The 71,499-nt window shown below is 44.6% G+C and overlaps 2 protein-coding genes and 1 pseudogene across 2 annotated transcripts; 1 reads left to right on the forward strand and 2 right to left on the reverse strand.

Moving 5' to 3' along the window:
* Positions 1-11,197: 11,197 nt before the first annotated feature.
* Positions 11,198-20,425, reverse strand: Clrn2 (clarin 2). The gene is made up of 3 exons (XM_048415228.3): positions 20,150-20,425; positions 15,214-15,393; positions 11,198-14,233 (listed from the first exon to the last, which is right to left on the reverse strand). The coding sequence occupies exons 1-3, from the start codon at positions 20,400-20,402 to the stop codon at positions 13,968-13,970; spliced, it is 699 nt and encodes a 232-aa protein (XP_048271185.1). The 5' UTR covers positions 20,403-20,425; the 3' UTR covers positions 11,198-13,967.
* Positions 20,426-24,470: 4,045 nt separating this feature from the next.
* Qdpr (quinoid dihydropteridine reductase) lies at positions 24,471-41,760 on the forward strand. Its single transcript, XM_048414931.3, has 7 exons — positions 24,471-24,636; positions 27,035-27,127; positions 30,414-30,510; positions 31,385-31,525; positions 36,053-36,161; positions 37,784-37,867; positions 41,154-41,760. Exons 1-7 carry the CDS (start codon positions 24,541-24,543, stop codon positions 41,257-41,259), a joined length of 726 nt encoding a protein of 241 aa, XP_048270888.1. The 5' UTR covers positions 24,471-24,540; the 3' UTR covers positions 41,260-41,760.
* A 17,145-nt stretch (positions 41,761-58,905) lies between these two features.
* LOC148121176 (E3 ubiquitin-protein ligase RBX1 pseudogene) lies at positions 58,906-59,413 on the reverse strand (annotated as a pseudogene).
* Between the last annotated feature and the right edge of the window lie 12,086 nt (positions 59,414-71,499).

Raw genomic sequence — 71,499 nt, forward strand, 5'->3', positions numbered from 1 at the left:
GTAGTCCTCCTTTACACAGATGATAAATGGGCCAAGAAATAAACCTGGGAAACATCACCCTTACCAATAGCCAACCAAACAAATGAAGACTTGTATGACAAGAACTTTAAATCTTTGAAAAAAGATATTGAAGAAGACACCACAAAGTGGAAAGATCTCCCATGCTCTTGGGCAGATAGAATTAACATAGTAAAAATGGCAAGCTTACCAAAAGCAATCTCCAGATTCAATGCAATGCCCATCAAAATCCCAGAAAAATTCTTCACAGACCTTGAAAGAATGGTACTCAACTTCATATGGAAAAGCAATAAACCCAGGATAGCCAATATAATCCTGTACAATAAAAGAACTTCTGGAGGCATCACAATCCCTGACTTCAAACTCTACTACAGAGCTATAGTACTGAACAGCCTGGTATTGGCATAAAAACAGACAGGAGGACCAATGGAACCGAATTGAAGACCCAGATATTAATTCGAACACCTGATTTTTGACAAAGAAGCAAGAAATATCCAATGGAAAAAAGAAAGCATATTGAACAAATGGTGTTTCCATAACTGGATATCAATTGGATATGTAGAAGAATGAAAATGGATCCATATCTATCACCTTGCACAAAACTCAAGTTCAAATAGATCAAAGACCTCAACATAAAGTCAGGTACAGTGAACCTCATAGAAGAGAAGTGGGAAGTACACTTGAATGCATTGGCACAGGAGAACACTACCTAAATATAACACCAGCAGCACAGACACTGAGAGAAACAATTAATAAATGGGATCTCCTGAAACTGAAAAGCTTCTGTGAAGCAAAGGACACGGTCAACAAGACAAAACAACAGCCTACAGAATGGGAAAAAATCTTCACTAACCCCACATCAGACAGAGGGCGGATCTCCAAAATATACAAAGAACTCAAGAAATTGGTCATCAAAAGAACAAATAATCCAATAAAAAATGGAGTACAGACCTAAACAGAGAACTCTCAACAGAGGAATCAAAAGTGGCTGAAAGACACTTAAGGAAATGCTCAACATTCTTAATCATCAGAGAAATGAAAATCAAAACAACTCTGAGATACCATCTTACACCTGTAAAAATAGCCAAGATCAAAAACACTGATGACAACTTATGCTGGAGAGGTTGTGGGGTAAAGGGAACACTTCTGCATTGCTGATGGGAGTGCAAGCTGGTACAGACCCTTTGGATATCATTATGGTGATTTCTCAGGAAATTAGAAACATCCTACCTCAAGACCCAGTAATACCACTTTTGGGTATATATCCAAAGGATGTTCAATTGTGCCACAAAGACATGTGCTCAACTATGTTCATAGCAGCATTGTTTGTCATAACCAGAACCTAGAAACAACCTAAAAGCCCTTTGACCAAAGAATGGTTAAGGAAAATGTGGTACACTTACACAATGGAGTACTACACAGCAGAAAAAAATAACGGCATCTTAAAATTTGCAGGCAAATGAATGAAACTAGAAAACATCATTTTGAGTGAGGTAACCCAGACCCAGAAAGACAATTATATGTACTCACTCATAAGTGTTTTTTAAACATAAAGTAAGGAAAACCAGCCTACAAATCACAATCCCAGAGACCCTAGATAAAACATGAGGACCCTAAGAGAGACATACATGGATCTAATCAACATGGGAAGTAGAAAAAGACAAGATCTCCTGAGTAAATTGGGAGCATGGGGACCATGGGAGAGGGTTGAAGTGGAGGGAAGAGGCAGGGAAGGGAGCTCAATTAAAAAAAAAAAAAACAAAGATAAACCATAGACATCTAGCTTCAGTGACAAGGCAGATGCCCTTTTTTAAAACATCAATTCCCAGACTGGCCTTAAACTTGCTATGTATGGCCGGGCCGTGGAGTCAAACACTTAATTCAAGAACTCAGGCGACAGAGGCAGGCAGATATCTGTGAGTTCGAGGACAGTATGGTGTACAGAGCTAGTTTGAGGATAGCCAAGGCTGTTATACAGTGAAACTCTATCTCAGAAAACATACAAACAACCTTGCTTTGTATAGAAGAGTGATCTTGAACTACTTATTATCCTGGTGGCACCTTCTGAAGGCTAGGATTGCAGGCATGTGCCACTGGGCCTGGCTTTATGTGGCGCTAAAGACGGAAGTCCAGGTTTTATGTACACTAGGCAAGCACTCTGTCCACTGAGCTGTATTTCTGGCCCTACATATCCTGCCTTTATCTGAGACAAGGATTTTCTCAGGAAAGCTGGGGAGTTTGAAGGACCTTGGGCCACCCAAGAGGGAGTATGCAATAGACTTCTAGATGAGTAGGCGGCAGCTCGGGGGAGCCATCCTGGTGTGATGCCAATGCTTGAAGCATGAGCACATGGCTGGAAAGGAGGCAGGGAGTTTGGCAAGGAAGAGCAATTTATACTCACAGGCTGTGGGCACCTCTTGCATAACCACAAGGACAGGTGAGGAAAAGAGCCTGGGAAGTGGTCTAGACAGGTAGGTGGTAAGGACGGGGGATGAGAGGACGGGAGGGTGAGGAAAAGCCACCCAGCAAGAACAGCAGCTGAAGAATCCTGCAGGTTTGCAGTGTGGAGGTTAATCTTTATCTCATCAACAGAGAGTGCCATGGTTGACTTCATCTGCACAGGCCCTGTAGAAAAGGAAGGCAGATGGATATCACTCTTCTGTTCAAAACTCAAAGCCTTCTCTGCCACTTGCTTAACAGACTTACAGTGGCTCACACAACTCTGGGTCTATCTGACCACTCCACCTTCAAGCAGCCACCTCTGTTCAGCCACACTGATTCCTTACAGTTGCTGAAATAACCAGGGTCTTTGCACTTGCTGTTTGCTGAGGCAAAAATGGTGCTCCTAGGTTCTGCTAAACTCACATCTCTGCCTCCTACAGGTTTTTCCCAAATATGACCTTTTAGTGTGGCTCAGTTGACACTTTATTTAAGTCACAGACTCCCTGAAAGACCATCCTTACTCACACTCTGCTTTTCTTTTCATACCACCATTCTACCATTACTGTTAGAACGTGCCTCGGAGACTTCACTGCAGTTTGAGAACAGCACACCTACTTTATAAAGGGTGTAAGAATGAATCAGTACATCAAAAGCCCTTAGTGTAGAGATTTGCGCATCAAAAGGACTCAAGCAAACTGGCAATAGCTATGATTCCTCCCAATCTTCAAAGGCCAATGCAGAGTTTAGTGTTTGGTGTACTTTTGTTTTCTGTGAGAACATGGTGGGTGTAGCTGAACAATGTCTGCGAAGGTGTGGATTATAACCCTGCTACCTGTGGCTCATCCTTTCTCCAGTAGATGAGAATTAGTTTTTAGAATTACCTTCCTCCACCTGATAATATGGATACCTTCACCATATCCTTAACTTCAACTATGGCATCACTGGCAAACTTGTACAATGGAGGCTTCTACCAGTGTTGAAGTTGGACGGTTGTTTTATAGATAGGTACATACAGAATCACAGGGGGCTAGAGTTTGCTGGCCTTTTGTTAACACTAGGGGTTCGCAGCAACTTAGACATTTCTGTCTTGAGAACATGCCCTCCTGTCATGGAAGTCACTGCTCTCCACTGTGGGTGGCAGGGACCGAAGATCAAGCCTTCTCACTAGGGGAGCGTTTTCCTTGGCTGCAGTTCAGTAGGCGGTTTACACTGCATTACGCTCTAATCTGGCTGGGTTCCACTGGCATTGCTTGTGCAATGGGAACGCTTACAAAGCCAGCATGTCTCTGAGGTAGTTAATTAATCCATCTTCACTCCTTGGGAGCTGATTCAGGTGTAAGTATGGCGTGATCTTTAATAGGCAGAACCACATTTCTCAGAGTGTGCTAAAGCCAGAAGCACAATTCAACTGAGTGTGCATTAAATATACTGACATCTAGGTTTCACCCAAGACCCACTCTTTCAGAACCTCTAACATTTACTCTGAAAATCTGCTACTGTGAAATACTTTCTAAGGTCAATTTAGTATTTGATAACTCTGTCCTCAATTCTTTAGAACGTGGTTCTAATTATAAAAGTCCACTCCAAACAGTTGAGTAGAATACAGCCATAGATGAAAGTGGCTACTTAAATCCATACATAGATTGAACCCCAGGAAAAGGGAAGGTGTTGGGGATGTGTATCATGTAGTATACACTTGGCAGGGGCAGTCGTGAGTGTGTAAGCACAGGGGCATGCTACCTGGCCTCTGAGAAGAGAATGACTCAGAAAATAAATAGACCCCGGTTTTTATTAGCTTTCAAGTAAGAAGAACACAACCCCACATTTCCCTCCTGAGCCCTTGAGGTCTGTGTGGCTGGCTGATGTCCCTATTTGAGGAGTCTACTGATCAATTTACAGATCCGGGTAATTCTGCACTTACATGGGAGCATGCGGGCTGAGGGTCCTCCTGGGCTTAGGAAAAAGTGAACTGCCGTCGGTCTCAGGGCAACTCACACAGCACCACCCTCTGCACTAGGGCATTACAGGCATGCAAGGATGTGTGATTGTCTACCGGTCGTCTGCTGCTGTTGGGAGGCTCATGACCTCACTGAGTGGTGGCCTTGCTTTTGGTTTTTCCTTCCTTCTTGCATTCCTTCTTCCCTCCCTCCTTTCGTCCTCTCTCCTTCCTTTCCTCTGTTGCCCCCACCTCCACCTCCATGTGTGTGTGTGTGTACAGTGTGTGTTGAGTGTGCCATTGTGTGCATGCGGGGACACCAATGCCTTCCTCTCTCAACTTCTACTTCGTTTTTGGAGACAGTCTCTCAGTGAACCTGAATTAATTTTTCGCAACAGTTCTGCTAACCTGGGATGGAACTTTATGGTGGTTCAGCACTTGTCTAACATGAGTAAGGCTTTGTGCTTGGTTCCTAGAAATGAAATAAGTCTTTGTACACACCTTCCACCTTTCTTCTCTTATTCCTCCAAATGATATAAGGTATTGACTAGTCATAGAGATTTAAGAAAATAAAGAAAAATACAAACAGGGTTTTAAACTTTGCTTTCTTTTCATAATTTTGCATCTTACAGGTTTTATGTTATTAGAATGACGTTAATGCTCAAGAAAGGTAGACATTAATAGGCAAAATATTGAGTCCTGTCATTTTTTCAGAGGTACCCAGCCTGGGTTCTACCTTATGTTTGATACATTGTCATTTTAGATCCCTCTGTTGCTGCAGAAGACCAGAAGGACTTTTCTTATATTGATGTGGGATTCCCCTCTGTATGTTGTGGGTATCATTGGTTAATAAAGAATCTGTCTTGGGCCTGGCAGGACAGAATAGAGGTAGGCAGGGAAAACTAAACTGAATGCTGAGAGAAAGGTGTCCCCATCATGGTCTTGACCTCTTTGCTCATATTCTTACTCCTCTCACTCTTCAACTGGACTTTGGGAGCTCAACCCAGTGCTCTGCAGCAGATCTCTGCTTCTGCTTCCATAAGTTGCTGGATGAAGGTTCTATAGTGATATTTAAGATATTCATTAGTCTGATTACAGGGCCAAGCCAGTTCGGGCCCTCTCTCTTCTATTGCTCAGGGTCTTAGCTAGGGTCATCCTCTTGGATTCCTGGGAATTTCTCCAGTGCCAGGTTTCTTGCTTGCCCCCAGAAAGACTTCCTTATGTGACCCCACTGATGACGGGTGATTTGTCAGACCTCTACAATCCTTTTTGTTCCCGGGGTTCTGCAACACCCTGAGAAGTCACCTCAGAGAAGTCACCCTGAGAAGTGACCTCTAATATACATAGATATAGCGCATGGGATGTGAAAGGGCCATTTCTTACTCAATTGAGACTAGAAAGTGGGGTTTCGCATGTTAGAATTATGATTTAATGTCTATTGTTCAACCAGCCATCCTGCAACCCAGGCTTTAGATTGCCGGTAGACTGCTTCCCCCTAGTGGGGAAGCCGGTTGCAGCGACTCAGTTTTCACAGATACTTAACATCAGAATCCTTATAAATTAATCTGAAATAGAGTCATGGATTGATTTTGCTCTGACAGTGACAACACATATATTTGTGATACTATCACACAGTGCTAAAACCGCCGCATAGTTATTTTAGAAATTAGATCAGTAATATCCAAAAATATTCGAAGTTCATGTCTACTTTCTTTCTGACTCACCATTTCAACTCACGAAACAAATTATTTCTGATGTGCTGTAAAGAAATCTGAAGTAAACGCACTGGGTGATGCCACTCACTGTCCTAGTTAACTGTGATTGTTAACTTGACGTGGAGTTGGTTATCTGAGAAGAGAGTCTGAATTGCGAAATCTCCCCCATTTTTCTCCTTCCCCATTCGACCTGGTAGCCGGCATTTCTTAGGAGGTTTGTTATGCCCAGAACACCTGGCCAAATTCAGAGACGTGGTCCTCTTTCCACATGTTTGACCAATTCCAACCTCACTGCAAAAACTAGGTCCATCCCTTTCCTACTTTGAGAACAATGTCAGCTAAGCACTTCCATGCCAGCCTAGACACTCCCTCTCACCCCGGCATGTGATTCCTGCTAATGATTTTCTTTATAAACCTACCACTGCTGGAGCAAGGCTGTGTCAGGATGCAATTGGTCCTGTGCCCAATCTTTTGTTATGATGCAATGACTTATTTGTGCTTCTGCCTCCAAACAATGTCATATTCATCTGTGTGTGCTCAGGGCCCAGCAGCATGACAGAGATAGTGTAATGCTCCCATGATTTCTACCAAGAGTGAAGCTGAAATAGTCGGGCCCCGGGGAGCACAGAGCAGGTGCAACACAGCACAGACCTGGCAGCGTTCCGTTAAGATCATCTTGTCAAAGGAGAGGGGGTTCAAGGTTTGGCTGAAGCGTGACTGGATCAAGCTGACAATCCTGAAACATACTAGTCAGCACATAGACTACGTCGCTGTAGTCTCTGTGCTTTTAAATATATTTGAAACGTTCCCTGGGGAGAAGCAGAAACAGACCCACATCTGTTTGAGATACACAGTGCAAGAAAGAAGCAGTAGAGTGATAATGAACCAGGCTGTGACTTCTTCATGGAAAAGCTTGTTTACTTTGCCTTTTGTCACATTGTCCCTCTGTGGGGAACAATGACAATGACACCCGCCCCTTTTATGGGAGAAGCCCAGATGAGGGTGCTGACTGTGTTGACTTGCCAGCCCTTGCAATGGGTCTTAGTTTCCCAGGGATAAAACCCCCATTCAACTATGAGAAGTAACAATTGGATCATAAAGCGGGTATGGTTACACGCCACCTTTTGGCTCAGATTCTGTAAACTGATTCCTCTTTAACAATGGCTTGAACACGAGATCACAGGAACTGATGGCATTGTCTGATGTGAGAAGCCTGGAAATTTCCACCACAGGGGGATGATGTCATGGGACTTGATACCAATATAGCCATTAAAAAGAATTCAAGGATGAAAGCAACTTACCAAAAAAGAAATAGATTTAATTTTTTTATGTTGTTAAGCAAGATAATCAGTAATAACGGACCAAAACCTTTCTAGTTTAAAGGAAATGGAAAAAACCGCACAGCCTAAATGTAACCTGGGCCCTGCATCAGGAGAAAATGTTAAAACCCACAACTGTAGGACCGAGAGGATGGCTCAATGGGCACAGTGCATAATCTGTAAGCCTGAAGACCTGAGTTAGGATCTCCAGAAAAATGGTGTAAGGTCTGTAGATGAGAGAACAGGACTGTGACAATATTAATTTCTTGAGTTTGATCATTGTACTGTATTTATTTAGATTTTAGGAAATACAGATGGAATTATTTATGCGGAAGGGATGTCTGCACTTAACGCTCAAATGGTTCGATAAAAAAATTATGTGTGTGTTGGTGCCCAGGCCCATGATACAAGAAACATTATTTTTTTTTGAAGTCAGTGCAGAACTTTGAACAGTTAGATGGAGAAGCACAAATCAACACAGATGGTAGACGGCCGACACAGAAGGAGGCACCTCCTAGAAGGGTCAGTGTGGGTGGCACCTAGGAGGAGCATCCCCTAGATGGGTCAGTGTGGGGACACCTAGGAAGAGCATACCCCTAGATGGGTGAGTGTGGGTGGCCCCTAGGAGGAGCATCTCCAGCACTCACAGGCTTCCATGAAGACAGTGCATTTCTCCCTCCAGCAGTGCCAGGAAGCCTGCTGTTCCCGTGAGCATCTATTCATAACTCTATTACTCCAACCTGTTGAAGTCTCTTAAGATTGAGAAAATTGCTATGGAATGAGAAAAAAATGCGTGACAACCAACGTATACTCTTCCCCAAGAGTTCAGAGCAAAAATAGACTGATTCTGCTGGACAGTCACTTGTCATTTTGATTGTTATTCCCCAGCCCAAACAAAGTGCTGGGAAGAACAATTACATTCCATGTTTTTATGTTAGTTTTATTAAGCTAAGAACACAACAATAAGTATCATAGAATATTTAATCATGATAAAATAGAAAGGGTGGTGGGAATCTCACAGTGTTGAAATTCCAGGGTGTCTGTGTGGGATCATCTTTTGTCACATCGGTAATCAGGTTGTGAAACAGTCAACACCATCACATGGGAGGCAGCATCCATTTTAACTCGTGTATTTTATATGGCATTGACTCACCTTAAAGTTTTTACAGTATGAAGGGAAAGGAGAGATTAACTTACTTACGCAGTTTCCTTTTTTCGTAAGTGAGAAAACCATGCCCTTTGTTATTTAACTCAAAACCTGGCAGCGAGGAATTATTTCATGATGTTCCACACTCCCTCTCTCCCTGCTGTGAGACCCGTCATGTGATGATCCTTGATTAGGAAGAAATCTTACTCCCATCACATTGTGAAGGATGGAGCCTGACTTAGCCCATGCAGGTCAACACAAGGAACTCTGTGTTCTCTACATATTTATTAAATCAACTAACATAATGCAAGGGAACTTTAAGAATCAGATATTTAAACTCCTTCCTTTCTGCTCTGCTAAATTTCATTTAGGAATCTCTCCCACTGTGTCTCTGTGGGATGCTCTTCAGACTGAACCTGATTTGGATTATTTGAAACTTCCAAGAGGTTATAGATGCTTCTATGATTCTTTTGTTTTGCTTTTTGAAATGGAATTTCGCTGTATAGCCCTGGCTATCCTGAAACTCACCTTGTAGACCAGACTGGCCTTGAACTCACAGAGTTCTGCCTGCCTCTGCCTCCTGAGTGCTGATCAGTTTCAAACTTGTTGAGTGAATAAATGTCCCAAGACCCTCAAACACCACATAAACCATTTTCAGGGTCTTTGTTTTCAGCTCAGCATAGCTGTCCATTGTTTTCTTTTGGACTCTTCTCTTGTCAGATTAACTGTCTCGTCTAGCCATGCGGCACCTATTTGTCCATGGATGATGTTGAGGTTTGGCCTGGGATGGGGAGGGCGAGATGGAGAGGAATCATAGCGTGAAGGACAGAGAAGACACCATGAAATCTTCCTGCAATCTTACTGCTAAAGACACCATATGCTGTGCTTTCAGGGGACAGAGAAATCAAGCTGAAGTTGATTGGATGCTTCCTTCATCCCAGGTAGCCCCCTGTGGTGGTTTGGTTGAGATTGTCCCTCATAAGCTCAGAAGTTTGAACACTTCATTCCTAGTTGTAGGCCATATTTCTTATTGATGTAGCAGCCAGGCTCTGAAGCCATTGGGCTGATCCGAAGTGATCACGTAGCACTGCAGACAGGCCGTCTCTGCCTGACAAAGGTCAGGATGTTGGTTGCTCCTTTCTTTGTAATTTAGAGGATGTCTTATAGAGATGCTAATTCAAGCCTGCGTGACAGCTTGCATACTCAGCAGACAGGTAGATGCGGATGTGACAAAAGGCCATTCACCTGATTGCCTACGTGACAGAATGCTGGTGTATTTTCCCGCCCAGTTTATGTATTGGTATAAAAGATGTTTGGAGAATAAACACAGGGAGATCTTCAGGAGGAAGAATCCTGAGATGCCCCTTTTTGTAATAATGGTGTCTGCTGTGTCTGGTTATTCCTTGCGCCTCTGTACCAGTCCAGTTAGGGAAAATAAATATCTGTGTTGGAGCTACATGGGCTCCAACACTAGATGATAGTGCTGTTTGGGAATGTCTAGTAGATGTGGTATAACTGGAAGAAGTACATCACTGGGGGTGGGCTTTGAGGTTTCAAAGCCTTGTGCCATTTCCAAGTTACTCTCTCTACTTTGTTTTATCATAGCAATAGAAAAGTGACTAATATGTTCCCATAGTGTATGATTCTTAATTACTCCCATATTATTAATATACTCCTACAGTATATTATTCCAGCACTTCGCAAAGTGCTGAAAGGTGCTTTAGGTTGCTGTGGGTGCACTGTCTTCAACAGTCTTGCCCAACTAAAGACCCCACATGTAACCCTACTGAGTGGCTATCCAAAATGTACCCACTGGCGCAATAGTGACAAGGCCATGTTTCCAGGCGTAACCAACCACTCAGTGATTTAATTTGAGTCTCTCTTTACAGGAGGGGATTTTCAGTTGCCCTACTCAAAACACCATGGCTTGTGATGTTAAAAGTCCTAGTGGGGAAACTACTAATACTATTTTACTAAATGGGCATGCTGTGTCCATCAAATTGCTTTCCAAATAACCCTGTCTATACCTGAAGACCATTGATGATGCCAACTTTGGTCAGATAACCTTTGTCCAGCCTGAAGATAGGATACTACAAAGATGGTCATCCTAGCTAGCTGGAATCACTGACAAAAAGGATGAATATAGTTAATTGTTTCTCCACAAAAACAGAGCCAATAGTATGTGGTCAGTCAACCCTTTGTATGTGCAGTTCAGCAAAACTGCGTTGGTGTAGGAAGTCCTTCTGTTTTTGTGTTACTTTCATTGGTTAGTAAAGAAACTGCTTTGGCCTGATAGGGCAGAACTTAGGGAGGCAGAGAAGACAGAACTGAATTCTGGGAGGAAGAAAGCAGAGTCAGAGATGCCATGTAACTCCCAGAGAAAGACATGCTGAATCTTTCCAGGTGAGCCACTGCCACGTGGCAATATACAGATTAATAGAAATGGGTTAAATCAATATGTGAGAGGTAGCCAATAAGAGGCTAGAGATAATGGGCCAAGCAATGATTTAATTAATACAATTTCTGTGTGGTTATTTTGGGGCTAAGCTAGCCAGGTGGCCAAGAAGAACAAGCGGGACCTCTCTCTACAACAATATGTTTAGCTAATCATAGATCATAAATGGATTTGAGTCTGCATGGTTGTGTCTGTACTGATCGTGTACACATTTTCCCTTCATTTTTATTCCCTAAGCCACACAGCATGACAAGCGTTTCCAGGGTAGTCACATTTATTAGGTGTTCTAAGTTGCCTGGAGGTAATTAAGTACATACAAAGAAAGCAGGTTATACACAAACATCATGCCATTTTATATAGAGGATTTGACTGTCCATGAAAGGAATCTGGGTATCTGAGAGAGGCCTTGATTGACTGATTCTTAGAAATTAGTACATGTGATTGTCAAGGACAACATGCCCAAGTTCTGCAGGGTCAGCTGGTGGAACAGAGTAGGCATGGAGCTAGATGTGAGGGATTCAAGGAAGTTGCAGCTGATTCTTGGTAGCTTGTCCCCTGACCAGGCAGGGAGTTAGATGTAAGGGAGCCAAGGAAACTAAGTACACAGATCTTGGTAGCTGTCTCCTAATAGTAAGAACTTCCCTTGGTGGTTACACATACCACCTTGTGTTCTTCCTTCTATACCAAACCCTGAGCCACTGAGCACTTTCTCCATCACTATACATGTACAATAACGAGGGAGTCTGCATGCTCAAAAAAGTCTGACCTCATTGTAATATCATTAGCACTTGCTCTTCCTTGCCAGCTGTTTAGTATCACGGAAGAATTACCCTGCAAAGGGAGCTTTGTTTTCCCATGATTTAGGAGAGGAAAAAAAGTCACCTTACCCTTATATTTATGACATCCATTTCATAAGTACTTATAAACCTTCATAAATATCTTCAATATTAGGCCTACTGGACTGGCCCCTCCTTTGGGACTGCATAGTCCATTCTCTCTTTGAAGTATATGCTTCACTCGGCTTTGCTAACTGAATACCTGCTTAAACTGTCTGTATCTCTACCTTAAATTCCTCCTTTGGAGAAGATGAGAACGGAGGAGAAACTTTCACTAGGTAACACCAATGACTGGATGGAGTCTTGGGGGATCCAGTGCAAAGGTAGAATTCTCTCTCCTTTATGGTGGGTCAGTTTTTTTTTCCATTAAGATATTCAATTGGTTAGATAATGCTCTCAAATTTAAAAAAGGTCAGATGCAGACATTAACGTTATCAAAAAGTGTCTTCAAGGAAACATTTAAACCTTTGAGTGACCGACTACTTGACTGTTATGGCCTATGTAAGTTGATACAGTAGACAAGTTCTCACCAACTGCTTAGAAAATGTCACTCAAAACAGGTCGAAGAAGGCCACATTTTCATCTTTCTCACCACTTTCTTGCGTGGCCTTCCGGGGACTCCATTCCCTATGTGTTCCCTCATTACTGATTCGTCTTGGGATTCTTTATCAATCCTGCATGCCTCGCCACCGGAAAAAGCCTCCTCATCTTTCACAGTTCAGATCAAATGTTAACTCAGCGAAACTTTGATACCACAATCCATCCAGGAGACTTCATTCCTCCCTGTTTCTCTGTGCTGGGGCTATTTTAGCATCCTTACATTGCCTTGCTTGTATATCAAACTGCAGATCAGCAGCAAGGGTTCAAAAGTATAGGGGGATTTTCCAGAGGTGGCATGTGTTGGAAGGAACTACCAGTCCTAGGAGGAACAAAGGGAAGACATTAGAATTGTGAAGACTTAGAAGCTCAGAGGTGGGGCTTCCATAAAGCTGAATGACTTCAGGCCACTGTTGGTCTGGATCTGATTTATGTGAGTTTGCTGGATGGGATGCATGAGCAAGAGACCCCACTCCAGTAGGAATGGGCATCACCTGTTTGCTTCTCTCTACGTCTTACTTAACTGTCACAAGTGTCTGGAGGTGGGAAATTTTAAAGTATTTTGCTTTGCTTTGTTAGTATGGCTACTTAACTTTGTATGGAATTTGTTCTGTCTTTGCAGTTTCTGTCATAATTGAAGTAAAAAGTGTATATGATCTAAAATAATATAGATTCTGGTACCAGACTTGCTAGATTTCATTCCTCATCTCACCAAGTTACCTAACTTGTCTGTACCTTGATCTTTCCATCTGCCAAATGGAGCTAGAATGGCTCTGGCCACTTGGGACTATGGAGAGGGTTTAGGCAGATAATAGGAGGAAAAGTTTTGGAGTAGTGTTCTGGGTGGAGCTGTTGCTCAGTGGTAAAGTGCCTGCCTAGTATAGGCAAAGTCTGGACTTGATTGGCACCACAAGGAAAAAAATGCGAAAAGAGAAAAGCCAAGCAACTAAGCAAATAAGCCCGTGTCCAGCACAGTAGTGGCCCCGCAGAAACCTACAATTATTTCTACTCTTAGTGTTATTGTTACTAGCTGGTTTCTGTGTCACTTTATTACCTCTTGAGGATATGGACATGATCATAGTTTCTTCGCTCAGCTCCAATACTAGAGAGAACAAGCTGAGTCTTACTGGAGTATATGTGGCCTTGTTTGCAGAGATTCCTGCTTGCAGCATCCTTGCAACCTCACAACAAAGCCTGCGAAGTCATTATTATTCCCTTTGACAGATGAGGGAACCGAGAATTAGCCAATAAATGAATTGTCTTGAGTCATACAGAGCTGACAAGTGCAGAGTCTCCAGTTCAGCCTAGCTCATCACAAAGAAGCACCAGCACCCTGGCCATTGGGAGTCGTTCCTCTTTGGCCCAGCCACCCTTTAGACCCTCCAAAGCCTTCTTTTTACTACCCAAAACAGGGACATTATGGATCTAGAAGACTGAAAACAGAGAGGCCACTATTGATATACCAGCCTGATTAAGGGCAACGCGTGGGCAGGCGCCAGTTATCAATATAAGATGTCCTCGGGGGTAACTGTGGCCTCTTCCATTTTAGTCTTGATTTCTGGGAGGGGAATTTGACTGATTGCCACCACAACCAAGTTTGCTGCGTGGGCCGAGGCACTTGCCACGCATATCCAAAACGACTCTTCGTACTGTTCTTCTACCACGACAAATTGGAAGATCCTCTCCTGGAAGTTGGCAATTCTTTCTGTCAGGTCGTGGAATTTCACTGCAGCCATGAAACTGCCGATGGCTAGCGCCACGACTCCACCTGAAACCCAAAACAGCGCCTTTATTTCCTGTTCCTCTTAGCAGTTGTAAGGTCTTCACTGGGGTTTGGAGTGAAAATTTGGGGTTTGGAGAATTAGTAGAGCAACACAAATTTGAACTTGCGTTTAAAAGCAGTAGGTGATACACAGTATCAAAGGCAAAAGGGACAGTCCTCTGAAAAAATAATAAATTAATGACAGGCAGACTTGAATCTGGATGCCTCAAACTCCTCTTTCCGGTAGTATCCCCATTAGAGGACCACTCTTTAGACACCTTACGCCTTCTGTGTAGAGAGTGTTGTGTAGGAAGAGCTAAGACCCTATTCTTCAGGGTGAGGCTTCACCCGTCTGCTGCACTGTTCTACAGAAGATGGGAAGTAGTGAGGAAACTCTGGAATTCCAAACCTCATTTACTTCCCTAGCAACTGAGCAAAACTTGGAAGTTGTTCGGTGGGTCCATTTTAATTTAAATTGACAATCAAAAAAGACACACTAAACTGAGTCTGGTCGTGCAGGTCTGTAATGCAAAGGCTTGAGAGGCTGAGGCAGGAGGATTGCAAGTCTGAGGACAATTGACCCACACAAAGAGTTCTCTTTATCACTGGCTAGATACGGGCCAGAGGACTAAGCCTGCGTTCGGGGACACTGTGATCCTCCTCACTCACTCATTGGAGTTCCCCTCCCTTTTCACCATGTAGCTTAGCCACTTACTGACCTCCCTTGCTGAAACTGCCTGCTTTCTTGAAGTCATGGACTTCCTCTCTATCATCCCCCTCCTCCTGGCAGCTACCAAGATTTACAGCTTGTTTTTCTCTCAAACTCCAACAGCAATGTCCCTTAGCATCCTTCTGAGCATGTTTTAAAATTCTTTTATTAACAAGATAGGGAGCCTGAAAGAGGAGCTTCAGGTTCCCCTGGTTAACGCTTGGAAGACCAGCCTGATGGTGTGGCCACCACTTTCCCTCCCTTGGGGGCTCCTTACCTGCCAGGACATTCCAAAGGCAGATGCCACCAGGGCCATTGACTGCCCTGTAGGGAACCTGAATGATGTTGAGAATGGCAAAGCCCATGCTGACCAGAGCGAGGGCCAAGGCCAGGAAGAGGAGCAGCAGAATTGTGACGTGGAGGCTTGCATTGAGTTCCTTTACCAGATGTGGGAAGACTGCAGAGAGAGATGGATTTCAAGGTCAGGGCTTGGCTCCTTTCACAATTTCAGGACTCGCTTATCCCAAGACAAGTAAGTAAAGGATAGGGAAAAGCCAAGAGACTTCCTGAGATGGGTCCATGGCCCCTAGAGTTACCACTTGTCAGTTGGCTGGAAATCCTCGCTGTGGTGGAGCGAGCACAGATCTGCACGTGCCCCACAGTGGACTGAGCCTGCAGTCCTGGGATCTGATGTCGACTGCTGCAGTTCACACAAGCCCCAGGCACTGGCTGGGCGGGGTAGACACTATTGCTGCCACATATCTCAGACACTTAGTGCTCACATTGTATACTACTTCGTGAAAATAATCAATTTTCCCTAGGAAGGTGGCTGATGAGGTTAGTGAAACATTTGTATTTGTTTCTCTAGGTTTGCCACTGGTGCCAGCAGAGAAAATGAAATGATTCACTAAGAGGGGCTCAAATATTGTCCAGGGCAATCTAAATCTGTCCTCAGAAATGGTATCTGTGGGTATTGCTGTTGTTAATTGTACTGTCTAACGTGGGAGAGTCACGTGGCCTCTGTGAGAAGCTAGCAATGGCTGTGTGAGAGAAGGGTGATTATCGTTTGCTGAGCACAGTTAGGGCCTGAGCTCTTCGGAGTCATCATCTCATTCGCTGATCATGACAAGGCATCTGGAGGTTGTCAACTCCCTTCACCCCCAAGCTTGGAAACATGGAGTTCATTGTCTTTGGGTAAGGCACCCTGAACTATATATAGAAGTTAGAATATATATATATATATATAGAATATACAGTCCTGTGTATTATGAGGTATAATGAGTTTAAGGTCAGTTTTAACAATTCTATATAGAAATTTAAAATAACGAATACAAAAGAATCCCATCCCTTAGCAGATTTCAAGGTTGGCACCTCTCAAGCTTGAAAAGTAGAGGGTGTTTTTTTTGTTTGTTTTTTGTTTTTTTGTTTTTTTTTTTATTGTTTTAGACAGGATCTCATTATATAGTCCTGGCTGGCCTGGAATTGGCTGAGTAGAACAGGCTGGCTGGCCTCCAACTCACAGAGATTCACCTGCTTCTGCCTCCTGAGTGTTGGAATTGAAGCATGCACCCCCTTGCCGGGCAGGAGTGAGAACCTTTGTTCTCCTTGTCCTGTGTCATGCCAGTGTTTCCAGGCACCACCCACATTTACATCCTGGGTTATTTTTTTAATATTATTTTTTATTTTATGTGCGTTGGTGTTGGGTCCCCTGGAATTGTAGTCACAGACTGCTGTGAGCTGCCATGTGGGTGTTGGAAATTGAACTCAGATCCTCTGGAAGAGTAATCAATGCTCTTAAACGCTGATCCGTCTCTCCAGTTCCCACATCCTGGATTCTTACTCAACTTTCTTTCCACTTCTGTGCTTTCCTTTGTCATTATCTCTGCATGGTCAACTCACTGGCTTTGGAAAGTTTAGCTGGGAGATGGGCTCTTTTCCAAGGAGTTTGTCTTTCTCGGGCATTGTTTTCCCCTTTGCTTCCATTCCAGCTCCCTTCTTGAGACTCAACATCCACTTTTCAAACCCCGAGTCTCTTCTTATCCCAGATATAGTAGCTTAACCTAATTACCCGTCTCGTTGCTCCCTTTCTAGATCATGCGATCCTTAGGATGCATGACTCTTAGAGCAACCCCCATTCAATCCTTAAAATGCAAAACAGTCCCTCACATGGTTGACAAAATTAAAAACTCCCGTTGATGATGGTGCAGGAAAAAGGCACTCTTGAATCTTGTAGGAATGCTCAGTCCCACATCCCCATTACAAGGCAACATCTATCAAGGTAATTTAATTGCTAGTCATTGTTGTGTATGTAGATTGAGTGTTTATTACAATAGTTAACGTTTGGAGATAGAGGAATTACTCCAATACACAAATTGGTTGAATGAATTTAGTTATGACACCACAATCCAGATTTTAGAAAGAACCAGCCACATGTACATGATGTAATTGGAGCTGACTAGAAATTGACGCCATATTATGATGATGAAAAAGAGGAAACCTGGGACACAAAGAGTGATGAGGGAAAGGAGGTAAAGTGTACTCACTCCACAGCCTCCAGTGGAGTGTCTTAATTATATATACAGACTATTGGCACAGGGTGAATCTCTTCCTAACGCTCACATCCATGTGTGTTACTCCCGACTCAGGATCTTTCAGGAAACTGAGGCTTTAATTAACGTTTATAGTCACTATTTAGAAATTCAAGAGTTTCAACTTAGCAGTTCTTTCCATTAGCCCCCTCACCGCCCCGGAAATAGGGTTTCTCTGTTGTAGTTCTGTCTGTCCTGAAACTCACCCTGTAGCCCAGGATGGCCTTGAACTCAGAGATCTGCCTGCCTCTGCCTCCTGAGTTCTGGGTTTCCACTAGTTTTTGAGAGGAACTCTACATTTTACCCTGTTGCACTGTGCTGCCCCCAGAAAGCTGTGGCTCACTCCTCTTCCACTGTTTCCAAGAATTTTAGACATCTGCAACTTAATGAAATTGAACTCTGCAGTTTGGAATCCACAGCGATGAACACAGCAGATCCACGGCCACCATGGCCACATATTAGTATTTAAACTTAGATAATTTGTCTGTTCCTGATTCCAGAGACATGTGATCTTTTGCCTTGGTGAGACAAACAAATATTCCCAGAATTGGAAGCCAGACCCAGGTTTTGGCTTCTGGGGAGGTAATTCTGGGGTAAGAAGTAAGGAGGGGACTACACAGCTAAACTGACCATACTGTATGGTAGGTACATTCACATAAATAAAATGTCATCATAAAATCAGGATAGAGAAAATGAATCACAGGGGTGGCTTCAGAGATTCTCCAGTGACTGAAGTCTAGTCCGAGTGAGCTCCATGTCTCATGCTGCATAGCCAACTTTTCTGGACAGACAGTTGTCTGCTCAGTTCATCCCTCTTTTCCTGGTGGTGCCTGGCTTGTATCTACTCAGCAGGACACCTGAATGCACACATGCCATGCATTTAATGCTTGTCGCTTTCTTTCTGCAGCCTCTCCAGCATTGCTTTTATTTCAGAAGTCCAGAAGCTGTTTGTAAATAAAACACAATAAAAACCCCCTAGTCTAAGCACTTCTGCAAGCTCCTCTCTGCTCCTCTCTCTGCCCTGTGAACAGGGATCTTTTTCTGTGGACCTTCAGAAAGCGGGAAATCCTGTAGAGCCATGCTCTGAAGGAACTTAGGCTGTCTCTAGAGAAATAGCAATACACACACTGTCCCTACAGCACATGATCGCAGGAAAAAGCTGCCTCAGGCTTCCTGAGAGCTTTCAAGCTTCGTCTCGTCCAAGGTACTGTGAATGAACACATGATACACCCTCTGGGATGACCTGACAGCAGCTGAAGACAAAACATTCTTAAATATTTCGTGATTCACAGATGAAAATGAAACACCTATGCATCTCACACATTTTTGATGCTTGAGACCTGATTTCACTAGAGGAAACAGGGTCTCTCACAGAATTCAGAGCAATGCCGGCACTCAGCAATCTGCCTGTCTCTACTCTTGACAGCACTGGAGTTACAAGCTTGCACGTGACCATGCCTGGGCGCCTCTCCAGGTCCCTAGGTTGTGGTAATGGAATTATTTCCCTAATAATTAAGGTCCATTTTAATTTCTGGGTGAATATAAATATACTCAGAGATTTTTTTCTCGGATATTATGAACATGTCTTTCCTTTCTATATAGAAATGAAGACCATTTGTATTATGTTTGTCAAGGGGAACAACAACTGATTTTCTGTATTTAGTGAGATGCATGTCCTGGTCAGGGTTTTGAACATTCCCACAGTTCGGGGATACAGAAATCAAGTGATGGGTGAGATTTCCAATCCTCATGAGATAACAAGTCACTGACTAACTACAGGTTTGTGGGACACTATTCTTACTACTGATCTAATTGACTGTTTTCCTTCTTTTGCTTTCTCTTTCCCAGAAGATCTTCCCCCAAGCCTTTTTTGGACTCCAGTCTTAGGTCTTTGTGGGCCTACTTCGTTTACCTTCTGAGCTTTGAACTCAGGCCAGTGCTGCTGGCTGCTCATCTTTAAACCATTAAGCGCCTTCCTCAGTCTCCTTGCCAGGAAACGTGTCAACAGCTCTTCAAACCCCAGAAGTACACTCCCAGTAAAGTCGCTGTGCTGTTCCTCAGTCTATGAAGCTTCCACACACAAGGGTGTGGGACAGTTTGCCATGCTTCCCGGAGGTCCCCTCCTGCGGGCATTCTGCACCTGTACACTGTCGTAGTGAAGACTGCCAGAGTCACATGCCATGGGTCTGGCATCTGGTTCTGTTGTTTCTGGGCAGAATGAGTGACCCCCCAAATGAATTATGTAACTCTCAAACCTCAATGTACTCTGCTGAAAAATGGGAGCATTCATGGTGCCTTCATTGTAAGTGCGTTGTAGAGCTTGAAAGAACCAGGTAAAGAACCAGGCAATGTGCAGCTTCCAGTGGGAGGCCTGCCACACGAGCACTCGATGTTTTACTAATCATTATTACTAGAAGTAACCTGCTAACTATACAGATTCCTACTTCTAGGATTTTTGTTTATCGTTTTTAGAAAACAAAGGATGTTGGTGGCCTATAGACTTCAGCGTTATGTCTTAGATAGGCAACAGGCAAATCTCATTTAAATGTAAGCACTCCTGCAAAGCAAAAAATGCACACCCCAGTTTATGTGCCCCAATATGCCCACACGCCCCAATATACTCACTTGTAAACTGGGACTGGCGGCCTCCAAGCCCACACTGCCGTACTTTACAACCTCGGAAGAGCCCATAGTAAATGTCCCCGATGAATTTGACCAGTTCTGGGTCTGTGGCATTGACCAGATCCACTCCAGTTTGACACAGGATCTTCCCACTTAACCAATGGGGCACAGCCAAGGCGACGATGATCAGCAGGAAGGAAGCGAAACTGAGTAGAGATGCCAGCCCGTACCACGCCTTTTTGAACCATCCAGGCATGCTAGTGAGTGCAGGTCACTAGCATGGACATCTTCCCGACACTCGACACCTGCCTGCTCCATACACACCACCTCAAGACCTGCAGTCCGTCTCCTCAGCCTCCTTCAGGGCCTGCCTTCGGCGTGTGTTTACTACAAACACATCCCCAGCCTCTGCAGATGATCTTCCCTTGACTCGACAGAGCCGAGTGTGTTACCCAAGGCAGTAACCCTATATCTCCCGCTGGACTAGGGTTTCAGTAGAGGCTTTAATTGTTCCTCCGTTCAAGTATTTAAGTCATCGTGATGTGGGCATCATAATGACCAGAGAGTTATTACCATCCCAACCCAGGGAGAACGGCCGGCAAAGGATGCTAAATAGACTTAAAAAAAAAAAGGCCTGCACGGTAGAAGCAAAGCAGAAATAGGCCCATTAGCACGCGCATGTATTAGCAACAATGTGCAGGATCAAATGTCGAGCTCTTCCAGGCGTGCCCTGGCATTTCTTTCTCTAAAATGTCACTGCTGTCAGAATCCCTGGAACAGTTACTAATACCATTACTTGACCCTGGTTCATAAGGCTTACATTGAAATATATGGCTTAGCATTGTATGAATTTGTTGCTGGCTGAATTGTAATATGCAATCTGTTTGTTGTGACTGCTGGGCCATCCTATCCCCTGCCCCCACTTTTCCATGGCATCTGACATAGGCCAGATACTTTTAGTTCTTTCTTTATTTTTTTCTTTTGGTACATTTCCCCTATGCATCTCAGACCTTGAATTTTCAGAGAGTCCTCTTTTCTAATATAGGGTTATAGGAGTGAGGCTTGTTATCATCTAAAAGTCAAGATCTATCCATCTATATACTTACCTATCTCTATCTATCTATCTATCTATCTATCTATAATCTATCTGTCTGTCTATCTATCTATCTATCTATCTACCAATCACCTATCATCTATCTACCTATCCATCTGCCTATCTATCCATCTATCATTTTTCTTTCTTTTATCTATCTATCTATCTATCTATCTATCTATCTATCTATCTATCTATCTATCTTTCTTTCTATCTATCATCTACCAATCATCTATCATCTATCCACCTATCCACCTGCCTATCTATCATCTATCATTTTCTATCTATGTATCTATGTATCGATGTATCTATCTATCTATCTAGCATCTATGTATCCTCTCTCTCTCTCTCTTCCTCTCTCTCTCTCTCTCTGTGTTTTAGATATCTCGTTGATGACTTCATACATGCATATAATGTTACTTTGATCATATTCTTCACAACTTTCCCACTCTAATCCTCTGTTCTACTCCCTCTGGGATTTCTTCTCTCTGTCTTTTCTTTTAATCTTTAGATCCCAGAAACGAATCATTTCTATTCTCCATTTTATTACTGTGACTTTTAAAATTGTGACTTTTACTGTTGTGTTGAATATCAACTCAAAGGTCACATGAGATTGGCAAAAACCACTCTGTGAATACCGTGGAGAGCAAAATTGGGCAAAGGCAGCACAGTAAACTTCCAAGTGCTTCCTGTATCTGGAGGGGCTTCTGAAGCTGCCCTGTCGGCTAGTAGCAACCCGAGACCCTTTCTTGCAGACATGTGGACGTGTTATAGAAGTGACAGGATCCCTGCTCATGATGGGACTCACTACAGTGACCTCTCCATACTGAAAGCCAGGCGCAGCATTTCTGAAGCTTGTGAGAAGCTTTACTAAACAACAAAGGGCTTTAGTGTGTGCTTTTGCATCTCTGAGGCTCCAGCAACCCCATGAGCCAGGCCGCTGTTTTTCTTATGGGCAAAGCAGTGGTGACACTGGGCTAATATAGGCCTTTGAAATACAGCGGCTTATCTTTAGCTCAGTGGCTTGGAAACAGAAAATGTTTATCTGCCAACAAATGACACAGTGCATATACGAGGCCTTGAAGACTATTTGGCATATTAATACATGGCAAACAATATCAGCTGACGTTCTTCTTTTAGCATTAAGGATAGATTTAGAAGATAGGGTGTGCTTAAATCTTGGAGTTACAGTTCTGTATTAAAATGACAGGTTTATATTAACTTGTAATGTGTTGAGGGCTTTCAGAGAAAAGCTCTCTGAGTTAATGCCAGAGTTCTAGCAAGCTCACGCCATGCTGACTGAAGTGCTGGTTGAGAGGAACTCAAGCTATCAAAGACCACATTCAGAGTCACTCTCTTAGGCAGGTGTTTGAGACTCCCGCACCTTGTATTTACAGCCAGCCATAGGACTGTTGTGAGCAGAAAAGTGAACTGGCACACGCAGATTGCTTAAAACTGCCTGGCATGAGGAGGCCAATATCAGGTTTTTTAACACTTCTCCTTTGGATAATACAGCTCCTGATAGTGCACTCTTCTCCCAGCCTCACCATGATTTCCACTGACATAAGTCTGCAGGTCTGACCTGTTGCAGACAAAGCCATCTGTTGTCTACAAGGCACCTGTAGGCTGGAGGTGCATGGAAAAGTTCAATATAGCATTCGTTTCCGAAGGCTACAACAGAGACAGACAATAGCTCTTAACTAAAGGTGATTGTTTTTTTAACCTCTCAGGGGATCTTAGACAATATTTAGAGTGTTTCCCCCCTCCTTGTCTCCCTCCCCTGGCTCTAGGGATTAAATCTAAGTCCGTTGGGCATGTTAGACAAATGTTCCCTCATTAGGTTACATCCTTAACACTTTTTTTTTATTTTGAAACAGGGTCTCATTAGGTTACCTACTCTGGCCTTGAATTCAGTCTGTTGTCCAGGCAGGCCTTGAGCTTGTGGTCGGTCCTCTTGCTTCAGCCTCAGTATCTGGGATTCCAGGCTTGTGCTACCAGAGATATATATTTGATCTTTATGATCGAGGGCAGGTTGCTTTTGGCTTCTAGGGTTAAAGTCCAGAGATTCTTTGGATATTATAAACATGCCACTCTCAGTTCCAGTTATCTGATGCTGAATGTCAGCGATGCAGTTGTTAAGAGACTCTGCGCTCTTGAGCAGAAATAATTAACCTACAAGTGGGGGTGACACCAGGATTTGCTGGGGACGTATATCTAGGATAACCCTGCTTACATGCAGACAGAGAGGTGTAAGGACAGACCTACAACTTGCCATAGCTAAATTTGTTCCCCTACAAATGATGAAACCTGTTGTACTATATACTAATACTATTTTAAGTATAGTGACAACTCCCCACCATAGTCTTTGCTTTAAAGGTATCAATTCCAGAAACGGAAACATTTAAACTACAGAGTATGACAAATTTTGTATCACTGTTTTGGCAGATTTTCACTTTTAAGTGTGTACCCAGATAGACAATTGCCTTCCGTTTGGAAAAATGTAACCAACTTCCAAGAGGCTCAGTGAATTTTAATAACTACTACTGATAAGGCCCATACTGATAGCCACACACTGCTCGATGTACCCTTTTACACCCTTTTCTTCAACTCCCGAGGCACAGACTATTAATCAAATTTTATTAGCGAGGAAACTGAGGCACAGAACAATTGAAGGAGTTACTTAGGCCGCTCAACTATTAGGCAACGGGGTCAAGCAAACTTCACACTCTTATCTGGGAGTTAAAATATTTTTTAGTCTGTTCGTGTCTGCAATTACTTTCAACTGCTTGAACCCTGCAGCACCTATACTATTGAACTCTTGTCCTGGCTGGGGCTTGGTGCCCCTAAAAGACCGCTGCCTGAGGGCAGAACTCTGCCGCGGCCCGCACTCCAGGTAGCTTTTGGGCAAAGTGCTGCCCGCAAGCGTGGGCGAGCCACAGGGCACAGTTTAGAGCAAGCGCCGAGCTAGCTACGGTCCTATTGGCTCACGGGCGATGGAGGCGGGGCAGATGGGGCGGGGCGCAGGAGAGCACGTACCACGCCGCCAGGGGGAGGCGTGGTTTAATGTATCTCAGCCTTAGGGCGGGGCAAGTCGCGATCACGCGCCCCGGCTGACGCACTCCTATTGGTCGAGATGGGAGTCGTGGCTCTGCAAAGTCTCCGTCTCCACCCCAGGGCGGAGCTTCAGGGGCGGGGCGCAGGTAGGGGCGGGCCACCCGCTTGAGTTCCGCGTTGGGTAGAGGCGGCCACAGCAGAGCGTTCAGCTTGTTATTCCGTACCGCGGGAGCCTATCGGGAGCAGGATGGCGGCTTCGGGAGAGGCGCGCCGGGTGCTGGTTTACGGCGGCAGGGGCGCTCTGGGCTCGCGCTGCGTACAGGCCTTCAGAGCCCGCAACTGGGTAACGCTGGGGGGCGGCCAGACACTTGGAGTGGGTCGGTGGGAGACGGGGGAAACTACCGGCCTTGTGCACCCGTAGGTTGTGCTCCGGTCTGTTCTGGGTCACAAGTGTAAGGCCTTTGCCCTGCAAGGAGTGTGTGGTGTTAAGAGCTCCCTAGGCCTTCTCCAGGCCAGGAAGGTCCAGCGTGACTCGGGAGGGGAGAGGCAGCAGAGAGGCTCTGGAATTGGACTGCCCTAAGTTATTAGTCCAGTGACCTTGAATGGACTAATGGCCTCTATCCTCGGTTCCCCCGTAAAATGAAATGGCGATGATATTCCTGTTTACTCTTGGATCGATCGTGATGATTAAATGAGATAACAGGTAAAAGCGTTCTAAACGCTAGCTGTCATCAGTACGGCAGCTAATAATTATTACCCGTGTTGCTTTAGCCCTGCTGGACCTGGCAGTCGAAGGCTCAGTCCCTCAGCTGCTGTCATCTTTGCTTAGTTAAGGATATTTCAACTGCTTTCTCTAGTCCGGTGTCCACTCCCAGAGGACAAGTGACACAGAGCTGTACTTGACCCCAACCTTTTAGCAGGGATCAATGTGGCTCAGCACAGGAAACTTATTCTAGAATCAGCCCTGGGGCTTGGAGCACCTTCCTAAGAGTTTAGTTAGCAGAAGCAGCAGCCTGGGCAAGGGATCCCCTGGGGCCTGAGAGAAGACCCAGGATTTTGTTCTGGCTTAAGTGTGGTACAAGAGTAATATCACTATCTGTTTCGAACATTGGAAGACTGGGGTGTCTTCCACAATCTGCGAAGATGGAGGGTGGAGACAAAGGCAGCATTGAAAGTGTGGGCTTTGTCTACCTCAACTGTACTACTTAGCAGTTTTCTCTGACTCTAATTTCATTGATCTCCCCTCTGCTGGTTAGCTTTTATTGTCACATTGACAACCTAGATCACCCTGGAAGAGGGAACCTCAGTGGATGAACGGCTCAGATCAGATTTGCCCGTGGCCTTTTCTGTGAGAGCTTGTCTTGAGGGATGACTGATGTGGGGGGACTTAGCCTGTTCTGGTTGGCACTATCTCTAGGCAGGCTAGGTCTTTGCTTCATAAGAAAGCTGCTGAGCATGAGCCAGGGAGCCAGCTGCTAAGCAGTGTTCCTCCATGGCATTGTCTGGGGTGCAGATTTACTCCAAAACCTGTTTCCCTTTCTTTCTTGGCACCCTAGGGAGGGTTGGGGTGGAGCTGATTTTGTCTCAGTATTATTCCCCATGGTTTGTGGTATACAGGTAATGAGTGTTGTTGAGTGATACTGTCCTTGCAGCTAAAGATAGATACTGGCCTCTGGGGTCTTCAAGCTGAAGGACCCTGGAGGTTTCTGAAGTAAAACTCAATAGTGCCGGGAGTGAGTATCCTCCATCTCATTTTGTTTTTACTAACCCTGTTAATCATTCACCCGCTTTCTTTGATGAAGAAGATTGCCACTTTATGGCTGAGCCAGCATTAATAATTGAGTTGGGCATCTACACTGAAGATCTGCCTGTCTGTCTGTTGCAGAGCAGGGGGTCTTCTGTAGGACAACTGGACAATTACCTGTCTCTATGTCCCCAAGAGTCGTGAAGGGCTTTATACTTGAAATGGATTTATAAAATGAAAAGGATAATAACGTGTGGCTTGTGTAGTTTATATTTTAGCATCTGGCATTTGCAAGGGTGGCTCATCCACGCCCCTTCTACTCTGTATTGTTTGTGACTGTCTCCTGTGCTAGCAGGTTTAAGTATTTGTGGCAGAAATCATAGGCTAGCAAAGCGTTTGGTTCTCACTATGGGCTCTTCACAGAGGCTCTGCTGACCTCAGGTGTTTCTAGGAACGTGTAGAATTTGGCTTTGGAAGTCCAGCGGGGAAGAAGAAGGAACAGGATGGCCTGGGATGAAGTGTGGTAGAAGGTGTATCAGCTGCAGTTAGTGGTCCCTGAAGAATGCCTTGGAGACCAGTTGTTATTTCCTTTCTTGTTTACACGTTAAGCATCCAAAAATCCAAGATGACACTTGGTTTTTAAATTGGAAGCTTTTTAAGGGCTATGTGATGCCTCAGTGGGAAGTTTCATAACATGAAACCTATTGCATGTTCTAGATTACTAAACGTACTGTGTAAAATTTCTTTTAGACAGAGTATACAATGTATATGAAATATGCATACGGAATGTGAATTTTGTGTTCAGATTCCAGTCCTATACCCAAGATAAGTATATGCGAATATTTCCGAATCCCACATTGCAAACTGGAAACATTTTTGGTCCCATGCATTTCAGTTTAAGCCTCTTCACTTTCCCAATTGCTCCCAATTCTGGGTGTGGCTCTTTACAGAGTAGCAACTCCCTGACTCTTAACTGAAACTGTTTTTCTTGCTCCAGTGGGTCGCCAGCATCGACGTGGTGGAGAACGAGGAGGCCAGCGCCAGTGTCATCGTTAAAATGACAGACTCGTTTACAGAACAGGCTGACCAGGTAATTCTAACAGGTCCTTCACTGTGACAGGAGAGGCCCCGTGGGGATTCTCAGGCTGTGCTCTTTGTCTGCCAATTCCGAAATCCTCCATAGGAAAACGTAGAAAAAGTAAAAAAACAAAACTAACAGCAACAACAAAGATAAATTTTAGGATCCACTTCTGACTAGCTTATTTTAGCATGCTTTCTTGTCTTAGCTTTGCATGCTGTGTGTTAACTGCTTTTTCATGTCTTATGTTTATATTGATGGTTAGATTTTTAGAACTTTACCCTTTAGTTTAAGTACTTTGTCTTGTTTAAACACTTTGTTGACGTACGATATTTTATTGTGTTGATTGGCTATGCTTACTTAGTTTCTCTTTATAGTATGCTTCAGGCTTTTTTCTTATTTAAGTTTATATTTTTGTTTGTTTTTACTATTTAGCAAGAATAGTGAGCTTAAATATCTTCGTATATTTGATATATTTTGAAAAGTAAAGTTTACCTAGTTCACAGCATAAATACTAACATATTATTTTCAGTTTTGAAATTATGTGCAGATTGTAACACAGGAAAACCAATAAAAATCTAGAAATATGTCAATGAATAGTAAATACCACCTTTCTCCTCAACATAGTGCTATTCCCTAGAAGGGCCCCATTGCCAGTTGAATGGATGTCCTAGTCTGAGTATCTTAGAGGCTCTTAAGTAGTCTTGCCTGTGGAGGAGTCAGATGAGCTGCCTGGAAGACTCAGGCCTAGGCTCCCACCCTCATTCCCAAGGAAATTCCCACCTCCTTCTCTGCGTGGTGTTCAGGACTTCTGGGTAGGCAGGCAGGTGGGCCACATCACAGTGCGCTCATTAGGTTTTAGCCAGTGACAGTCTGAGAAGCTAGTTGGTGCTAGGGTTAGGGAAGGAGTTGCCTGCCGTGACCTTAGTCTGTAAGCCTGTCTGCCTCAATGTGCTCTCTCCCATGGTCTCAACACTGACTGATAGTTCATGCTCCTTGGCTGTTTGGAATCACAGGTGTGGGAAAGAAGTGCAGAAAGACCCTGGTCTTTGTCTAAGGTCCCACAGTTAGGAGACCGGCGTAGCTATGGTTTGAGCCCTGGCAGCGGACTTTCTGGTTGTGCTCTTGTGCTGTCGTTGTGTCTCAAAGCAGTCATGTGGGTCAAGTAATAAAAGCTAAACCTCAGGAGAAGAGCAGCGAGAGGGCTTGGAGAGCCCCGGTTCTTCCAAATGTGGGTTCTGCTTTCAGTGCCCCTCAGTCCTTGTTAAGTAGAAGTTCAGTGGCAGTGTGGGTTTATTTATTTAGGAGGGGGTAGAAAGGGAGGCAAATGAATGAGAATGTCAGTGTGGGCGTGGATGTCATAATCGATGTGTAGAAGTCAGAGGGCAACTTTTGATAGATAGTTCTTGCCCTCTACCACTCGATTTAGGGTCAAACTAACAGGTCCATATATTTGTTGAATCATCTTACAAGCCACCGTATCAGTTTTTCAGTGTTGAAGTTGTCCACCTGAGACTTGATTATATAGAATATATCAGCAGGGCAAAATGCGTTATGATCATCTTAGTTTTTAAGACCTCTACTTCCTTCTGTCTATCCGGTTGTGAGTTTCAGAGTCAACGACATGACACTTAGATTTTAATTTTGAGGTAGCAGAACAGGAAAGTTAACCATAATACGTGTGAAATTGGTCCCCTGGTCAAGAAATTCAACCAGGGAGAAGAGATGCAGAAGTGAGAAGAGAATTGAATCTCCGGAAGACTCATGGGCAGAAAGCAAAATTTAATAGGCTGGAATTTGAAATTTCCTTACTTTTTTTTTTTTTAATAAGAATGAAGCAAAGGTGTTAAAGTCAGATGTTCCATAGTTGCTGCTTGTTCTGTGCTTTCTTGAAAAGCAGGCAGGGTGGCATGGATCCTGTGCCCATCCAGATGTGGGGAATTGATGTAACCTTTGGCATTCAGGGTCTCGTCAGTGGTTTTCACCTTTCCTAATGCTGGGACCCTTTAATACAGTTCTTCATGATATGGTGACTCCTTAGCCATAAAATTATGTCGATGCTACTTCATAATTGTAATTTTGCTACTGTTATGAATCATGGTGTAAATATCTGTGTTTTCTTATGGTCTTCGGTGACCTCTTTGAAAGTGTTGTTTGACCACCCCCCAAGTGGTCATGACCCTTTCTGGCCAGAGAAACTTGGCTTCTGAAAGAAGGGAGGGACTTCTAGGATTGTTCAGGGTGGTAGGAGGAAGGTCAACAATAATCTAACCAGAGAAGGTAGAAAGCATAGGATTCTAGAATCTGCCTAAGAGGAAAGCACTCAGTGTGATGAGCAGGAAGAGCTTGCTTTCCACTGGCCGAGCAGTTCCTTTGAAGGAACGGTTTGAGTCTTCAGAAAAGAAGGAATAGTTCGAAGGAACTGTTCCTGGAGAGGCTGTGGGTTTTGGTATGAGTTTGCAAAAGATGGATACTGAGCACTTGAGAGGCGTTACCCAGACATTCTAGCCAAGAAGAGCCTTAGTGACTGGCCAGCATGGCCTGTCTGCCAGACTGCCCTTTTAATGAATGATAATGAGAGTGTGTGGATATAGTCCCAGGGCTTTAACATCTCAAACATAGAGACCATTGAAATGAACGCCATGTACCCAGCATGTACTAGCATTTTGCCAGTGGCTGTCACTTTCTTGCTTTTGCGTTTCTTAATATTTCTTTGTTTAAGATGTTTTTGTGCTGGGTAGTGGTGGCGCATGCCTTTAATGCCAGCACTCGGGAGGTAGAGGCAGGTGGATCTCTGTGAGTTTGAGGCTAGTCTGGTCTACAGAATGAGTTCCAGGACAGCCAGGGCTACCCAGAGAAACCCTGTCTCAAAAAGAACCAAAAATAAAATAAAATAAAATAAAGGTATTTTTTGTTGGGGGTGAGGTAGGATGAGTGGAATAGAACTTTCTCAGATCACGAGTCCATGGTTCCTGAAGAAAATTTGTAAAGGAGCACACCAGAGCTTCATCTGCTTATCACAAGGCTCCAGCGATTTTCTTAGATCTCTTTACCCCCTTTCTTTATATTTGGATTTCAGGAAGTACTTATGCCTTTTAGAATTGTTCATGTAGAGGTTCAACCTAATGAAATCCATATTGAAAAGTTGTTGCCTTCACTACCCAAAATGCACAGAACTTCCATCTAATTTCCCCAGCCAATTGCTAGGTACTGGTTGAAGGTATTGTAAACTGGCTGAAGAAGAAGAGAAAGAGAAAACATGGCCTGTTTCAGCTCACCTTTGCCTCTTTTGTTTAAGGTCACTGCTGAGGTTGGAAAGCTCCTAGGTGATCAGAAGGTGGACGCGATTCTCTGTGTGGCTGGAGGATGGGCTGGGGGCAATGCCAAATCCAAGTGTGAGTCTTTTTCTGAGTTAATTATTGCTTCTGCTCTGCTCTTTGTCTAGCTGACACAGCCCTGGTCTAGATGAGGCACCAGGCCAGCTGATTTCCTGTTGGTCTCTCGGGATCCTTGCCATAGCTCTGTCTCTTTATTTGATTTGTGGTGATGGAAGTGGGTAATTGGTGGGGATTGACTGCTCACAGTTCTGCAGGCTGGAAGACACAGCCGAAGTCTGGTGTTTAGTAGGGTTTTCTCTCAGCAGCATCCCATGGAGGAAGGGTGGGAGGTGAAGAGAATGTGAGAGCTAGGGTGGTGGGGGAGCCCGACAGTATGACATGTGTGACCACCTGTTCTTTTGAGTCTTTGGAATGGCTAGAGGGCCAACACAGCTGTGAAATGGTTGCTGTTTCAGCTCTTTTACAGACTCTAAGAGGCTCGCATTAACTTTATCCATGAAAATGTAACCCTGTTAAAACCCTCTTTATAGCTGTAGGGTGATCGTTTCATGGATTTTTTTTTTTTAACCAGGGGTAGAAGCCAGAATAGGGATAGAAATTCCTCTTATAAATCTAACAGCCTTCATAAAGTAAAGCCATTTTTGAAGCCCTGACAGTCTGGTGAGTCTGTTGACCCTAGGTTTATGTGCTAAAATTTACTGACTGAAATTTTTGGCAGTTAGCAGGTGAGGAAGCTGAGACCCAGGGGACCGCATACCCTGTGTTTAAACCTGTGCCTCTGACCACTGAGCCCTGTGCTGTCTTTATTAGATCCCCACGGCAGACGAGCAGGGCCTGGAGGGCTTCTTGTGGTGCAGGGCAGTGTGAGTTGAGCTTGTCTTCTGGGTTTTTCTCTGGAAGTGATGAGTTCACATTTTTGCTCCTTCCCCAGCACTCTTTAAAAACTGTGACTTGATGTGGAAGCAAAGTATGTGGACGTCCACCATCTCCAGCCACTTGGCCACAAAGCACCTGAAGGAAGGAGGCCTCTTGACCCTGGCTGGGGCCAAAGCTGCCTTGGATGGGACTCCTGGTAAGCCTTCATTTGTGTGCAGTATAAACGCTTCTCTTGCGGTGGCTACTGGGTACATCTTGGATTGAGGAGGTGCAGTTTGCTTTGTGCCCTCCGGAGCTTTCTCATTGGGTAGATTTAATTCCTTTTATGTCAGAGTCATCTTGTAGGGAGCAATCTTAATCTTCTCATTTGCATTTGTCCCCAGTTCATGGTTTATGATCTGTGACCAACAGAGTGATAAACAGCAAACTAGATGCGTATTAGTTACCACTCCCATCTTATCATTACCTTGTAACCGTGGGTCCCAGAGAAGTGTTTTGGCAGGTGGATTCTTGACCCCAATTCTCTGGTCAAATGTTTGCCACAGTTTCTTTAATTGTAAAACAGTGACAGTATTACCTAACTTAAGAGAAACTGTAGAGTTATTGACACATAGATAGTGCCTGCCACATGGTAGGTCTTACTATAGTCACATCAGTATCAAGTATTATTATATATTCTTTCCACTTCACATTTTTTTTTTGTGGACTCATGGTGTAGGCATCATTGTTACCTTTCCAATTTGTTGGTTAGAAAAGCAAAATTTAGAGAGTTGAATAAATTGTCCAGATTTATTTAGTGAATATGTAATATATTTTGAACCAAACCCCTGGTCATTTCTCAATTGTGAGTTGCTTCCATTCTACTACGAAAACCCTTCTTTTGCATTTCTTATTCCCTGTATTCTTTTGCTGGGGCTCCCATGCCTTGGCTTGCTCAATGAACAGACACATGTTTCCTTAGTCTAAGACCAGGATGTTGGAAGGGTTGGTTTTGAGGCCTTACTCACTGACTTATGGATGGCTGCTTTCTTACAAGATCTTTAAAGTGGTAATTAAGTTAAAATGAGATTGTTAGGGTGCAACCTTAATCTAGATGGGCCAAGATGCTTCTAAGGGGTAGAACTTAGGACCATGACACACAGAGGGATGGTCATCTACCTCTTAGAAGCACCTTGGCCTGTCTAGATTAGGGTTGCACCCTAACGATCTCATTTTAACTTAATTGCCACTTTAAATATCTAAATAGTAACTTTCTGAATTATAGAGGGATTAGGACAACCTACAAATTTGGGGAGCAGAGTGCATATCAAGTCATACATTTATTTAGGACCAAGGATAAAGGGACTTAAGTAAGGGGCACAGAGGGGTGATCACTAAGTCTCAACTGTAATACCTGGGTTTAAGAGGTACACTTCTTCGAATGGAAGTGGTAGAGATCTTGGGGTACCTTCTCAGTTTTAATGAAACTCACTGAACCGTGAGGCTCTTGTTAATTAGTAATTTCTTGCTGTTCCTCGCATTTCACAGAGCATAGAAATAGTCTGTGGCTGTTGCAATAATTAAAACTGTGTAAATGTTAGATGTCTGTCTGGTTGAAAGCTGCTTTTTATTAAAGGTGACATAGGGCAGAGGTACTAGAAGGTAAGTAGAGAAATGAGTAATAGGTTGACATTTCAAAAACAAAACACCAGGACTGAAAGACTAATTTTTTAAAGGACAAAGCAGGCTCCCGTTTTCTTTGGTTTTACAAGTACAGGTGGTTCCATGTGATGGTTCATCTTAATGGTCCTGCTCTGCAGCCATTCTGGGCTGTGGTTGGAAGCCTCCCTTGAGGGACTGTATGATCACATTATAATTTGGAAGAAAGTGTCCAGCATAGTTGTATGCTCTCTTCTAATATTTTGTGAATGTTCTCATATCCATGTTATTCTGTTGAAGTAAGCCGTTGCTCGTCGCCCATTTCTTTCGTCCTAAAGCTTTTCGGCCCTCACAGTGTTGGGATGAAAAGGTAGACAGCACCTTGTACTTTGCTGAGTTGTATTTTTAAACCACCATTGGCTTATGCTGAGGGTGGCGAAATACTCCTCTAAGTAACTGCTTGAGACTTTGACCCTCTTTGGCAATCAGTTGTTGCTGAAGCTGGTCACGGATTGGTTGCTGGGCTGGGCTGTGAATCCCACCTCCCTGGACTTAGGCCGCCTCTTCTGCTATTGCACTTGCAGACCTTCCATGACAACAGCATCAGGCTTCATTCTCAGGGGAGAGGGAGCTAAAGGCAGCCAGCCTATGTGCTCATGCCAAGATGTGCTCAGATGGGATGCCCTGAATGTGTGCAGCGTCTATGCACATTACACTGTCACTGCCAGTCTTCTCTGTCTCACCCAGTCCTGTTGGATTGGTTTCTCACTCACCCTCTGGTCCCTGCAGCCACTTAGGAAATAATCATTTGGAAGCTTAATATTAATTATAATTGTTCAGCCTATGGCTCAGGCTTCTTACTGGCTAGCCCTACATGTAAATTGACCCATTTCTAATGATAATGCTGCCATGTGTCCCGTGGCTTACCTGTCACGCTCTCTCACTCCTCCGATATCTCTGTTTGAATTTCCTGCCTAGCTGTATTCTGCCTTGCCGTGGGCCAAAGCAGCTTTATTTATCCACCAATGAGAGCAACACATATTCACAGTGTACACTGTGTATCATTGCATCTTGGTAAATTACTGTCTAAGCAAATGTCCTGGACAACTCAAGGGCAGAAGATGAGAGAAGTCAAGAAGATTCTGTCCCGGGAAACATTCTGTGGAGGAGCTGATGTGACCAAGGGTTCAGAGCTGTTGAACAGAATTTAAGGGAGAAAATGGAATGACTGTGTATTATTTGTATCCATGTATTTTTATATTTGCTTGTTCTAACAGTGCCCGTAGGAAACACTCACATGGCACTTTAAGACATACATTTAATAGGGAGACTGCCCAAGTGCCTGATCCCTATGGCAATCCGCAGGTACAGTCGGCCACAGACATTGGACAGCCTTTTGGAAGCATTCTATATGTGTTCTTGTATGCACCCATACCACATTCTGTTTGAATTCATATGTTTTTATATTAGAAGCATTTTTTTTTTGAAGAGGGGTTCATCCTGTATAGCTGGAGTGAACTTGAATTCATACTCCAGTTGCTAGGATGGCAAGTGTGTGCCACCATGACCGTCATATTCATGTGAATAAAAGATGTGCTGAGGGCTAGGGAGATGGGCTTTGTGGGTAAAGGCACTCACCACCAGGCCTGATGACCTCGCGGTGGGAGGAGTGAAACAACTTCCACAAGTTGTCCTCTGATTTCCATACATGTGCTATGGTATGTGTACATGTGCCTAGTCACACATACATACATATACATACATACAAAAGAAATAAATAAATAAATATAATTTAAAAATGTATTAGATACCACTTTCTGAGGCTGAGTGTGGTAGCTCATGCCAGTAACCCACAGGCGGAGGTAGGATTGCTGCAAGTCTGAGGCCCAGCCTAGTCTACATAGCTGGTTCTTGTCCGTCCAGGGCTATATAATGAGAACCTGTCTCAGAAAACAAACAGAGGCTGGAGAGATGGTTCAGCTGTTAAGAGCACGTGATGCTCTTGCAGAGGACCTGAGTTGGGTTCCCAGCACTCAAATCAGGCAGCTAACAACCACCTGGAACCCCAGGTCCAGGGGGACTGAGGCCTTGGAGCTCCAGGGCTACCTACACTCATGTGTAGTAACAGCCGGTGGCTGGAGGGCTGCTGATTCTCCTTGAATCACAGTGCTGAGGACTCACTGTGTGTCCTTAGCCCTGACCCTCAACTTGGATCCTGGGTTTTACCCTTGGAGTCAGGGAGCTGCCTGTTATTTTCAAATGCTTAGCACTGAATCTGGGGATTCATGGTCAGAGGAGGCTCCATGACATACGAGGGCTAAATGGGGGTTTGGTGCGTGGAAGCAATGACAGCCTTCATAGGATGGGCGTGAAGAGTGCAGAGAAATAATGTCAAGGTCAGGCTGTCACAGGCGGCCGTGTCAGAACGCACAGTCTGCTGCTGTGCATGTTGGGTAAGGAAGAGGCTGCCTCCAATGGACAGTAGACTCCTACTCCACGGTGGGGATAACTGTGCACTAGTGAAGATGCCACGAGTGGGGGTGGGGTGGGAAAACACCTTCCTTTATGCTCCTGGGCAAGTGGCTTTGTCAGCCTGGTCCTGTGCAAAGCTGTGCCGTCGTTAGCTCAGGAGTCCCTCACACTGCCTGACCTCTGTGGCCTCCCTGGCTTTTTCTGCTTGCTTTCTGGTCCTCAGTGCAGCCTTGATGGGTTGAGGTATACACATGAACAATCAGGCTAGAGAATCTGTGACCATTGCAATCATCAGAAAAACAGGCATGACAGCTCCACTTTTGAAGTGCCCAGTCTAGGACCTTTTGTAAACCTCCATGCCGCCTCAGGAAGTGGAATGGCTCCTGGCAACAGTGCCCTTTAAAAACCTGCACTCTTGGGAACTGGCCAGATGCCACACCCTGCCCACCTGTCCCATCACCTTTTTCTGGTTGCTGCTATTTTGGTAGGGCAAGTGAGGGTGCCCTGCTTGCAGAAGGATAACCAGGTATGTGGGTGAAGTCTTAAAGGAACAGAGAGCTGAGGAGATTGCACCTAACATCTGTGTAACCAATTGTTTTCTTCACTTTCCCAGGGATGATCGGCTACGGCATGGCCAAGGGCGCCGTCCATCAGCTCTGCCAGAGCCTTGCCGGGAAGAACAGTGGCATGCCACCCGGGGCTGCTGCCATTGCTGTGCTCCCGTAGGTGCTTAGGAGTTTCCACTGCTTACACCTTGTCTGCCGCTGAGTGTTGACATTTTGAGGGTCCCTTTCTATTGTGGTTTTGAGTGTGTGTCTTACTGTATACTTGCTACTGTGCACCGAATCCTAAACTAGGTATTTTATAAGCCACGGAATTGTACTGATCACAGTTGTATGGATTAGAAGGTCCAAGTTGAGGATGCCAGCAGGGTTGGTGCCTGGTGAGATTTTGTTTCCGTAGAGCAGAGGTTCTCAACCTTCCCAATGCTTCGACCCTTTAATGCAGTTCCTCATGCTGTGCTGACCCCCCGCCAGCCATAATTTTTTTTGTCATAGCTATAATTTTGTTACTGTTATGAATCATAATGCCAATATCTGTGTTTTTTGATCAGTTTTAGATGACCCCCGTGAAAGGGTTGTTTGACTCCCCCAAAAGGGATTGTGACCCACAGGTTGAGAACTGCTGCTGTAGGTGGTGCCTTTTCTGCTATCATATGGTAGAAAGGCAGATGGGCTTCCTCAGCCCCTTCTGTAAGTGTCCCAATCCGTCTATGGAGCCACACGCCAACCAGTTATCTCCTAAAGGCCCTACTCCTGTTATACCGCAGGCTAGGCTTCAACCTAGGAATCTGGGCTGAGAGGTGCATTCAGCCTGTGGCCGTATCTCAGGGTTTTGGTGATCTGTCCTGAGGAATACATCTGTCTTTTTGCCTCTTTTGTGTTTCTTCCCTACTCCTACTTTTAAAGTGTCTACACACTTTATTTTGCTTTATACAGTTCTTTCTGTTTTCACATTGTTATGAAGTCGTGTGTGCGTGCGTGTGTGTGTATGTGTGTGTGTGTGTGTGTGTGTGTGTGTGTGTGTATGTAGCCAGGCATGGCAGTAGTGTGGGGGAGAATAAGTAGGAGATCAGGGGAGTCTATGGGAGCATTTCTAGCAACCAGGAAGTGAATCCCTAGTCAGCTGTTTCAGGCAGAGGCAGAGGTCGCTGCCTTGGACTTGGCATGTTCTTTCTCAGTGCCTCTTGTTTCCGGTCTGTGAAGGACCCTGGGACAGCTCGGGGACTAGTTGGCTTTCCAGTCCCTCACTGGTGAGGTTTTATGACTGAGCTGCCTCCCGGCTGTTGTGACGGATGTCTCAGGCCCAAGTGTTTTGTGCCAGTTCATATTCTCTCACTGAAAATCCTAAGTTTCCTGGAAGGCAGCCATATACTTAAAAATAATGCTTTGCAATTTTGATATTTTGAGGACTATTATTTCACATAAATGCTTAGAAATGAGTCTGCCGCATTTCAGAGTGTTCACGAGGACTCAATAAAGCCCTTGCCTTCGATAAAGGCTGGGTTTGACGTAAAAGTAAAATGTGACTCTCCCTGTTTTATTCTTGCCTGCCCTCGTGTGAGCCACAAAGAGCCTTATTGGATTTCCCTCAGCTGTGATTTTTGTTAATGTGGACAGCTTGCTGGTCTCTGATTATCCTGTCTGATCTCTCCATGTAAATGTCATGCGCAGCACCAGAGGCTCCCAGTGGTGATGCTGTGCTTGTCTTTTCATGGTCGAGAACCAGACTGCTGTTATTACAGAGGCGATGCACAAATGACACACTTATCTCTACATTGCAGGGTTACCCTGGATACTCCGATGAACAGGAAATCAATGCCCGAGGCGGACTTCAGCTCCTGGACACCCTTAGAGTTCCTGGTTGAGTGAGTATCACAGGAGAGGCAGCGACTAAGCAGCCTCCAGGCTCTGGCCCCTGCCCTTTGGGGATTCTTGGTGATCCTGGGTGAGGTTCTGGGGCTCTGAGGTCCTGAGGCACTTGAATTTGGAGAAGAGCAATTGTGCGGAGGGATGAATAGCCATGACATGAGTCCGGACGTCTTTTCCTCTCCCTGTCTGACCAAAGTAAGCATGTTTGTAAACTGCCCTAGGACACAGAGCTTGCCTGTGTGTAATGAGGTCCATGATCATGGTGCAGAGAACGAACCGTGGTAGTGTGTGTTAAGCGCTTGGCAGTGTGTCTGACCCATAGCAAGCATTTAGTCATCCCCATCTCCGGGTTATAAATCAGCAATGTATTCAGGAGTAACTCTGTGGCAGGAAGACAGGGAGGAAGTCTCAGTTCTATGTCTCAACCAGTGCTGAGCCCCAGGTGTTTGGTCTTCATTTATAAGGTCCTAGTCTGCGGTCACTGACCAGGAAGTGAATCCCTAGGCAGCTAGAGACAGCTTTGAAGCTCACTGGAGAGAGAGTGGGTTTTACTGATTGGTGATGCTTTACTTAGTTCCCAAAGCCTTCTATTTAGTACTGGGCTCACTGGATGCCTACTGTGGCCGGGTGCTGCTTTGGCACGGGATGGCTGGGTCATAGTCCCTACAGGAGATGGCCTTCCCCAGAGTGCCAATGCTATAGCTGCTCTGACAGCTACAGTGGGTGTTTGTTTCTGGCCTGATGTTAGAACTCATTTAAATTGAGTGGAGAAAACTTGTATTTATGTTTGAAATAAGTACCTACATAGTTCTAGTTATGTGCTAAGCACTATTCTAAATACTTGCTTGTGTGTGTGTGCACATTAGCAGTCAGAGGGGATTGACATCAGGTGTCTCCATCAGTCATTTTCCACATTTCTTTTTAAAGATGTGTTTTATTTTTAGATATTTGTGTCTGATGGTGAGTGTGTGCCCATGAGTGCAGGTGTTGGAAGAGGCCAGAGGCTTGAGGTCCCCGGAGCTGAAGTTATAAAGGGTTGGGAACTGCCTGATGGCATGCTGGGGACTGAACTCAGGTCCTCTACAAAAACAGAATGCATCCTTAGCCACTGAGACAGCTGTCTCTCTATCCACTTCACCTCTTTTTATGAGACTGCCTCTCACTGAATCAGAAACTCAAGTTTGCACTCCACTGACTGGCACATGAACGCCAGAGAGCTTCTTGCCTCTGCCTCCCCAGTGCTGGGGTTATAGGATGTGCATATTATATATATTATAGGATATTTTTCAATGCGAGTTCTGGAGACCTAAATTAGATCCTCATGCTTTTGTGACAAGCATTTTACTGAATTGAGTCATTTCCCTAGCTCACAATTCTTAATGCTCATAGAAAATTATTTTCATTATTTAAGAGTTGGGGCTGAGTAATCTGCCCAAAGAGTAGCAAACCTAGGTTCTTACATAGGCAGTGTGGCTGCGGGCCTGTGGGCCTGCTAATCACATGGTGAGCTGGGAGTCATGCTTTAATACTTGACTGAGAAAGGAGGTTGCAGAAGACACCATGATTTGGTTTGTGATTGCTTTTACGTTTCTCTTTAAAGGCCAATGTACCCATAATGTGTGAGTGACGTATTAACCTAGAATCTAGACTCTGGACCAGCACTGAGGCTCCTGGGCCTGAATTCACACCCAGCCATGAGTCAGCCGACAGGGGCTGTCAGGCATCCTTAGCTCTAGCAGTCACTTCACCCACTTGAAGCTCAGTTGACAAAGTTAGAGTGAAGTTTGTTTAAAATGCTTGTGAGCACACTACCTTCTTTACCCGCTGTGGTAAGCATGCCTTCTCTGTCATCCACTCCACACTGCTGGAGAGGACAAAGGCAGGAAAGATGTGTGATGAACGCAGAGACCCCTTTGTCTCTCTCAAAGATACCCAGCTCAACTGTAGCCCAGGGATGTGACCTTGATCAGAGGCAGCATTTCAGGGTGTTTTAGCAATTGTTTTGAGACCCTTGTATACTTTGTTGAGACCACTGTATACTTTGTTGGCTTGTACAATAGCCGGAGAAGGAACCTGAAAGTCTGGCAGATGACTGTCAAATCTAGTCTGCAGGGTTGCACATTGGGACCACAGAGCATCCTAAGAGCTGAGTGCTTTCCAGAGGTCTGAGCTCCTGGCTGTGGATCCTCAGGTGGATGGTACTCAAGGGTACTCAAATGTAAATGCTTCACTGTTGGACATCATTACCTGCTGGTTGCTGTTTCTTCGCAAAATTTTGCACCTTTTTTCTCCTTGTTTTTTTTTTTTTGTTTTTGTTTTTTGTTTTGTTTTGTTTTTGTTTTTCGAGACAGGGTTTCTCTGTAGCTTTGGAGCCTGTCCTGGAACTAGCTCTTGTAGACCAGGTTGGCCTCGCACTCACGAGATCCACCTGCTTCTGCCTCCTGAGTGCTGGGATTAAAGGTGGGTGCCAACACCGCCAGGCTTCTCCCTGGTTGTTAAACTTCATAACTAGGGTCTTCCTTTGTTCCAGGTAGGCTTAGTTGTCCATCTCCACAAACAGCTAGATGTTTTAAGTCTCAATATATTTTACGATAGTAGCCCGTTTTTTGTTTCTCGTCTTGGCTACCCCACATGTGTTTGCTGAAGTTAAAGAATGAGTTTTCATCCTTTTAAACTTGAGAAGGAATAAAGCAGAAGCTGGCTTTCTTTATCTGTGGGTTTTCATATGCCAGTTCAACTAACTTCACATAAAAACACTGGAAGAGATGCTTCTGTACGAAGTAGGTGGAGACTGCCCCTTGTTATTTCCTAAAGACAGTACAGTTTTAACAGCTGCTTATTATGTAGTATGTGTGTGATGTGAGTTACTGTCATTAGTCTGGGGTGATTGGGGAGTACATGGGAGAATATGTGGGTTATATGCAGATAGCATGGTCCCTGAATGACTTCCTGGGATGTTGGGGTCCTTGGCAGTCTGGGAAACTCGACCTCAGGGATATCTGTATGGTACATTTATCTTTCTCTTACAGTTTAATCACCTAAAATCTGTTTATTAGTTAAAACCATACTACTGTGTTGTGAAGCATTTTCACCATGTAGAAAAGGACAAAAGCAAAAGCAGAGATTACTTTAATTCCTCGTCACAGTTTATGTATCACTCTGTCCAGTGGCTTTCTTGTAGCTTCCCCCAGAAACCCTTTTATACCCAAGGCCACCAGTATGAATATTAGCATGTACCCTGAGTTTTTATCTAAGAATGTAATCTATCTCTTCTTATTCTAGAACATTCCATGACTGGATCACTGGGAATAAGCGGCCGAACTCAGGAAGCCTAATCCAGGTGGTAACCACAGAAGGGAAGACAGAGCTTACACCAGCGTACTTTTAAACCTCATCTCAGTGCCTGGGAGGGCCCTCCCGAAACATCACTAACCTGGGTGTGGCCGCATCTGGCCCCATGTTTTCTGTATTCAGTCCTGTTTGTCTCCTACATAGTGTTCCTTTGCTGTCCTGGGACAGCGTGGTTATGAGAAATGAGCAGAGAGGACTGTAAGTAGCAGTACCAGTGCTGAGGCCTTGGGAGGTGTGTGCGCAGCTTACATCACGGCATCCTGGATGGCATTGGAGATCCTTGATAGTCCTCTCGTTTGTTGGCATTTGGGGTGCTTTGAAGTCCAGTCTATTTTTGAATTCCATGTTGGTGCCATAGATGTGATTTTTGTGACCTGAAACTGAACTGCCTTGAAAATTCTTTTGTGATGTAAGCAAACCCAATGGGCTCTGTCATGATGTCCTTTTGTGTCCCAGCCTAAGCTAAGTATGCAGAAGAACCACTTTTGCATGTTTGGTGTGTATTTCCTAATAAACACACTTCATGTCTTGTGTTGTCTTTTTGACTCAAGTCCTGACTTATATACAGTGGTCCAAGGAGAGTGGAACCGTGAGATATGGGGGTCTTTTCTCCTGGTGAATTAAAAGAGGGGAGAGTCAATCTGAGATTAGTGTTTTCCACATGGCAGCACGGCCCCAGCCTGCCATGTGCACATGACTAGACGGGGGCGGGGGGGGGGGAGATGGCTCTGTGAGGTCAGAGCAACTCTTCATGCGACTGATTCAAACTGTTGTGGTTAAGGAGTTGTCTGGTCATTTTATAGATGGGGAAACTGAGGCCCAGAGAGATAAGTAGCATTATCGTTGCTGCTAGGACTTGCATAAGGCCAGAATCCCCTCAACAGATAGTCATCTACTATAAAGACCTTTAGTTTGCTTTCTCTTTTCATGAAATAATATTTCACTAGCCATTTTAAGGCAAGAGTTTCAGCTTTTAAGATACAACTCTGGAATATAGCCATCGCCTCACTTCTAATTCCAAAGGCCTCCCCACCCCCGGGACAGGCTTTCTCTATGTAGCCGTGGCTGTCCTGGGACTCGCTCTATAGACCTGGTTGGTCTTGAACTCACAGAGATCCACCTGCCTCTACCTCCAGAGTGCTGGGATTAAAGGTGTGTGTCGCCACTACCCAGCCCGAAGTATTTTCATTAGCAAAGTCAAATCCAGGACTCTTAAGCAGGTCTCAGTGACTCCCTCACTCTGGCTCCTGGTCACCGCTCATCTTCATTCTGTTTCAGTGGGTTTTCCTCTTCTGGTATTTCATTAACATCTGACATCTTAGGTCTGGTTCACGCATGGCATGGTCTTCACAGTCTGTCTTTCAGACTGTGTATAAGTACGTTTCCTGGTGATGGAGGACTGATACTCCCTTGTGCCAAAAGACATTTTGTTCATCCAGTTGACAAGTGTACACTCTTGAGCTCCCCCTTTAGGCTGTAGTAACCAGTGCTGTAAACACTCGGAGTCCGTGCATGTCCGTCTTCAGTCAGTGCAGGTGATAAAGGGTGATGCCAGCAGCAGGGAAATAAGCTATGCAGAGAAGACCAAAGCTTGAGTTGGCTAAAGTATAGAGGGCTGGGGAGATGGCTCGTTGGTGAAGAATACTGTCTGCTCTTTTCAGAGGCTCTGGGATTGATTCCCAGCACTCATATGGTGCCTCACATCTACCTGTAACTCCAGTTCTAGGGGATCTGGTGCCTCTGTAGGCACCAGGTACACATGTGATGCACAGACATACATGGTGGCAAAACACATGTACACATAAAAGTGAACTTAAAAAAAAGAGAGAGTAATATAAACAACATCAGTCCATCCTGAGATACTGCGCTGGAAATACTGGAGGCTGGTAACTACAAACAAAAGGTTCATGTGGCTCACGTTTCCGGAGACTCAAGGGCCCACATGTTGTCAATGAGGGGTTAAGCTTCAGCACATCAACAGAGGTCACGGACCATATCCAGAGAACAGCAGACACTGATGGGGAACAGGCAGGGAGGCAGGAGAAGAACTGAGGATGCAGAGTGCTGGGGTTAAAGAGCATGTGTCAGAGAAGAGGTGGATGGGGATCCGTTAAACACTGCTGAGAAGAGAAATGAAGGCTGAACCAGCTAGCGGCCACTGTTATGGCCACTGGAACTGTGATCTTGAGGAGAGGCTTCAGTAGGGTACCAGGTATGAGAAGATGTGAGCCTTAGTGTTGGTGGAGAGCAATTGCTGCCCAGACACTGTGAACTCTCGGTGGGTGGAGTCTCGTGAACTTAGTCCTTGAATATAATCTAGAAGGCTCTACCAGGTTTGGGCCCTGCTTTGTTCTCACAGGTAGGCTCTACTGCTAAAGTTAAGAGAGGAGCTGGACTGATAGATGTACTTTGAATTTTGGCTTTCAGGTTCTCTCCGTCTGTCTGGACTGTTGCCCCTAGGTGCTCATTTTCAGCCTGATTGTTCTCAAAATGGGTTTTGCTGGCTGGGAGTTTGGCTTGAGTGTCTCTGGAAGCCAGGCTTGTTCACAGCTTCTGGGAATGGTCAGAGCTGCATGTCTTGGCTGTAGAAGGCTTGGAGGGAGCCTGTGGTGGGCTGTTCCAGTAGGCAATTGAGATCTTTATCTTGCAGCGTTCAGCTTGAGTCTAACTCACCCACAGCAGCGGGAGAGAGAAACAGGGAGTCTGAAGAAGTCAGCGTGCGTGGGACGTAGATCTTCCACTCACTTCTGCTGCACTACACACTAGACTTAACATGTCATTGTCATTTTGGTTATGGTCATTCTAGTGGATATCATACATTCTCTCACTGCAGTTTTGATTTGTATTTCCCTCGCTGATGATATTATCTTTTCATGTGCTTGGTGGCCATTTGGATACATTTTTTTGGTGAATTTATTTATGTCTGCTTTGCTCCTTTGCCCATTTTAAATTATGTTACTTTTTGTTTTTTTTTTTGTTTTGTTTTTTTTATTTATTATGTATACAATATTCTGTCTGCATGTGTGCCTGCAGGCCAGAAGAGGGCACCAGATCTCATTACAGATGGTTGTGAGCCACCATGTGGTTGCTGGGAACTGAACTCAGGACCTTTGGAAGAGCAGGCAATGCTTTTAACCTCTGAGCCATCTCTCCAGCCCCATATGTTACTTTTTGTTGTCTAATTGTCAGGACGCTGGGGTGGGAGCCCGGGTGGAAGAGTGGAGGGAGCCCGGTGGAGATGGGGCGCCCTGCTAGGTATGGGTACAGCTCCCTGGCAGTGCCTCCTGCTGTGGTGGTGTCTCCAGCCCCAGCTCCTACTGGTCAGCCCCTCCTTCTGGAGCAACTCTGTGGGGTGTCTACTCTTCCTTCTGACTCTCAGCTTGAGGTGGTGGGGGCTTCTGGCCATGGCTAAAAGTGGTATCTCATTTGGATTCTGTATTTTTCCATTACTCATATGACTCACTCATATTAAATTCTGCTGGCATGTGTTCAGGCTGGTCAGTGAAATGAGAATGTTAATATCCCCTGTCTGGGGGGCTCTGGGTTCATTTCTGGGAAGAGGGTTGTGGGTAGAAACCTGATGATTTTCTAGAATATTTTTTAGCTTTAAGAAATCATCTGTAGGACCTAAGACACTCCTGAGTTAAACAAGCCCCTTTCCTAAGTTTCTCAAGAAACCAGATTCTATGTTTTAATTTCTTCAGGTTTCTGGATGTATTGTTTATTTCTGGAGAATTTTATACTGTTTTTTTTTCCAAATTATTTTTATCCTGAGATAAGTAATATGGGCTGTGAATCTAAATGAAAGAAAAACCAGAATGTTCCATTTTATCAATCACCTCAGAGCTATGCCCTGAGACAAGGAGGCAGTGGTAGTGGGAGATGTCCCATTAGGGCGATTTCTATTTTAGTGTGTGTGTAAAGGCATTTTAACAGGGCTTCTTTGGGAAGGAATTCAGTGGTCCCTATTAGTACTCTAAAAACTTCACATCACCTGAGCGAAAAAAATCCCACGAAATGCTAGGTAAGAACCAGACACCAGGTCAGAAACTGGTAACAAATATAATTTCTGTATTATAAATGACTGGAATCTTGGACATAACTCTGAAGACCCACTGTCGAATGCTGTTAAATAACCACCACATTGGCATTTCTCTAACATTTACCTGGTGTGGGATCTACTTCATGAGCCTCCACTCACCTTCACAACTCCACGGAGGAAACTGCTCCTCTACCTGTTCTGCCGAGGAGAGTAAGGTGTAGAGAATTCCCAGCCCCACGTCACACAGCTATGAAGTAGCAAAGGCCAGCATTTGGGTGAGCTTTCAGGGCGCTGCACTCTGTCAGACTGCAAATAAGCAGCTCTATTAATTAGCACATCTGTGCTAATAATAAACATGATGGTGCTATTCAGAATCTCAGTTTTGAAAATTATTTTGAAATAATTCTTAGCGATACGAGAAAGTCCTCACAGCATAATGTTGTATGGTACACACGTGATAGGTGATTTCATCCAATGACACTAAACACGGTGTCATCATGAAGACACAGTTTTGAAGATTTCACCATTGCTGAAACCATTGTTGTCCTGTTATGGCTACTGCAGCAGTACTCTGAGATTTGGTGAGGCTATAACATAATGCTGAAATATTGTGAATGCAGAGGTAGAAAAGGCTAGATGGAAATGTATCAATTTATCAGCTGGAGCTAGGAGTCTTGGTCATAGGAGATTTTTTTAAATAATTATTTTATATTCCTTGCCTGAGTGAATATTAAGTGAGCGCAGTACCTGCAGAGGCCAGGAGAGAGCACCAGATTGCTCTGGAGCTGGAGTTACAGACAGATGAGAGTAGTCTGAAGTCAGTTCTGGGACTTGAACTTGAATTATTTGGGAGAGTCACAGTGCTCTTACCTCCTGAGCCATCTCTCTTGTCTTTGTGGGGGTTCTTTAAGTTTATGCATGTGAGTTAATCCTCGATGCTGCCTTCTGTTGGAGAAATCGGATTCATTTGGTTTCTCCTTATTTAGTTAATCATTTGTCCTCATGTGTTTAGTGTTCACCTTTGTTGTTAGCTGTTGAGCGAACAGCAGACCCTGTTCAGTTTAGGAAACTGAACCCTGCTGTTAAGTTATGGACGATCTGGCTAAGTGGGCTGGTAGGCCAGGTGCCACAGATGCTGATTCAGGGACTGATTCTTTCACTCGTGGGTCTCAGAAACCACGGTAACACATGGTGACCGCCATGCATCAGGCACCATTCTAACCCCTCACACCATCCACCTCATCCTCAAAATGGCCCTCTTGGATAGGCTCTGTCAACTCCCCATTTTTCAGATAAGAAATCAGGTACAGTGAGGGACAGCCACACACCTGGCATGCTCCTGTGAGTGGCAAAAATCACTCCTACTAGGACAGTTTTACATTCTCTATCAGCCTTCCTGGAGTTTTCCCTTCGAGGAATTCTTTGAATTGGGGCACACTGAACTACTTTAACTCCATGCAGAGGTTTAAACAATTGAGAGGCAACCCCACTACTGTCTGCTGACCCAGGGACTGGGGTGGGGAACCTCATCAACTGCCTAGTACTGACCCAACTTGATAAAGTGAAATATGTTGGCTCCCTGCTGCTTCCCCGTTTTCTTCCTGGGTTCCCTGCCCCGGTCCTTCGCCCTCAGACCAGTTTTCCAAATAAACCAGTGCCCCAAACCCTTATCTTTAGTGTTCCTTTTGAGTGGGGGTGTTGTAGAATAGTATTTAAAGGTGTGTTACATTTGTTTATGCTCTGGAACCTTTGTTTAATGAGGTAAAGATAGATGTGTTGCTTTTGTTTATACTGCATTTGTTTAACTCTACGAAGCTATGTTTCTTTGCCAGTCTAAAACACCCGATGGTCGAATAAAGAGTTAAATGGCTTATAGTGAGGCTGGAGCAGGGATAGGTGGGGCTGGCGGGCAGAGAGAATAAATAGAAGAGGAAGGGAGGGCGGGCAAGATAGAACAAGGAGAGGAGGACATCAGGGATCAGCCACCCAGCTACACAGCAAGCCCCAGAGAAAGAAGTAAGGTATACAGAAATAGAGAAAGATAAAAGCCCAGGGGCAAAAGACAGGCGGGATAGTTTAAGAAAAGGTGGCTTGAAACAAGCCAAGCTGAGGCTGGCCATTCGTAAGTAATAATAAGCCTCCACTGTGATTTATTTGGGAGCTGGATGGCGGGCCCCCCAAAAGAGGGGGCCAAAAGAGCGCAAAATAACCACAGTGGGTGCAGTGTGAATTGGCCTAAAACTCTACCATTGTCTTTGTCAAACTGTGCGTGTGCCAAGGTTTTGTTTTCTTGTGTCTTCAGACTGCAGGGTCTCGGCAGCAGAGGCTGCTTCCTCGGTTATGGGGTGGTTCACAAATGATTAATCCAGAAGCTGAAAGTTCAGGAGTCTGCAGTAGCCAGCAGGGTAGGACTGGGGGCCATGACCTTCCTGGGGAGATTTCTCCCTCGACTCTGCAACGACTCTAGGCGGTAGATGTTGTTAATGTGCCTATCCCACGCGCGAGGAACAGGACAGGAGAGATTAGTTCACTGCCCCAAATTTCACAGCTTTGGGAATGAATTGGTTCAGTTCTGAACTCTAGTCTGACTCCCAAGTTTACCTCATCTGTTTAATTACCAAGGAACCCTGGAGGTGTCTTCTGGGAGAATCCAGGCCGATGCAAATGCAGCCAGAGGAACACACTCAGGAGGCAGGTGCCGCGTCATGAAATGTGTTTGGCCAGTGATTTTTTTTTTTTAAAAAAACTTTTTATTGATTCTTCATGGATTTCACATCAAACATCCAGATCCCACTCACTTCCTCGTCCCCTCGCTTATACCCTCTGACCTTGCAACCTCCCCCAAATAAAACCCCCCAAAACAAACATGAAAACCAAGCAAAAATCTCGGCGTAGAAGCTATAGTGTGACCCGGTGAGTCAAACTCCACATCTTTACTTGTTAATTGAATGAGTTACTGGTAGGGTTCAAGGCCTCTGGCTTCCACTAGCTACACCCCTGATCCTGGGCCCTCACTGAGACTCCTTCTGAGTATGCTGGTGTTGTCCTGTATCATGGAGGTTCTGTAGCTTTGGAGCTGCAGGTCTGGTCCTGTCATACACGCCAGCAGTTCATAGACAAGGTGGATGTTGGGATGGGCTAGTTGGTAATCCTGGTTCTGGGCCTGAGCGGTAGCAGTGTTGTTCAGTTCACAACCCAGAGGGTGCCGAGCTCTCCAGCACTGCCCCCCTCATCTGCCATGAGCCCTCCCTTCAAGTGAGAGAACTGGCCACAGGCCATGAGCGTGAGAGAATTGGCCCTGCCCCTCACCAGCTGCAGCATGTGAGAGAGGGAACCCTGCACCTTGCTGGGGCAGCACACTAGCCGACTTCGTTGTCACGGGGTTAGGGGGGCGGGGAGGGGCAGGTGAGCCAGGCCTGTGGGAGTGAAAGCAGGAGACTGCCCTCACCCCCTTGCTCATATGCTATGGGGTGGCAAGGATGATGGAAATATGCCCTCCTCTTTCCCCCACCTTGCCATCTTGACCTGCAGCAGAGCCGGCTTTGGGGTGGGGGCACGAGAACAAAAGAGCTGGTGCTGCCTCTCACTGAGGACAGCCGTGCAGAAAGGAGGCCCTACACCTCGCCTGGACAAAACAGTAGAAGAGCTGGCCCTGGTGCTGTGAGTGCAGGTGAGCGCGATCGAGGGCGGGCTTGAGAGCAGGAGAACTGGCCCCGCTCCATGCTGTCTGCTACATTGGATGCGATTTTTATAAGTCAGGCCTTGTTGAATCACTGAAACCATTTACTCAAAGGCATTATGAAGGCTACATGCAGTTTGAAAGATTTCCACAAGGGGGCAGGCGTTGGCAGCAAATGCACACTAACACTGGGGAGTGCAGTGAGAAACAAGGTCCTGTTGAAGCTCTGTCTATGCAGACCTAGGGTTCCTAAGTCAGTTTGCACGCTGGGAACCCTTTCCTGTGCCTGCGGACTTTTTGTTGTCCCTGTATCTTCCCACCACATTCTTCATGTTTACTTATTTCACTGAAACGAAAATTGGTTGAAAACATAGTAAATGTTTCCTAAACATCTCAAAATAGTGCCTTTAAACCAGATTCCAACCTGTGGGTTGCGACCCCACTGAGGGTTGCAAATCAGATATCCTGCATATCAGATATTTACATTGTGATTCATAACTGTAGCAAATTTACAGTGACGAAGTAGCAATAAAATAATTTTATGCTGGGGGGGTGTCACCACAACACAAAGAACTGTATTAAAGGGTCACAGCATTAGGAAGGTTGAGAACCACTGTTCTAAACCATCGCCCTTGCTAATCCTTAGAGTTCAATCCCTGAAAAAGAAACACAACACAGAACTCAACAGTCCTATCCTCCACATCAGTGTACTCCTCGAGGACACACCCCAACCCCAGAAAAAGGTCTGGTCCCCTGCTGTTTGATCAGGATCCCTAGTATAGAGTCTGTCACTCTACATACTTAGAAAATGGCTATTGCTCCCAGTTTAGGCCCAGTTAACATTTATTGACTGCTTAGTGTCAGGCTTGGTGCTAGGAAATTTAGCAGAAATCTCTCCCCTCCCCTTCCCCCTCTCTCCCCATTTCCCTCTCTATCTCTGCTCAAACTTGTTATGTGCCCAAAGACGACCTCCAATATAACACTCCCGCCTTCCACCTCCCTAGTGATGAGATTACAGGTGTGCCCAACCATATCCAGTTTTTGTGGTACTCTCCCAATCGAGCTAACATGCCACCTCCCTTTTGTGATATTGAAGAAAACATTCAGGGCCCTGCACACGCTAGGCACACTCTTTATACAGAACTACACCACCAGCTGAGCACATGCCATTTTTGACTAATACTTTGAATGCATTAGAATCTTCACCATCTAAAGACGAAGTCATTGAGTCCTGGAACATTTAATCCTACCATTGGCAGTTCCTGGAGGCATCATTTAAGACACGTTTTGGACTTTCCCTTGGTGGTTTCTGTTGACTAATCATTGTGCCTTAGGAGCATAATTCAGTGGTCCACGAGGAGAGGAGTGACATGCTAAGCAGCTGTTTTTAATGTCCACTAAACCCAACCCAAAGGAACCGCAGCAGGAAACACGAGAATGGGAAACCAGGGTTGCTACTGCTGTTGCTGTCAAGCTCAGCTTCCCGGGTCGCACACGGCTAGAGAATGAAGATGAAAGGGATGTACTTAGTGCTAGACTCAGGCCTAGTGGTCTGTGATCTGCTCAGCCACGACTGTTCTGCAGAGTCCTTGTATCAGCAGGTCTACCTGACCTGTTCAGAGGAGGAAACAAAGAACCAAGAGTATCAAAGTGAGTCCGAGATCAAGGCCAGTCCCGGTGAGTGGGAGAGTCTCTGTGCAGGTGTAAATGAAAGTTTCTGTCCTGCCCGGTCCCACGAACGTTCAGTCCCAAAGAAACACACAGAGGCTTATGTTAATTTTAAACTGTTTGGCCTATTCACTCAGGCTTATTGTTAACTATCTCTCACAACTGATACTAACCCATAATTCTTATCTATGTTTAGTCACGTGGCTTGGTGCCTCTTCTCAGTGCAGCATTCTCACTTTGCTGCTAGATGATGGCTACAGACTGAGCCTTTCCTCTTCCCAGAATTCTCCTCGTCCGGCCACCTGCCTATACTTCCTGCCTGGCGACTGGCCAATAGTGCTTCATTAAAATAATACGAATGACAAATCTCTACAGGTACACGAGCATTATCCCACAGCACTTCCCCTTTTTTCTTTTCAAAACAAGAACTCTGAATTTAATCTCCTTTGTTTAAACTTTTTTTTCCTGACCATTATCAATAATAACTTGTAACCAACATTCTAAAACAAAAACAAACATTCATACTCTACCACGCCTGCATGGTCTGGAACCACGAGTCTTGGCGGAGGGTGTCCAGGTTTGAATGAAATCCACAGAGCATGAGGTTGAGGTGAAACAGCAGCTCGTTTATTGTTCTGCTGGGGCTAGCTTTTATACCATGGCACCAAATGGGGAGGGGGGCTGCGAAGGGACTGTCACCTGACCCAAGGAGGAACTCTCACCTGACCCCAGTAGGGGTCAAGGACTGATCATATGCACTCCACCTTCACCTGTCCCCAGTAGGAACTGTCACCTGACCCCAGCAGGGATCAAGGAATAATCACGTGCACTCAAACTTCCTCATCCACCTCCAGGAGCAGAGGGAAGTTAAGATTCTTTGCAGGTAAGCACCTCAAATGGGGGCAGGGAAATATAACTCGGGGTAGCAATTCCCACAATAATCCATTTTTTTTGGAATGGGGCCATAGTATTCTAGGCTACTTTATGGTAATTGGAGGTGCTGATAATCTTATGGGGACTTAAAGAAAGTTAGGATTATGGTAAAGTCCTGACTGGAGTATTCTGTGGGCCTGGATCATACCAGCCAGCAGTCTTGAAGCTGTTCTGTATGTAGAACTAAGAGGAAACTGCAACAGAGGTACTCTGGAGTATAGGATCACCTGGGCCATCTGTTTCTAATAGAAATTTTTCAGGTGAGAGGGAGAGCCTAAGTAGAACTTTGATCCTCCATCCTGAGAACCTAGACACTTTGTCCAGAGCTTTCTAAAACAGGACACACACTGCCATTTGCATGACATTAGGGGGTAATGAAAATAGACTTAATAATAATGTCCATTTGACGTATATTAGAAAAATACATAACAACTTTGTCAAACCCTGATTCCATGAGCATTGTTTGGATGAGTTTAAATAGATAGTAAAGATATCAGTTTACAAATTTATTACCTCATAGCTATGCAGGAGATGTCAGCAGGGCTGTGCTCCTTCTGCCTTCCTTGGCTCGAGGCCTCTCTCTTATCTTATTCTGACCTCAGTTTCTGTTGTCATGCTTCCCTTATTCCGGCTTAGATCATGTCCTCTCTCTCTCTCTCTCTCTCTCTCTCTCTCTCTCTCTCTCTCTCTCTCTCGTATATGTGTGGAAGATGGGTCAACCTTGGGTATCATTCTTTAAATGCTGTCCATCTTACATTCCTAGGATCTTTCATTGCTATTTAGTCTAGGCTGTCTATTCAGTAAGCTCTAAAGGTCTTCCAGCCTACACGATCTCAGACCTGGGGCTACAAATGCACACCACCACACTGTTAACATTTTTATTATTTTATTTTATGTGTATTAGTATTTTGTATGTCTGTGTACCATGTGTATCCTAGAACTTGAACTTGAGCTGTGGATGCCTGGGGCCTGGGACTCAAATCTGGATCCTCTGTAAGAACTATAAGGGCTCTATCCACTGACCCATCTCTTCAGCCTCAACACACCCATTATGTTTTTAACGTCAGTTGTGGGCTCAAATTCAGGTCCCCATGCTTATATGGCAAACGTGCCACCTACTGGGCCATCTCCTCAGCCTCTTGTTGTCTTTTTATTTATAGTTGTATTAAGCCCAACTGTCTGATTCAGAGTAATTTCACCATTTTATTCCTATTTTATGATATCTGTAAGATCTTATTTTGTGAAATGAGATCATATACTCAGACTCTAGGAGTTAGGCTCCAATTATACATTGGGGCATTATTGTATACTACAGTAGAGAGAGATGAATATATGAGGAGGACTGTCAGATGAAGGTTGGGAATACCTCCTTATGTCACAACTGCTTCTTTAAGGGCCATTTTCTTGGAATCCTTATGGATATGGTTTAGGCAGAGGAAGACTTTGGTGTCTGAAAGTGTAATCACTTGCTAATGATCGTAGGTCATGCCATGAGATCCCCTTTGGAGAACCTGGAGTTTAACCTGGAAGTCAAAGGTATAAAGAGCTGACCTGTCCATACAAAGGTTTGAGAAGAATTATAGTAAAGACAGCACTCACTTTTGCTGAGGTAGAAGAGTGAATAACACGTAGGGCATTCATGATTTGTCTGGAGTGTCCATTTTTGCCACACAATGTTTCCTTTGCTTGGAAAAATATTTAGGGTACATGTGTGTGTGTGTGTGTCTGCATATACATCATGTGTGCTTCAAAGAAATGACTGATTCCTGCTGGCTAAAGTTTTTCTCTCTGGTCCCTTCCTTTCCTCAGTTAAAGGAAGGCTGATTTCTTTATCTGCATTTTGAGTTTAAGAGAGCAGCAACAAGGCTGAGAAGTGACACAGACACAGGTGAGCTGGAGAGCAAACTTCAGGGGGACCCCCACCTTCTTCACACTTAGGAATTCTTACCATGACCCTTAGGATCCACAGAGATTCTACAGAGACCTTAAAAGGACCAGCTAGAATTTTAGCTAACGCTGTGTGACTCCAAGGGAGTTCTGGAATTTTTTTTTTTAAAGTTTATTAAATTATAAAAGTTTCCACTTCCGCCCCTCCTCCCAACACCCCCCCACACATCCCCCACTCCCTCTCCTCCTCCCTCTCCATCCCCAAGAGCAGTCAGGGTTTCCTGCCCTGTGGGAAGTTCAAGCTCCTCCCCCCTCCCTCCAGGTCCAGGAAGGTGAGTATCCAAACAGACTGGCTCCCAAAAATCCAGTATATGCAGAGGAAACAAGTCCCAGTGTCATTGTCAATGGCTTTTCAGAAAGACTCCGGGCCCGCCACATCCAGGGAATCCGGCCACATTCAGAGAATCTGGTTAGATCCCGTGCTCATTCAGTTCCAGTCCAGCTGGCCTTGGTGAACTCTCAGTCTCCTTGTATCAGTGGGTGATGGCGCGTGTCGCAGTCCTGATTTCTTTTTTATCGCCATCCAACGTCGGATGAAGGTTTCCTCTGCTCTTGCCCTCCTTGTTCACGTTCTCCTTCCTTCAGCCTCTCGTTTGGACCCCTCCTCCAATGGCTGTCTGCTAGAAGATTACTGTCTCTTGCTGGCCAGGAGTGTGGCTGAGCTGAGACAGAGCTTACCTGTCCTCAGACAGGCTCTCAAAGCAAAGGAAATGCCCCTGCCAGCCTGAGCCCACAGTCCAGGCCCAGCGTGCAAGGGAGCAGCTCTGGGAAGATCTTGTGGCCCCAGAGGGTAGGAGGGAAGAGAGGAAGGTGTACCGAGTTCTGGAATTTGTAACAAGCATATTGGTGACTGCTTTTGGGGGACAGGCTAATCTCAAACCTTGCCAGAGCCTCAGCATTGTATCAAGTTGATCCTTTGGGGTCAAGCTGGGTAAGTGCTGCCTGATGGTGCTTTGGTGTGGAGAAAGACTTTTGATGGGCTGTCAAAGATCAACAAAACAGTCACCGAAGTGGTAAGCACAGATTCAATCAGCAGTGTGCTAGCGCAATAGATGGAAAAACCGAACTTTGTGCAGAGCTGGATAGACATCTTAAAAGAAAGATGGAGGAGTAGGAAGGAGTCAGGGGAGGGTGAGGACAGTCAGGAAAGTGACAGTTTATAAAAGGTGAAATGAAGGACTTGGTCTTTGTGTGGTGCGGGAGAATTGTCTGTATTCTGTCAATCATGTTTTAAAAAACGCTGATTGGCCAGGCAGGAGGTGTAGGTGGGAAAACCAGACAGGAAGTGGAAATGATGCAAGGGGAGCAGGAGAATTCTGGGGAGGAGGAAGTTGATTCCTCCCATTCCTGCCCAGATCACCGAAGCAGCAGGATGTGAGCTGCCCCCATTGAAAAAGGTACTGAGCCACATGGCTAACATAGATCAGAAAAGTGGGTTAATCAAGATGTGAGTGTTAGCTAATAAGAAGCCTGATCTAAAGGGCCAATCAGCTTTATAACTTATGGAGTCCTTTGTGTGATTTTTCTCTAGGACTAAACAGCTGGGGGCCAGGTAGGACAGAAAACACAAACAAGCAGGCCCAGCCTTATCATGTTACATCTATGAAACCTGTCTGGGTTTGCTAGGTGATACTTAATGAAGTCAGTCTCCTCCCTCCCATACAGTGAGGGAGATGAACACTGCTATAGAGATTCCTCAAACAGACAAGACATTTTTCTGGAAGCTTCAAGTTTCCTCTGGCAGGCACTTGAAGGTGGTCAAAAGTTAGTCATCCTGAGGATAGAGCCTCAAGCTGTTAGAAATTATGTAAGTGATTTCTTTTTCAAGTCTTTATGGGCCAAGCTTGATATGAAGTCAGGAAAGGCTTCAGAGCTAGGCTAGAGTGTAGGTAGGGAGAGAATCTTGGTCAGGGTATCTTCAGTGTGATCCTGCTCCATGCCCGAGAGTGTTCCTTAGTATACCATTGTATCATAGTGGGTACAGGAGACTGTGACAACAAGGTATCACTGCCAAGGAAAATGCCAAAATTTTATCTATCTATCTATCTATCTATCTATCTATCATCTATCTATCTGTTATCTATCAACCTACCTATCTAATCTCTATCATTTATCATCTGTGAATTGATCTATATCTATATATTGTCTGAGCTTCAAATCTGTATCATGTTATCTTTTTATTTGTAATTATTTATCATGTATGCATGCAAGTATAATTATGAACATGTGTGTGTATGATTAGATAAATATATGTATCAATCTTTCCCTTGAAGAATTTATCAGACCCTCTAATATTGTACATTGTAGTTGCCAGGAAAGAGTTTTTTTGGCGGTCCCTATCTATGGAAGCCATGCCTAGCACTGAGCAAGTACCCTGTGATGTGTGTGGCATGGGAGAGAGAGTGGCTAGAATAGATGACTGACTTCAAAATGATAAAGTGAGAAGGACGATTTTCCCCACAGCCCAGTGCATCCTGGGCTATGGCAATGATTAAATTTATTACTATAACATTTGAGGCTAGAAAGATGACTCAGCAGTTAAGAGCACAGACTGCTCTTTCAAAGGACCAATGTTTGGTTCCCAGTACTCATGCTGGGCAGCTTACAACTGCCTAAAATTCCAGCTCCAGGGGCATCTGACATCTCTGGCTTCACTGAGCACTTGTACTCAGGTCATCACCTTCCACCCCACCACACAGATGTAATTAAACATAAGATAGACATTTTAAAACTGTGAACATTTTCTATGCTTATAACTACATTTTACAAGGAACCTATTATATATCAGAGATGATGCTAGACTTTCTTCTATTATGTTTTTTTGTTGAAATAGGATCAAGAAACATAATCAGTCATTTTACTGATTGAGGAGATAATTTTTGGGGCCTCACCTCACTCAGTCAAATCATTATTATAAAGCAGTTGTGATAGCCTAACGAAGACATCATCTAACTTGTTATCATATATGAAGGACCAAAATCCTACTGTCCCCATTGCCCACGCTACTTGAATGGCATTTAATTAATGACAGTGAGATGCATAATTAGTCACTAGGACTGCTCAGTTCTTTGACATGTGGTATTTACTCTGGATGTAGATCTTTCGTGTTTCAGGGAACCGTGGTGTCTTGTACATCATTAGGGGAAAGCAGGCTGCCAGGTTAAACTCTAATTAAATGTTACTGTTGTTATTTGAAAAATAACAGCTTAGTGTTGGTGTCATATTGACTTTATAAGTGTGTGGTATTAGAACATCTAGATATGATAGGCCATCCAATGCATGCCTCACCCTGTGCAGGAAGCTTTCCTTGACTTTAGAATCAAGTTGAAGCAAAGAAAATTAATATGGTGAGGATGTAAATGAGGATATCAGAACAGGGAAGGGATAATGTTGTCTGTTTTTCTTTGAACTTCTCTATCAAGACAGAGAATGTGAGCAGACTGGGCATTTTCCTGAGCTGTGGTTTCCAAGTGGAAGTCATATTCCTAGAGGGCAGTTTGATACTCAATCCTTCTTATCTTTCTAAGAGCAACATCTAAGGATGGGTTGTCTGTGTAGGAAGGGGAACAGCCTTTCCTAAGTTGGAGAAAAAAGTGTTGAGTCTGGAGAAGAAACGTGCTGGAGATACTCTTGTTAGACGGAAAGTGAGCATGAGGCAGTCTCCCATTGGTATAGGAGGGCCTTCTATATTTGTGTTGCTTTCATTGGTTGAATAAAGAAACTGCTTTGGCCTTTTGATAGGGCAGCAGCTTAGGTAAGTGGAGTAGACCAAACTGAATGCTGGGAAGAAGGACAGTGTGGCAGACACCATGAAGCTCCAACCTGAGACTGGTTAGAATCTTTCCTGGTAAGCCATGACCTCATGGTGAACACAGATTACTAGAAATGGGTTAGATCAAGATGTAAGAGTTAGCCAAGAAGAGGCTAGATATAATGGGCCAGGCAGTGTTTAAATGAATACAGTTTCTGTGTAATTATTTTGGGGGTTAAGCTAGCCAGGTGGCCGGGACAAAAAGCAGACCCACTCCCCCTACTACATCCCTTACATGTAACTGCTGGGGAGGCAACCTGATTGGCATTGAGAACCATAGAGGTTTACTAACTGATCTTGATTAACTATGTTTACTAACAGATTAACCATGTGATTGGCATTGTTTCTCTGGGTGGTTACTGCCTTTGAGGTCTTTAGATTCCACAACAAGACCTACAATTGCACTGTGAGATAGATGACAGAGCTCACATCTCATGTCCTTAGGTTTCTGTGTGACGTTCCCCAGGTTACATCACCTCTCTGCTTTTCATATTCTTTTTTTTTTTCACGTTAACATAAACATTTTTATTATTAAAATTAACTTTGAAAACAAAAAAAATGACAGTATTGTTCCACACTTTTGCAGTCTTTTTCTGACAACAGGAGACAGGTAGAGCCTCAAATCTGCTTCATCTGACCATGCACGGCTTTACTAAAGTCAAAGAATGCTTTCACTTGGAGTTGCACTGGAGGCAGGCAAACTGCCCAGGAGGATTTCAAGAACCATTACCTGCTAAAAACCACAGCACCAACAGAGTTTCTCAGTAGACGTCAGTCATTGACTTAGCATCAGGATGGCAACTCCTTTCAAGGCCAGCATGTTTGAAGGAAACTTGAGCTCTTGTTAATTCAGTTTGAACATTTTCCCCACTGCGACAGGGTTTCTCTGTGTAGCTCTAGAGTCTGTCTTGAACCCACTCTTTAGACCAGGCTGGCCTTGAACTTGTGCCACCACTGCTCGGCTGAACATTCTTTTACTTATTTAGGCCTGTCAGTAACTGAACTCAGGGCCTGGGCAAACATGCCTACTACATGGGCCAACGCACAAACTGCAATGTCTGTTTTGGAAATAAGTTCTCCTGGACTCCAGGGATCCTTTTCTGCTGAATCCCAGTACCAAGGTTTACAGGCATATACTCAAGTGCCTGGGATTACAGGCATAAACTCATGGGATTACAGGCACATACTCAACTTGTTCAAACAATGTTTAACGAGTTTAAAACCACTCTACTGACAGCCAAGATTATAGTACAATTTTTTAAAAAAGTTTAAACTAAAGAATGCAACATGCCATACACAATTAGCACTGCCCTGCAGTGTCTTAGAGCTCACCGAGCCCATTTACTCAATCCTAGGCCCCTCATGAGAGGGCCTGAACAGACCTGGCTGGAGCAGGCTAGGACTGAGCTGAGTCCCTATGTCCTTCTTCATTCAGTGGTCTGGCGAAGAAAGGCAAGCGACCCACAGTTCCAGACTTTAACAGGCTCCTTGTGACCTTGTGATGATGCACCCGCAGGACAGCTCTGTTCTGATGAGGTTGTATCTGGCATTGAAGAGGTTCCTTCTCAAGGTCACTCTTTCCACATACATAAGACAGCAACCATTCTTGAACTTAACGACTTTATTTGACACAAAATACAATATGGCCGTGGGGACAGCAAACACCGAAGACAAAAGAAGAAAAAACCATGGTTCTATCTAATTTATAATTAACAGGAAGGTGAGTTGCTACACGAGTAACACATGGGTAAGCTTTAGGGAGCATCTTTTCTAGTGCCCATACTTTTGGAATTCCCACTCTCTGTTGTCCAGTGGACACACCTGCCTCGTTTTGAGCCATCGAGAGATGCAGTGGAAATGAAAAGCATGATTACAGACTCCCCACGCAACAGTACACTCTTCAGAAGTAGCAGACGCCTGGTTGACCTGACATTCAATGCAAAGATCCATAATGTGGTTCCTGCAGATGGCACAGTTATCAACTACAATATCCCAGGCCCAGAGGGCTACCGCATTCCACTTTTTCACTTCAAAGCGCTTCTTGCCCGCGCCGCTGTTGGTGCCGCTGGGGGTATCCACATCCATCGCTGCCGCCATTTTGAAAACACACTGTCTGCTTTTCATATTCTTATCTGTAATGAGGGCCATTAGCTATTCCCTCCCAGGCTTGTTGAATCGTAAAGAAGATACCGTATTGAAGTTCCAGCAGAATGCTCTGTTTGTACACCTACCCCTAAGCAACCTGCCGGCTCCATCTCTATCCCCTCCTTTCCTTTCAGAGTAAATAACAACTGAGGGCCAGAAGACAGAGAGACTTACTTGTGGAGAGAGTTCATGCCTGTCCTCAACAAAACAGGCAGCATGATGAAGGAACCTTGCTCCTTTTCACCAAGCTTGACTTTAAGCCCATCAATTAGACACCATGCTGGGTTTGGAAATGACCTTCTCGGGACAATGGTATTGTGCCATCTATCAAGTTTAAGCCACAGATGAATGTTGAATCTTTTTTTTTTTTGGCGTAGGTTGCATGGATTTGTGAACTGCGCAGGTAAGCTAGCTGGTACTCAAGGTTGAATAGTTTATAAGCAATAGAGACATATTTCTTACAGTTCTGGAAGCTTAGAATGCTATGGCCATGATGCCAGAACTTGAGTATCTCATAAGTGCTGCTTTTTGCTCCAAGCGTGAACATTTCTGTGTGTCTTCATGTGGAAGACAGAGGGGCATGAAGGACTCAGGCGGTTCCTCCAACCTTTGGTAATGTCACTCATTTTATTCATGAGGACCAAGTCCCTCCTGACGGTGCCATCCCTTAGTACTGCAGTGCTGGAATAAATGTGTGACATGAATTCTGGCAGAGTTCTAAATGACCAACTCATTTTATAGCATCAGTTTTCTTTGTTTGTTTGTTTAAGACAGGGTCCTACAGTGCATCCCTGTGAAGATTGGGGAGAGGCTTAGAGATGGGCTACATGCATTTTCCATTATGACATAGTCATGAAACTACAAGGGCCTGGGATAGAATGTTGTCGTTTAAAGTTTACTGGTTGGGTTTCGCGTTGACCAAATGTCGGCCTAGGATGGTTCATTCTGAATGGCAACTTGCCTAGAGTAAGAAACGATTGTGCCATCAGTGAGGCCCTGCTCTCAGTGTCTGTGAGGGCGTTAGATTTTTGAGGCATCTTAAAGAGACAGAAGTCAGAAAAGAGACCAGCCAGATTCTAGCAGACAGGCCTATTTATTTCAGACAGCAAGGGACAAACACAGTAGTAGAGATGTATCTGCTGAGAAGGAATGGGGATACTTGGAGTTTCTATAGAGGGGTTGGAGAATGGACTTTAAATGTATCTTCTGAGGCTATGTGCAGCCTGAAGTTTCTGGAGTTGTCTGTCCAGATAAGGCTGTTCCATCTTTAGAAAATGCCTTGCCCAGTTATCAGGATGCTGGTCGTAGTGGGCAACTGAGCTTAGCAATGGCAGTGAGGTGAAAGGGACTGGAATGTCAACACAGGGGCGGGGATTTCAGCCATAGGGAAGGAAAGTTCCTTGATCAGCATCTGGCAGAGTTTGTTCAAGGTTTATTCCAACAGAGGGCATCTCCAGATAGGACTAACTGACTGAGAAAGACCTGTCCCCCATGTGATCACTCCATGCCATGGACCAGAGCCCCAGACTGAATATAGAGGAAGAAAGGAGAAAACCAGCCGGGCATCAATATGGTCTGCTCAGATGTGAGAAATTCCTGCAGCTAAGCTGTGAGCTGCCACTGCTGCCATGCCTTCTCATCTCCATGGGCCTTGTCCCCGGAACTGTGAGCCCATGCAAACATTTTCTCCTTTTTGTCAGGTATCTGCTTAAGCAGTAACAAGAAAAGTGATTGACACACTGTCATGGGGAGTTTGGGAAAATTCACAGTGGACTTTTGGGTAAAGGGGAGGGGAGAGTTGGCCATCCTTCCAATGTCAAAAGTATAAAAGCTGGAAAAACTATTTTCAAAATTAGCTTTTTGAAGGCATCGAGGTCAAGGCAGTAGCGGATTTTGACACTTTTATTTCTTGCCCAGGTTGCATCTATTTAGTGGAAATGGATTGAGTTGTTCTTTCATGAAGGTGTTTGTGTGAAGGATATGCTTCAATAAGAACATTCACACAGAAATGAGATTGGATGTTGTAATCCTGATTATTGTATGAGAATCAGATATGGGAAGATGCATATGGCTATTAACTGTCTTTCCGTTTTTTAGGTGTCCAGTCCTGCCCCTACACTTGCAGATCTGTATCAGATATTTTATATCTCAGCGGAACTGAAAGCTCGATTATTTTCTGATGCTTCTTGAAAATATAGCGTCATTCCCCTTCAAAAATGCCATTCGCATGGCCATTTCTTCCCTGTTATTTGTTTCAAGTTGGTTGTTTGGAGGAAACGGTCATTGTAACCCTTGTCTCAGAAGTCCCAACCTAGTCAGTTTCACGTTATGGGGATGGAAGGTCTTCACTGTAATGAGAAAACTACCTGCCAAACTCAGGGCTGAGTTCAAACATACCTTGATCATGATGCCAGGGCATGCATGGCTCGCTGGCAGACACTCATTATTGAGGAAGTTCCTTCACACCCAAGTCAAGGACAGCACAGCTTGGCTACATAGAAAGAACCCCGAGTAGGTAGCACTTTACAGTTTATGACTGAGTGAAGAAGGAAAATTTTTAATAAAGTTTAGCTTTCTTAAATAGAAGATATTGTTGTGCTTCATGGTCCTTAGACTGAAGGGTTAAACTGGGATGAAGTTAGCTGTTTGTGAACAGGGACCCTGCAGACATTTTGAGCTGAGTGTCTGAAAGTGCCCCTCAGAAAGGGCCAGACAGCCCAACCCTTGTACTCAGTCTTTTGAACAACAAGGGCTCCTTCATAATAAGTGAAATATGGTCCTTTGGAGTATGAGTCTTTTATTTCAGTAAAAATGAGGGTAGGAATTGAAAATTGGCATCAGAAAGGGGAAAGAAAAACAAGAAAAGGAGTGCACCCTGGGATGACCCTCGGTTTTCTCTCCCAGTCCTTCTCACACTCCAACCCAACACACACTAATGTGCCTAGTCTACAGATCTTCACTGGGTGACTTAGAGTCACAGTTCCCAGCCAGCTCAGTGAAGTACACTTTTTCTTTCATTTTTCTTTTCTTCTTTTTAAATCATCTGGTGTGGGAGGTCCTTCTGTGTATGTGTTGCTTTTATTGGTTAATGAATAAAGAAGCTGCTTTGGCCCGTGATAGGGCAGAGTAGAACTAGGCAGGAAACCTCAACTGAATACTGGGAGAAAGAAGGCAGAGCTAGTGAGATGCCATGCAGATGCCAGAGAAGAAAGACATTAGCTGCCAGCTGGAACCTTGCCAGTAGGCCACGAGCCTGTGGTAAAATATAAAATAATAGAGATGGGTTAATTTAAGATGTAAGAGCTAGCTAGAAATATGCTTAAGCTATTGACCAAACAGTATTGCAATTAATATAGTTTCAGTGTGATTATTTTGAGTCTGGGCAAATGGGAAATGAACCAGCAGCTTTCCCCAGTAATCATCTGCATAGTCATTTTGACATTGGGTCCATCAGTGCCCCCCTCCATTGGATGGGTAAATATCTCCATTACCGTCTTGATGGAAATATGTCTTGTAGCTAGGAACTAGTCAGGCTGACCCAGTGAAACATATCCAGCAGGATAGAGAAAGGAATTGGCTCATGTGATTGTGAAGACTGAAAGGCATAGAATCCGCCATGGGGAAGCTGGAGGCCCAGGATCCAGTGAGAGTTTCAGTCTCAAGGCTGCAGGATTGAAACGTAAGCAGAGCTAATGTTTCAGCCACATCTGCCAGCTGGAAGAGACAATGCCCCAGCCCACAGCCTGCCACAAGTCCTGTCTTATTCCACTGTTGGATTCTCATCAGGGCACGGTGGGAGGCCCAGCACTTCAGAGAGAACCGTCGGATTTACTTCGTCTGTGCATTCCGGATATGCATCTCATCTACACATGCCATTGCGAACATACCCAGAGGAATATTGACCGAATGCCTGGCTTCCCTGGCTAGGTCAAACTGACATGTAACATTCGCCACCACAGTGTAATATTCAAGGGAAAGGAGGTCTCCCCTTCAGAGGGGTTCAGCTTCAGTTTTGGAATTGTTTTGTCCCATTCCTTACACATTTATTCATTCAATAAATACTTCCTGAGAGACTGCCTGCAAGGCATTGCGCTGAGTCCTGGAGCACTGTCAACTAAGCAGTTTACTGGGTGCAGCAGCAGCAGCAGCAATGAACCTACACTGCTTATATGAACGCTGTGTACAGTAGCACTTGACAATGTGAATAAAATCAGATATAAGATGAGAGAGGGTTTTTTCTCAACTAAAAATCTTAGAAAGCATCATTTATAACTGGCCTCTCTGCTCATAATTTTAAGAGCTCTGTCTCCTCTCCTCTTCCCTGCTTCCCTCTTCTTTCTTTCTTTCTTTCTTTCTTTCTTTCTTTCTTTCTTTCTTTCTTTCTTTCTTTCTTCTTTTACAGACAGGGTCTCACTATGTGTCTCTGACTGGCCTGGAACTCACAGAGATCCACTTGCCTCTACCTCCCAAGTGCTGGGATTAAAGGTGTGTGCTGCCACCACCCTGGCTCCTGAATGTCTCCGTTTAGTTTTGTTCTTCCATAGCTGTCCACAACTGATCATGTTGGTGTGGGAGAATTGTCTGTATTCTGTCAGTCATGTTTTAAATAAACGCTGATTGGCCAGGCAGGAGGTGTAGGTGGGAAACCCAGACAGGAAGTGGAAATGATGCAAGGAGAGCAAGAGAATTCTGGGGAGGAGGAAGTTCACTCCTGTCCAGATCACCAAAGCAGCAGGATGTGAGCTGCCCCACTGAAAAAGGTACAGAGCCTCATGGCTAAAATAGATCAGAAAAATGGGTTAATCAAGATGTGAGAGTTAGCCAGTAAGAAGCCTGACCTAATGGGCCAATCAGCATTATAACCTATGAAGATCTATGTGTGATTATTTTCTCTGGGACTAAACAGCTGGGGGGCCGGGCAGGACTAAAACCCCAACAAGCAGGCCTGGCCTTTTCATGTTACATCATGTAAAGTTATATGAGCATTCATCTGAAGCTAAGGGTCTGTCGCTTCAGCCATATGGATGAACTATCTTCCTGTTTACCTCAGTTCTATTAGCTGTCTGATATTCATTAGCATTTTTCTTTTAAGTTTTCATTTTTTATAATAGAGTAAGAACCAGTGTTCTACAACTTACCAAGCAAAATAACAGCTATTTTATATACACACTTCCTTAGTTGTTATGGGAATTTTTTTGAGTGCTTATTTCATCATGGACTGGAAGTGCATTTCTGGACCATGCGACAAGGCTGCATTTTGATCAGTGAGTTACTAGGACATGAAGTTGGTGTGGTGACCAAGCCCACCAATGCATGAGGACTAGCGTACAAAGGATGTGACTATAACTGTGGTCATGCTGATGACTGGTTTCCTGGTTACACTTCTCACATAATACAGAGTCTAACTCTAGCTGCCAGTCAGCCTGTGCAGGTTCTACTTGATGTGAAGTGATTGTGTGGGGTTTCCTGTGAGTGGGACAGAGGGGAGGGGGGTTGAGATAACCTCTGGCTACCTCATTTGACTTATCTCTTTGAGCCTCCGTTTACTTGACTGAACTGGAGTAATAATAATCTCAACAGGTTACAAAATGAAGCCATCTTCGCAAAGAGGACTTAGTATGAAACTTGGAGCACCGTAGTTATATAAGAGTACCCGAGCTGCTGGGTTTTTTTTTTTAACATTCAGATTTCTTTCAAGGATTTATGGAATTGTTAAGAGAATTATTGTAGATGCCGAGTTATAATATTATTAACCAAATAGAAAAACAAAACTAGTTGCTTTTTGTCACCACTCCAGAGGCAGTGGGACCTGGGAGAATTAAGCCAATGAAGCAGACTGATGTCTTATGCAGTAGCAAACAGAGCATCAGACAATTTATACTCCTAAGGTTAAGAGACGTCACATGAGCAAAGTTCTTACGAGTTCAGGCTGTGCACAATCACAAGGACAAGCCACGCATGGGAAGAACAATTTTCTTTTTCGTGGAGCATATAGAGGACATTTAAACCACTGATTTTGAAACAACAAGCAACAATGAATAATCTGAATTAAAATCACTCCTTTCCACTACACCTGAGAGGAACATGAAAACACATTCCAAGAACAATTCCAAGTTTTGAAGGACTGAGGTCCCAAGACTCTTGTCTTGCTTTCTCGGAGCGTTCTCACAAGCACTCAGAATCCTCAGGCAACCCCATTCCCGGACCGTGTTCTCACAGGTTGGGAGAGAACTGAAACCTCTCAGAGTTGACTTCTGCCTTGTTTTCTGGTTAAGGGTCCGTTAGAGCAGAAGAAAGAGCCTTCAGAGGAGATGAGGGAGGGTAACAGAACACATGTGATTTGAGTGTGGAAGGGGAAATACCATGACTGGAAGGGTTTCAGCAGGGATGGGAGCAGACTGGGTGGGAGGAGAGTCAACCAAAGCTAAGTACTCACGAAAATGCCATAGGGAAATCTCTACTTTGTAAGCCACTTAAAGAAAGAAAAAAAAATGAGAGTCTGGAAAGAAAAGTCAGTGGTTAACAGCACCATTGCTCTTGCCGAAGACCTAAGTTTGGTGCATCAGGCACCTTACAGCCATCTTTAACTCCAGCTATTGGTGGCAGCCAATCCAGGTAAAGGGGGTATGCCCTCTTCTTGCCTCTATGATCACTGCATGCATGTGGTGCACATGCATACATTCAGTTGTGCACACACAGAACATGAATACATCTTTTTTAAAAGAGATGAAATAAAATTAAAAAATAAGGTCACGGGTGAGAAAGGTTGGGAGTCTACATCTCCCCTCTGCTCTGTGCAAGGGTTTCTGCTTCAGGACATATGGGAGCCTGCCCTAGGTCCTCTGCTCAGGTGAGCTTTCAGTGGGAACAGCAAACGGCTTCTTCTGCCTGTTTCTTTCTGTTAGGTGCATGTCCTGGACTGCTATCCAAGTGAGTGGGCTCATGGGAGAATCACTTGTGCATCGTTAACTGATAAAACCTGAGTGACCCTTTCTAAGTGTACATTAAGAGCTCACCAATCTGGCTTCCTTCTCTTCTTGGACCATAGAGCAATATGCTTCTCAGCTTCCTTGAAGCAAGCAAAGTTGCGTGCCTGTGTCTGATTTTGCTCACAGTGCTATGGCTTATATAATGTCACTTCTGAGCCTAAGCACAGGATACAAAGACTCAGCATCCCTACGTGCTTCAATTTTGTCTTGAGAGGTCAGAGTCTTAATATGAGCGTTATCTCCATCACTGAGACACATGAATCACAGCCCTGGAGAGCTGCCCTGACAAACAGTTGACTCTTTAAGTATGAGAAATAAACTCAGATGGAATTAAGGGACTGAAACTTAAGAACCATTGTGGCTACCTTTCAACCCCATTCGTTGATCCTAACCAGTGTATCCTTCCAGAGGTTTGAAAGAAGTTCTGGTACCTACATGCTACTATCTTAAGAGTCTACCAAATAGTACCGTATTCAATAATGAACAATCAAGACTAAAAGTGGAAGATAAAAGAAGCATTGCATTTAGACAAGTGACAACAGATGGACTATGTAACACCTGATTATTTTCCAGGGTTTTGAATTAGCCTCTAATTTTCCTGCATTTCAGATTCACAAATTCTGAGCACTTTGCCTGTTTCAAAGTGATTGCCCCTGAAGACCGCTGTTTTCAAAATGCCTTGAAGGCTGCTCACAGTGAAAACCAGCTAAGTGTGTTGGTCCACCCCACAGCAAGCAGGGGATAAGCACAAGATTCGCGTTCACTTGATGTTAACTAATTTGGGTCAACAAATACAGGTGGGAGATTAGTTCACATCAAATCATTGTGCATGGCTCTTGCGACACAGCGATGGATGAGGCTTCCTTCCTGCCCCTGAGATGCTCACAGCCTATGGGGAAAGGGCCAGGCAGACAAAACAAGTTAGCCCTGGGGAGTGATCCAGGGGAGATGTAAACAGACAAAAGATGCAGAGTCCAGAGGAAGCAGAGATTCGATCCTGACTTGGGCGAATAGGAGACTATACAGTGCTTGAGCTAGTACTTGAAGGACAAGCAAGACCTTGGGAGCTTTCTGTGAGCTTTGACAAGCAGCCAGTCTTTTTCGAAGTTTGGGGATTTGACTCTGTGCCATGGATACACCAGCTCAGGAGATGTGTGCAATTTGGGCATTTTCAAAGCCCACATGACTAGAGATCTAGGCTAATGGGGAAACAGTCACAATATTGTCGCTGAATGCAATGTCTTGTTGATATATTTTGCTAAATTGCCCTCATTGAGTCATCAATCCCTTTGCTTCCTGCACTATCACAAAGAGTGCTGTAGAATTAACTCCCCCACAGCACCGTGCTCTGGGCTCTTGACCACCTTCCTGATGTGGTGGTCCTCTCCAGATGTGTATTTTAACGTGTATGTTAAAATCTGTAATAACGGATGAGTGTAAGAGAGACAGGAGGCTGAGAGACAATCTTCTATGTCACACAAAGATCAGTTTACTAAACTGTGATTCCCTGGAACGGTTTTGGAAATAGTAGTAGGTGCACTGTATGCTGAGAGGCTTAGTTGCTTTTCTTTTCCCCCAGAGTACAGTTTCTCTCACTTGCACACTCACCCTTTCAGAAGGAAGTATAAAGCCTTTCTCCTTTGCAGCAAACTTAAACTTCGTCAGTAGAGGGCGCAGGAGAAACATTGCAGGAGAAAGGAAGAACCATGCACTCCCAGCCCACAGTTCTCTCAATGGCAGAGCATCAACCCTGCACCACGCATAGTCTAGGGAGATTTTCTGTTTACCTCCATCAGGTATTTCAAGGCCCTTCTGCTGTCTGGAGGGCCTCAACCTCGCATGTTCTAATGACATCCAAATCCTAGCCTTGAGGAAGAACCCTGCTTCGAAGCCTGTCCTTCCTTGGGTACTTTTTCTTGGCTTTCAAGTAATATTTGGCACTCATTTTACATCTTTATACTTACTCTCTTGTGGTTAATAAGTGTTTGTGTCAAACTTTTCCTGTTCAAGTTTCTATCCAAAGTTTCTCCTTAGGCTTTATGTAAAGTCTCTTTAGGCTCTTACTAACACAGTCAGGGTACAGCAACGACTCTCAAATATGTGTCTTGAGGTCCATTTATATTCTTAAAGACCCCAAAGAGCTTCTACTTAGCTATTAGTACATTGAATTTATTGGTATTTGTTATATAGGAAAGTAGAACCAAGGCATTTAAAAAATGTTTTAAAGCTAATACCTTAAAGGAGTTAAACCTGTTACATGCTAAGTAATATTGGGGGAAAAAAGCACATTTTCAACACAAAAGGTGTTTGAGGAATAGTAGTGCTCATTTTTGCAAAACTTTTCATGTCTGATGATAGGAGACAGATGGCTTCTCGTAGCCTCTCTCCAATCTGTTGGGGTTGGTTGTTCAGCTTGACGTTTATGTAAGAAATCTCTAGGTCCTCACAGACATGTGGCTATAAATGGAGGAGGATATTAATAGCCCATTAGGTAAGTGTGGACTCTTTCTCTGATGACACATCAAAACTCAACAAGTGAGAGTTTTGTTTTGATTGTGGAGTGTGTCGTCTCCCCTCCCCATCATGCTGTAGATCCAACGCAAGGCCACAGTGATAGCGTCCATAAGGTTGATAGCAAGGCAAAAGAGATGACGCAAAAGAGATAGACTGTCAACAAAAGATTCATGTACTGGGTTAGCTTCCAGTGTGGGAATACGGAAGATGAAGGAACCTTGGAGGTGGAGTGTCAGTCACCGAGGAGTGCTGCTTTATTGGAGTAAGTGCTCAAGAAGAAAACTGAAGATTACCACGAGTCTTGCTGGATTCCTGTTTGGGATTTGACCTCTCCACCTTGCATGTCCTCTGCTACTCATCTTGAGGTCTTTGCCAGAGCTGAATTGAGGTGATGTAGAAGCCATGCCCCTGCGACCTCCCAGAGCTATAAGTGAAACAGAACTCTTTTCTTTATAAAATTAGCTTGTATAAAATATTTTATTATAGTAATAGAAAACAGACTAATACAGTGTGGACTCTGAAACTAAAATCCATAAGTCTATCTGATACTTTGATTATGCTTTTTGCCCACTAATGACTTTGATATTTTTCATTGCTCATTTAGAAAATGTTGGTTCATTGAGTTACACAGATATTTTAATATTGCTATGCTTCTTTCTACAACAAACATACTATGTCTGTACTGGCTGGTTTTGTGTGTCAAGTTGACACAAATTAGAGTCATCAGAGGAAGGAGCCTCAGTTGAGGAAATGCCTCCATGAGATCCAGCTGTAAGGCATTTTCTCAATTAGTGATCAATGCGGGAAGGCCCATCTCATTCTGGGTGGTGCCATCCCTGGGCTGGTGGGCCTCGGTTCTATAAAGAAATCAGGCTGAGTAGCCATGATGAGCAAGCCAGCAAGCAGCACCTCTCCATACTTCTATATCAGCTTCTGTCTCCAGGCTCCTGCCCTGTTTGAGTTCCTGTCCTGACTTCCTTCAATAATGAACAGCAATATGGAAGTGTAAGCCAAATAAACCCTTTACAACTTATTTTTTGCTCATGGTGTTTTGTTGCAGCAATAGAAACCCTAGCTAAGACAATATCCATTTATGCTACAACTGATATAATTTTAAAAATTAAGTTTTTGGAGTTACTAGGCTCAGAGTGGCAGGAGTAATTTTTCCCAAATTACCCAAGAATCTGTAGTTTATCATTGGTAAGAAAACATTTTCAAATGATTAATTTCAAATAATCACCATTTGTCAGTGGGCCCTCTCAAATAAGAAAATAGTTTTTAAATGAAAACGTGGCTAATTTGTCTTGCAGTCACATGGTCCCAGTAGTGTTCATGAAGACAAACCAGAGTCCTTTGATATGCAGTGAGAACTTTGTTTTAAGAATCAACGTAGCCCTGCCACAGCCAGGGTTTGTATTGATCTCCATGGCACCTGCTATGACTGAAGCTGTGTGAATGCCTAGAGTCAGAGCCACCACCTTGGCCACCACCTTGGCCACCCTGCAGCCAGGGTGATGCTGATCTGAGTGGCCTGTGCTGCCATTGGGACTGTAGAGACATCAGGGCCCTGAGGGTCCGTGACCCTACTGCGGCCAGGGTCTGTGTTAATGTCCATGGCCTGTGGTGCCACCAAAGGTCACAAGGATGTCCGACTTCTATGGCCATGCTGGGATCTGAGGGATGAGCCACTGCTGGGGCCATGCCTATCAGAGTGGTATGCACTACCATCTGGTGCTGTGGTATCATCCAGACCAAGCTACTGAAAGGGCCATGTCTGGGTCTGTGGCCCGACTGTAGCCAGGGTCTACATTGATGTCCTTGGCTCCTGTTACCACCGAAGCTGTGCAGATGCCTGGGGTCTGGGCCAACACCTGAGGCCATATTTGTGCCCGGGGGTCATGCTGCCACTGGGGCCTACAGATTTGAGTGTCCTGTGCTGCCACTCTGGACAATGGTGATGTCTGGGCCTGAGTTGCAGCCTAGGCCATGTCTGGGTCCATGGCCCTGCCATAGCCAGGGTCTGTGTTGATATCATAGAGTCTGTTACCAATGAAGGCCTAACAGGTGTCCGGGATCTGGGCTGCCACCTGGGCCATGCTGGAGTCTGGTGACCATGCTGCTGCTGGGTTGTGCTGATCTGAGAGGCCTGTGCTGCCACCTGGGGCCATGATGACTCCTGGGCCCAAACTGCTACTGTTGGCCATGTCTGGGTCTAAGGTTCTGCTCCATCTTTGTTGGTTTCTGTTGCCTGTGTTATCACAGAGACCCATGCAAAGTGTGAGGGCCAGCCGGAGAGACGGCTCAGGGGGTAGAGCGCCCGACCGCTCCCCCCCTCCCCCCCGAGGACCCGGATTAAATTCTGGGCCCAGTTCGATTGCCCGGCGGCCTGCAGAATGACCCACACACAATCTCCCACCGTCCACCGGAGATCTGCGTAGAGTAGTAGGCAAAAAAATAAAAAAAATAAAAAAGTGTGAGGGCCATACTGAGTACTGAGCTGGTCCCACACCTCACTGGAGAGCTGACCCCACCACCTTGCAGACCCTAGG

Source organism: Myodes glareolus, chromosome 8 (genome assembly GCF_982192425.1).
Source record: "Myodes glareolus chromosome 8, mMyoGla1.1, whole genome shotgun sequence".
Lineage (NCBI taxonomy): Eukaryota > Metazoa > Chordata > Mammalia > Rodentia > Cricetidae > Myodes > Myodes glareolus.

Excerpts from the sequence above, each read along its gene's own strand:
- Clrn2 (XM_048415228.3), bottom strand. The coding sequence starts at position 20,402 with ATGCCTGGATGGTTCAAAAAGGCGTGGTACGGGCTGGCATCTCTACTC. Across the intron at positions 15,394-20,149 it reads CCGCCAGTCCCAGTTTACAA|TCTTCCCACATCTGGTAAAG; the intron begins GTGAGTATATTG and ends CTCTCTCTGCAG. Across the intron at positions 14,234-15,213 it reads CCTTTGGAATGTCCTGGCAG|GTGGAGTCGTGGCGCTAGCC; the intron begins GTAAGGAGCCCC and ends TTTGGGTTTCAG.
- Qdpr (XM_048414931.3), top strand. The coding sequence starts at position 24,541 with ATGGCGGCTTCGGGAGAGGCGCGCCGGGTGCTGGTTTACGGCGGCAGG. Across the intron at positions 27,128-30,413 it reads TTACAGAACAGGCTGACCAG|GTCACTGCTGAGGTTGGAAA; the intron begins GTAATTCTAACA and ends CTTTTGTTTAAG. Across the intron at positions 30,511-31,384 it reads GGGCAATGCCAAATCCAAGT|CACTCTTTAAAAACTGTGAC; the intron begins GTGAGTCTTTTT and ends CTCCTTCCCCAG.